Source organism: Pan paniscus, chromosome 12, assembly GCF_029289425.2.
Source record: "Pan paniscus chromosome 12, NHGRI_mPanPan1-v2.0_pri, whole genome shotgun sequence".
NCBI lineage: Eukaryota > Metazoa > Chordata > Mammalia > Primates > Hominidae > Pan > Pan paniscus.
Window position 1 is genome coordinate 99,386,283 of NC_073261.2, and position 53,094 is coordinate 99,439,376.

At 52.6% G+C, this 53,094-nt stretch overlaps 4 protein-coding genes across 15 annotated transcripts in view; 1 reads left to right on the plus strand and 3 right to left on the minus strand.

Annotated features, from left to right (window-relative positions):
• The window catches only part of ABHD1 (abhydrolase domain containing 1), a 7,214-nt gene extending 1,529 nt beyond the window's left edge, over positions 1-5,685 (minus strand). The window contains exons 1-3 of one of the 2 annotated variants that reach the window (XM_003827084.3): positions 5,205-5,685; positions 677-837; positions 151-333 (exon numbers count right to left, since the gene is read on the minus strand). In XM_003827084.3, coding sequence (XP_003827132.3) covers positions 151-333; positions 677-837; positions 5,205-5,318 — 458 coding nt within the window. In that variant the 5' untranslated portion in view covers positions 5,319-5,685. The remainder of the gene's footprint in view (positions 1-150; positions 334-676; positions 838-5,204) is intronic. The other variant, XM_008952451.4, reaches the window with a different exon arrangement.
• A 4,439-nt stretch (positions 5,686-10,124) lies between these two features.
• On the plus strand, positions 10,125-29,541 carry CGREF1 (cell growth regulator with EF-hand domain 1). 6 transcript variants are annotated; one of them, XM_003827081.6, is made up of 6 exons: positions 10,125-10,479; positions 24,880-24,970; positions 26,664-26,729; positions 26,825-26,895; positions 27,032-27,156; positions 27,365-28,679. In XM_003827081.6, exons 2-6 carry the CDS (start codon positions 24,891-24,893, stop codon positions 27,977-27,979), a joined length of 957 nt encoding a protein of 318 aa, XP_003827129.1. In that variant the 5' UTR covers positions 10,125-10,479; positions 24,880-24,890; the 3' UTR covers positions 27,980-28,679. The 6 variants fall into 6 exon arrangements, with proteins under 6 accessions (XP_003827129.1, XP_034808710.1, XP_008950689.1 ...); XM_034952819.3 differs by lacking the exon at positions 27,365-28,679 and adding an exon at positions 29,404-29,541 and having other exon boundaries at positions 10,126-10,408; XM_008952441.4 differs by having other exon boundaries at positions 10,126-10,408.
• KHK (ketohexokinase) lies at positions 29,442-42,523 on the minus strand. 5 transcript variants are annotated; one of them, XM_003827079.5, is made up of 8 exons: positions 41,906-42,522; positions 36,797-36,913; positions 34,635-34,769; positions 32,436-32,508; positions 31,588-31,734; positions 29,961-30,049; positions 29,667-29,824; positions 29,442-29,579 (listed from the first exon to the last, which is right to left on the minus strand). In XM_003827079.5, exons 1-8 carry the CDS (start codon positions 41,995-41,997, stop codon positions 29,494-29,496), a joined length of 897 nt encoding a protein of 298 aa, XP_003827127.1. In that variant the 5' UTR covers positions 41,998-42,522; the 3' UTR covers positions 29,442-29,493. The 5 variants fall into 5 exon arrangements, with proteins under 5 accessions (XP_003827127.1, XP_054964111.1, XP_008950696.1 ...); XM_055108136.2 differs by lacking the exon at positions 34,635-34,769 and having other exon boundaries at positions 41,906-42,521; XM_008952448.4 differs by lacking the exons at positions 29,442-29,579; positions 29,667-29,824; positions 29,961-30,049 and having other exon boundaries at positions 30,319-31,734; positions 41,906-42,523.
• A 330-nt stretch (positions 42,524-42,853) lies between these two features.
• Positions 42,854-50,727, minus strand: EMILIN1 (elastin microfibril interfacer 1). 2 transcript variants are annotated; one of them, XM_003827078.4, is made up of 8 exons: positions 50,029-50,718; positions 48,994-49,113; positions 48,312-48,532; positions 45,259-47,187; positions 44,738-44,854; positions 44,261-44,278; positions 43,972-44,109; positions 42,854-43,579 (listed from the first exon to the last, which is right to left on the minus strand). In XM_003827078.4, exons 1-8 carry the CDS (start codon positions 50,196-50,198, stop codon positions 43,242-43,244), a joined length of 3,051 nt encoding a protein of 1,016 aa, XP_003827126.3. In that variant the 5' UTR covers positions 50,199-50,718; the 3' UTR covers positions 42,854-43,241. The 2 variants fall into 2 exon arrangements, with proteins under 2 accessions (XP_003827126.3, XP_008950688.3); XM_008952440.4 differs by lacking the exon at positions 43,972-44,109 and having other exon boundaries at positions 50,029-50,727.
• Positions 50,728-53,094: the final 2,367 nt, after the last annotated feature.

A 53,094-nucleotide genomic window follows, 5' to 3' on the forward strand; every position in this document is an offset into this window, starting at 1 on the left:
TTCTTAGCCCCTCTCCCCTTTCAGTATTCAGAAAGACCCCTGTCCAAAGACTCCGTGTAGCATTCTTCTTATCTATCAGTGTCCGGATTGACTTCTCCCTAATACACGTTCTCAGATGCCACCCCACTCTGGGGCTGCACCCATCCTTACTGGTAGCCATCCCTCAGAGCTTGGTTAACTAGGTGCAAGACGTATGTCTCCTGGCTACTGCCAGTGATGCCAGGAAGCAGCAGCACAATGGGCTGGGTAGTAGGATCAGGGTCTTGGCTGCTGTCAGGCTGCTTGGCCCAGTCTAGCAGGAGCTGGCCTCCATCTGGTGTTTGGAGGATGTCACTGGTTTTGGAGGAAGAGGCACACAAAGATACTATTAAGAACTTAATGTAATTCAAAAGCTTTGCCCCCTGCCCCACCCACAAACAAGTCTTATCACTTCCCATCAGCATCATCTGAGGGTGTTCTTCATGTAAAACAGTAAGGCTTGACAATGTGTGATGGGGACATAAAAGATGACCTGGTGGCCGTGCAATTATATAGCCCTTCCATATAACATCCATTGTCATTGAACCCTCAACACAGGGATGTAGATGAGGCAGATTACCTACATTTTAAAAGCGGTAGATAGGTTTTTCCCTAGATACCTGGGGTTTCATGTTCACCCTGTTCTGTCCCTTCTTACCTCTGATAAAGGACTAGGGGCTGAGACTGCAGGAGGACTTGGAAGATGCTTTGTAGTCGCCCCTCAAAACACCACAGCGTTGGGTAGAAAGTCTCGGTGGTGATGGAACAGTGTTGCTCCAGGAAGGCCAGAAACTGCGGCCCAGCCACCAGCCGAGGCCTCTGTAATCACACAGCAGTCTGCCCCACTTCCCTGACTTTTGCACCAAGCTAGTGAGGCACCCAACACCAGAGGGTGAGGGGGCCCCCTCTCCAGAGCCCAGCCTGGAGGACCCTGCTTTGTCTGCACGTGAGATACTCAGCACAGCTCAGTTGAATGGCCAAGTCTGATAATACACTCCAGCTAGAGCCCCTAAAAAACCCAGTCCTGGAGTGTCACTGCCCAGAATTGACCCTGAACTGGGAGCTGCTGAGTTGACTGAGTGCTGACTTTCCTGCTCAGCCTATCCATGCCCCAAACCCATTTTGGAGAGAGCAGGTGATGTAAACAGCCACGCTCAGTGGTGTGCGCCTGTGGTCCCAGCCACTTGGGAGGCTGAGGTGGGAGGATCACTTGAGCCCAGGAGTTCAAGGCTGCAGTGAGCTATGATAGCACCACTGTACTCTAGCCTGGGCGACAGTGAGACCCTGTCAATAAATAAGTGCCCAGCTGATCCCCTGCAGAAAAAGTCGGGGTTCTGGGCAGGGGCTGAAGAAATGCAGCACCATTCAATCTTCAGCCTTTACTTTGCAGTTGAAAATGAAGCCGGCCAGGCGCAGTGGCTCATGCCTGTAATCCCAGCACTTTGGGAGGCCGAGGTGGGTGGATCACAAGGTCAAGAGATGGAGACCATCCTGGCCAACATGGTGAAACCCCGATTCTACTAAAAGTACAAAAATTAGCCAGGCATGGTGGTGAGCGCCTGTAGTCTCAGTTACTCGGGAGGCTGAGGCAGGAGAATAACTTGAACCCAGGAGGCAGAGGTTGCAGTGAGCCGAGGTCGTGCTGCTGCACTCCAGCCTGGTGATAGAGCGAGACACCATCTTTTTTTTTTCTTTTTTTTTTTTTTTGAGACAGAGTCTCGCTCTGTTGCCCAGGCTGGAGTGCAGTGGCGCAATCTCGGCTCACTGCAAGCTCCACCTCCCGGGTTCACGCCATTCTCCTGCCTCAGCCTCCCGAGTAGCTGGGACTACAGGCGCCCACCACCACGCCTGGCTAATTTTTTGTACTTTCAGTAGAGACGGGGTTTCACTGTGTTAGCCAGGATGGTCTCAATCTCCTGACCTCATGATCCACCCGCCTCGGCCTCCCAAAGTGCTGGGATTACAGGCGTGAGCCACTGTGCCCAGCAACACCATCTTAAAAAAAAAAAAAAAAAAAGATGAAGCTACACTGTCTTCTTCCTAAGACTGACTCTGGCCACTCTGGCTCCTGATTTTAGCACCACTTCATCTGCATATTCCTGTTCTCTAATGTTCTTGCTCACTGCCAAGGGGTTTTTTTGAGACACAGTTTCACTCTGTTGCCCAGGCTAGAGTGCAGTGGCGTGATCTCGGCTCACTGCAAGATCTCCGCCTCCCGGGTTCACACGATTCTCCTGCCTCAGCCTCCCGAGTAGCTGGGACTACATGTGCCCGCCACCACACCTGGCTAATTTTTTTTTTTTTTTTTGTATTTTTAGTAAAGATGGGGTTTCACCGTGTTAGCCAGGATGGTCTCGATCTCCTGACCTCGTGATCCGCCCGCCTCGGCCTCCCAAAGTGCTGGGATTACAGGTGTAAGCCACTGCGTCTGGCCTAAGGGGCTTCTTTCTACCGGGGACCTTATCTTCTCTTACTTGTGGGGCCCCTGCTGTTAGATTGTGCTCTAAAGGAAGAACAGCCCTAATGTGAATCGATTTTTTTCTTCCTTCATGCCAGCTAGGGGGAAGGTGACAAGGATGAAATAACAGGGACAGATGAGGTCAGTGGGCACTGAGCCCTGACTTTCAGCTTCTCTGCTGTGTTCTGGACAGACATCAAGTGAATGAGAGAGCCTAGCCACGTGGAAGGCATGTGAAGGAGGAGTATGCCATAGGTTCAAGAATAGAAACTGCATATCCGCAGTGGGCCCTAAGGAACATGAGGACCAGATTTCTATCTCCAGTACAGTTCCTATGGTCTACAGGGGCAAATGGTAGAGAGGCCAAGTTGATAGTGCAACTGTTGGGAGATGTGACTTTGGACCCTAGTCCTTAAGCCCTGGAATTATGATAGCTGTCAGTCGTGTGCAGGCACTGGGCTAAGCCCAAACTTATGAGATATTTTATAAGTGAAGAAGTTATGACTGACAGAGATTAAGTGGTTTGTCCAGTTACACAGCAAGCAAGAGGCAAAACAAAATTATTAACTATGACATTACCACCAGTACTTGTAGGTAAGATTTGTTGAGTTCTCATTAAGCTCCAGGCATTCTGCTAAGCACTTCACACAAATTTTGTCTTGTGATTTTCATAACAGTTCCATGAAATAGGTTCTGTGATCCCCCTATGTGAACGGATTTGAATGCTGAATAACTTGTCAAGGGCCAGAAGCTTGCCAGAGCTAGTTAGTGGCAGAGCAGGAGATTCAAACCCAGGTCTGTCTGACTCTAGAGCCTGCGCTGTCTAGTCACTGTCGGGTATTGCCTCCTAATTGCCAAGATTTTGAGTTGCTATCCTTTTTTTTTTTTTTTTTTTTTTGAGACGGAGTTTTGCTCTGACACCCAGGCTGGAGTGCAGTGGTGCCATCTCAGCTCACCGCAACCTCCGCCTCCTGGGTTCAAGCGATTCTCCTGCCTCAGCCTCCTGAGTAGCTGGGATGACAGGCTTGCGTCACCACACCCAACTAATTTTTGTATTTTTAGTAGAGATAGGGGTTTCACCATGTTGGCCAGGCGGGTCTCGAACTCCTGACATCAAGTGATCCGCCCGCCTCAGCCTCCAAAATGCTGGGATTACAGGCATGAGCCACTGTGCTCGGCTGAGTTACTATCAGTTTATTAATTCCTTGGTCAAACGGCCCAGTAGTGTGGAACAAGTCTTATAAATTTGTTCACAGGTTTGATTTATGTGGGTTAATTTGATTTTAACTCAAGAAAATGTTTCTTGACTCCCTCCTGAGAATGAATTAGTATTACAATATGGCACTGGTTGCTATGCTTAAATCAGTATAGATCCATTACAGTGCTGGCCAATCCAAACACCATATCTAGAGGGCCTCCAGAATGGCACTTTTCCTGCATTTTAACCAGTATTCGTTAGCTTATAAAGGGTTTAGTCTATAAAGCAGCAGGGGCCCAGATTTCTGTGCAGCTAGTTGCAAGTAAAGGAAAGTGTTTCCTTAGGGGCAGTTTTGTTCTGAAGTGACCTTCCAAATCTGATGTATAAAGTGAGGCCTACAGAGTATTGTGAGGCTTGGAGTTTTTAACTGTTTTATTAAGGAAGACTTTTTTTTTTTTTTTTTGAGACGGAGTTTCACTCTTGTTGCCCAGGCTGGAGTGCAATGGCACGAGGCTCATTGCAACCTCCGCCTCCCAGGTTCAAGTGATTCTCCTGCCTCGGGCTCCCGAGTAGCTGGGATTATAGGCATGTGCCACCATGCCTGGCTAATTTTTGTATTTTTAGTAGAGACGGGGTTTCTTCATGTTGGTCAGGCTGCTCTCGAACTCCCGATCTCAGGCGATCCTCCCGCCTCTGCCTCCCAAAGTGTTGGGATTACAGGCGTGAGCCACCACACCCGGCCCTAAGGAAGACATTTAGTAAACAATATATGCTAATGTAGAAAGCTCTGAAAATATGGAAAAGTCTAGGTAACACTAAAGTCTCCTATAGACCTTTTTAAAGGACTCGAACCAGTAGGTGTCTTGTTAGACTCAGCTACCTAGAACAGAGTTTAATGAAGATGAAGAGATTTGGCTTTTCCTGGATATGTAAATTATGTATATATCTAAATTTCAGTGAGAAAAATCTCCAAATTCATCAAAATCAACCTCTTCAAACTTTCTCATCACACTGTATGGAGAGCCTGGAACATAAAACGGCTGAATGAGCAAGGACAGTTAGGGTCATCCATCAGTTCTGAGCTAGGCCAGTTCTGACCTCAGCCAGCCCTTAAGGGAAGGGAGGTCCTACTAAGCTATTTGGGGGGTGGGTGGTATTGGGAGTTAGCCGTGACCCACAGACCTCTGGTTCCTTCCTTCAGTGCAGCTGACTCAGCTAAACCACCTAAAAAGGAACGCAAAGTGTGCACATCTCTGATACCTCAGGATGCCTTCCACCCCACCTTTCCCCAAATGCTTGTCCACATTATAGGGAGCAGCACCCTCCGGTACCCAAAAGGCCCAGCTGGCGTGGGGATCACATGGGATGCAGAGGCACTAGGGAGGCAGAGCCGACTCCCCATTCGGTGGTAGCAAATTTCACCTGTGGGGAAGCCCAACCATCCCAGTTCCCACCAAGGACTCAAGCCCGTGTCTGGAAGCTGCCCGCTACACCCAAACCCGCTGGCCAGAGCGGTGGACCCGCACCCACCTGAAGCACACGTGCCCAGTAGTAGCCCAAGTAGAGGGCAACGGCAAGAGCCAAGAGCAGAGAGAAGGTGTCTGCCCAGGTGCCATTCTGGGGGCTCAGGAAGGAGCTCAGCATCTTGTGTTGGGGGCTTCCGACCCTCAGGCTCCTGGCTGGCCCCAGTTGGCCGGCTGTAACTCGCGGTCCCACCCGCCGCCCGCCATAGGCGGCCTGTGCAGGTCCGGTCCCCGCTGCAGGCAGTTTGCGCTGCTGGCCCCGCCCACCGCCGGTGCCCCGGGCTGGGCGGCGAGAGGCGGCGCTAGTTGGTCGCGGGGCTGGGTGGCTGGTCGCCTAGTGCCTCGCGCGGATCTAACCCGAGTGACCTGCGAATGGCCTCCCGCCCTCCCCTGCCTTCTTCCCCTCCGCGGTTCTTGGCTGTGCAGCCCGAGACAAGCGGCCTCCCCCAGCTGCCATCTTGGTGCGGGGCATCTCCAGCTCCCTTAAACTCTTCCCCGGCGACGCCCCGAGTGCAGCAGCCTGGCCAGAGTCCCTTAGGCGCTCGCAGTCAGTCACACACAGGACACAGCTACTGCTGCAGTGACATTCTCCTCTGTCACACACTACAGCCATTCACAGTGACCCTCACCAGTCACTGTCCGACTGTGACACCCCACACTGTCACAAAGCTTTCAGCTGCTCAGTGGTGGCATTGCAACACATGCACCTTCCTGCAGTGTCACTCTGCATTGTCTCATACAGTCCCTGCCACACAGTCCTCGTACAGTAGATAATTTGCTCACCACCCGCCCTGTACCAGGCACTTGATACAGACCCCCCATGTTACTGTCCGTGTCTTCATTGAAATATAGGAGGTCATCTACTAAGAGTAGTGGCTTTCAACCTTGACTGCAGATCGGAATCATCTAGGATTTTTAAAACTACCAGTGCCCAGGCCCTACCCCCGATACAGTTGGTCTGGAGAGGAGCCTAGGTATCAATATACCGTAAAGCTTCTAGGAGGTCCACGAGTCATCAGGGCTTAACATGGTCCACACAAGAGAAGTACCAGCTGCCATGGGAGCACTGCGGAGGTGCCCGGACTTCACGCGAGGGTGTTCTAGCAGAGGGGGCAGCAAAGGCAAAAGCCTGGAGGTGAAGGATGTCTTAAGGGAACAAAGAAAGTTGGTGTGGCTGGAGCATGTGGGTGGTCAAGGACCACATAATTGCTGCAGTTTATCCTAGGGTCAGAGGAAAGCCATCCAAGGGTTTTAAGAAGGGAAGGGTGACATGAGTTATGTTTTAGGAGAATCATTCAGTTGCTTGGAGAATAGATTGGAGGAGGAGGAAAGTAGAAGCAGAGAGGCCACGGGGAGGCTGCTAACAGAACGCCAGGCTCAAAAGATGCCTGGACTGGAGGATACCCAGGAGAGGAGTGAAGATCTTCAAGATCAGTGGCAGAATTGATAGGACCTGGTAGTAGATTGGAGGCAGGGGAAGAAGGAGGAACATGGATGACCTCCAGGTTTCTGACTGCACAGATATAAAGTGTCCATCCCTGGGACAGGGAAACAGAGGAGAGGAAGGTTTGAAGAGGAAGATGATGCATTTAGACACAGACATGTAGAAGTTGGGGTGCTGGTAGGTGTTTTAACTGTGTTTCCTTAGGTTCTGTATTTGTCTATTTGGCATCCATAAATCACAGGGCCAACCTAATGGCCAAGGTTGTTTACATCTCCCCTACAATACAGAGCTCATACTCTGAGCACTTCCTTTCTCTAACTTTCACATTCCAAGCCAGTATCTCCCCTGCCCTAAATCAACCCAGGACCAGGTAACCAGGACCTGTCCCTGTGCCCCAGAGCACTCTGGAATTATTCAAACTAGCCAGTCCCAAACTGCTTCTCCTGCCTTACTGGGAGAAGTAAACCCCAATAAAGGCCTGTACCTTCCCCTCGCTTCTTTCTGCCTCCTGAGTGACACTGGCACCTCCCCCTGTGACCGTGCCTTTTGTTTCTAGGGGAACTGCGAATAACATTAAGCTTTTCTTTCAATAGCAGTGACCTCTTCATGTCCTCACTCAGCCACCTTTATAAATTAAAACTCAGGCACAAATTAGTAGGATATTCAATGCCTGAAGTGGCCTGGGGCTTAGAGATTGGAGGTGGAGAATTGGCAATCATCAGCATTTAGGTGGTGTCTTAGTTGGCAGTTTGCTGTAAGAAAGCACTACAAACTGGGTGTCTTAAACCAGGGGTCCCCAACCCCCTGGGCTGCAAATTGGTACTGGTCCATGACCTGTTAGGAACCAGGTGGCATAGCAGAAGGTGAGCAGGATGAGCAAGCATTACTGCCTGAGATCAGCAGTGGAATTAGATTCTCATAGGAGCGCAAACCCTAGTGTGAACTGCACACAAGAAGGATCTAGGTTGCGTGCTCCTTATTAGAATCTAATGCCTGTTGATCTGAGGTGGAAGTTTCATCCCAAAACCATCCCCCTCACCCCCAACCCTTCTGATCTGTGGAAAGATTGTCTTCTCTGAGGCTGGGCACGGTGGCTCACTCCTGTAACACCCAATGCTTTGAGAGTTCAAGGCAGGCGGATCACCTGAGGTCAGGAGTTCGAGACCAGGCTGGCCAACATGGTGAAACCTCGTCCCTACTAAAAAAATACAAAAAAAAAAAAAAAAAAGATTGTCTTCTCTGAAACTGGTCCCTGGTGCCAAAAAGGTTGGGAACTGTCTTAAACAACAGAGATTTATTGTCTCACACTTCTGGAGACTAGAAGTCAAGATTGAAATATCAGTAGGGTGGGTTCATTCTGGGAACTGTGAGGAATAATCTATTCCATGACTCTCCCCTGGCTTCTGGCATTTTGCTGGAAATCTTTGGCACTCCCTGACTGGTAGAAGCATCACCCTGATCTCTGTCTTCATCTTCACAAACATCTTAGTGAGTTTGTGCTGCTATAACAAAATGCCACAGACTGAGTAATTTACAAACAACAGAAATTTATTCCTCACAGTTCTGGAGACTGGGAAGTCCAAGATCCAGGCACTGGCAGGTTCGGTGTCTGTGAAGGTCCATTCCTCAGAGTTGGTGCGTCTGGGTTTCCTCATGTGATGGAAGGGACAGAAAGGCAAGAGAGCAAGAGGGGTGAACTCTCTCAGAAACCTCTTTCATAAGGTCATTAATCCCTTCATGAGGGGAGAGCCCTCATGGTTTCATCATGTCCCAAAAGGCCCTACTCCTTTTTGGTTTTTTTCAGAGGCAGGATGTCGCTCTGTCACCAAGGTTGGAGTGCAGTGGCAGGATCACAGCTCACTGTAACCTCAAATTCCTGGACTCAAGGGATCTGCCTGCCTCAGCTTCCCAAATAGCTGGGTCTACAGGCGTGCACCACCATGCCTAATTTTTATTTATTTATTTATTGTAGAGACACGGTCTCACTATGTTGCCCAGACTGGTCGAAAACTCCTGGCCTCAAGAGATCCTCACACTTCGGCCTCCCAAAGTGCTGGGATTACAGGTGTGAGCCACTGTGCCCGGCTTCCTCCTCTTAATATCACCACAATGGGGACTAAGTTTCAGCACATGAATTTGGTGGGATATTCAGGCCATAGCAATGTTCTTCCTATGTGTGTGTCTGTGTCCACATTTCCTCTTTTGAGATGAACACCAGTCATATTGATTAGGGGCCCACCCTACTCCAGTATGACCTCATCTTAATGAATTACATCGGCAATGACCCTATTTCCAAATAAGGTCACAGTCTGAGGTATTGGAGGTTAAGACTTCAACATATAACTTTGTGAAGGACACGAGTCAATGCATAACAGTGATGGGAGCTAGGTGAGCAGATGAGCACATGAGCAGATGGAAAGTGAGGAGAGGGCCCTGAGGAACTCTGACGGTGAAGAAAATGGAGACCTTTTTGAAATGACCAGAGGTAGGAGAGGTATTGCCAAAACCAGCAGAATCCGTGATCTAAAAAGGCAGTGACAAGCAGTGTTCATCACTGGGAGGAGGACAGGATGAGAGTGGGCTTGTCGCTGTGATGACAGTGTCGCTGTGATGGAGTGTCACAAACAACTCAGGAAGAGTTCACCCTGACACCCCAATACATATGCCTCTAACACTCTGCACCGCCACACCCCTGGGCAGTCAGTGACACATTGGCCATACCCTGAAGCCCACACTATCATTTATTTTTAATTTATTTATTTATTTATTGAGACGGAGTCTCAGTCTCGCTTTGTCACCCAGGCTGGAGTGCAGTGGCGTGATCTCGGCTCACTGCAAGCTCCACCACCCAGGTTCATGCCATCCTCCTGCCTCAGCCTCCCGAGTAGCTGACACTACAGGCGCCCGTCACCATGCCTGGCTAATGTTTTTGTATTTTCAGTAGAGACGGGGTTTCACTGTGTTAACCAGGATGGTCTCCATCTCCTGACCTCGTGATCCACCCGCCTTGGCCTCCCAAAGTGGTGGGATTACAGGTGTGAGCCACCACGCCCGGCCCCTGAAGCCCACACTATCACACGATGCACAGTCACACAAAATACCCCCTACCGTGTCACAAATTCCTCATACACAGAGCCACACATGCCAGCCACAACCGCACATGCTAACAGTAAGTTAGGTTCCATTTTGTCACATACATCTGGGTCCCTCAGGCAGAGAAAGTGGCAACCAAAGCATGAGCACAGTTAAACATACTTCTGATGCACACTGGCCTCACTGTCTCTTGGTCTCTCTGTACTCACATGTGTGCATACAGGCACACGCACACATCCGCGCACACATGCACGCTCACACACGTGCATCCTTACACATGCTCACACGCACGCTCACAATGTCACACGCATGTGCACACCCGCACAAGCACACGAGCGCACTCACGAGCACACGCGGACTCGCACACGCGCACATGCGCACTCACGCACGCACACACGCGCACACTCACACGGGCGCGCGCAGCCCCTCCGGCCGCGGGCGCAGCGGGGGCGCTGGTGGAGCTGCGAAGGGCCAGGTCCGGCGGGCGGGGCGGCGGCTGGCACTGGCTCCGGACTCTGCCCGTCCAGGGCGGCGGCTCCAGCCGGGAGGGCGACGTGGAGCGGCCACGTGGAGCGGCCCGGGGGAGGCTGGCGGCGGGAGGCGAGGCGCGGGCGGCGCAGCAGCCAGGAGCGCCCACGGAGCTGGACCCCCAGAGCCTCGCGGCGCCGCAGCAGGTGGGTGACACCCCGCCCCGGCCGGCCGGAGACCCGAGCCCATCACCGTCAGCCAGCCAGGGCCGCGCGGGGTAGGTGGCCTCCAGCCTCTGGTCCAGATCCCGAGAGCGCAGTCCCTCTGCATCCCCTGCGGCTCAGACGCGGCGGGAGCAGTGGCCCTTGCCCCTGTGTACCCTGAGGGCAGGTGGAGGAAGGGACTGGAGAGCGAGCCTGAGGCTCCTTGGTGTGAATTTGGGGCTTCGCAGTTCCCCAGGCGCTTCCCCCAGCCCCGCATTCCGTGTTCCAGCAGTCCTGGGGGAGGGGCAGCTGGCGGGAGCTTTCCCCCTCATCCGACGGGGAAGAAATGGAGCGCTGGGGAGGGCCCGAGGCTGTCGTCCGCTTGGAAGTGGCCGAGGGACCAGCTCCCGGGTGTGGGCTCCTCTAGCCCTGTAGCCGCTGTCTCCTTTCTTGGGGGATGGGTGCTGGGAGGCACAAGGGCACCAGAGGGATAAATTAAGAATTAAGGGAGAGGATTCCACTCAAAATTTTAGCTTCCCAACAGTTCGACTCTACAGGAGATGGAACTGCCGGCCTGTGAGGTGCTAGGTTCCTGTCCTGGAATGATTCAAGCAGAGGCCATTTGACAGGGTTGCTGAGGAAGAAATTTTTGCATTGGATGGCAAGTTACCCAGGATAACCCTGCAAGGCCCCTGCCACAGCCCAGAGGCTCTGAAATACCCAAGCAGCACCTGCTTGGTGCCAGGCACCTACCCTAAGTTTTCTCATTGCAGCCTCCCCAAACCTTTAGGAGACAGATACTGTTATCCTCATTTTTAAAATGCAGATCCCGACCAGGAGCAGTGGCTCACGCCTGTAATCCCAGCACTTTGGGAGGCCGAGATGGGCAGAACACGAGGTCAGGAGATCGATACCATCCTGGTTAACACGGTGAAACCCCGTCTCTGCTAAAAATACAAAAAAATTTAGCCAGGCGTGGTAGCAGGCGCCTGTAGTCCCAGCTACTCGGGAGGCTGAGGCAGGAGAATGCAGAATGGCGTGAACCCGGGAGTAGAGCTTGCAGTGAGCCGAGATCGTGCCACTGCACTCCAGCCTGGGCGACAGAGCGAGACTCCGCCTCAAAAAAAAAAAAAAAAAAATTCAGATCCCAGGGCTCAGAGAGGTTAAGACACCTGCCTAGGTCCCACAGTGAGTAGTATCAGAGGCAGGATTTGATCAGAAGTCTAACCTGTAGAGTGTGCTCTCCTCCCATGCACTGGTGCAAAGGCTTGAAGAACACTGGGGCCGGAGGGTCATTGTGAATGTGTGAGTGCACGTGTGTGACATAACTTTATTAAATTACATGGCAACTGTTAACAGTTATGGTGGCTTTCATGTGTTTATTAGGGTAATTATGTTCATGCACATTATAGTTATAGAAAATGGTTAGGGACATTTTTATTGGACAGGCAGTGGTTCAATAGCTATTTTATTTCTCTCACTTACAAAAGCTTTTGTTAATGTTTAGAAATGTCTAAGTGTCAACACATCGCACTAACCTCATTACACATTACATGAGGTGCCTTAGCCTTTCCTTAAACCACTGAGGTGGGTTACTTGCACTAAAATGTCACAGTTGGAAGCATTACTTAGAATATTGGCCAGGTGCAGTGGCTCATGCCTGTAATCCCAGCACTTTGGGATGCCAAGGTGGGTAGATCACTTGAGGTCAGGGGTTCGAGAACAGCCTGTCCAACGTGGTGAAACCCCGTCTCTACTAAAAATACAAAAATTAGCCAGGTGTAGTGGTGCACACCTGTAATCCCAGCTACTTGGGAGGCTGAGGCAGGAGAATCGCTTGAGCCTGGGAAGTGGAGACTATGGTGAGTAGATTTTGCGCCACTGCACTCCAGCCTGGGTGACAGAGCGAGACTCCATTTCAAAAAAAAAAAAGAGAGAGAGAGAGAATAGGCCTGGCCTGGTGGCTCATCCCTGTAATCCCAGCACTTTGGGAGGCCAAGGTGGGTGGATCACCTGAGGTCAGGAGTTCAAGACCAGCCTGGCCAAGATGCCGAAACCCCATCTCTACTAAAAATACAAAATTAGCAGGTCATGGTGGCACATGCCTGTAATCCCAGCTACTTGGGAGGCTGAGGCAGGAGAATTGCTTGAACTCGGGAGGTGGAGGTTGTGGTGAGCTGAGATCGCGCCATTGCACTCCAGCCTGGGCAGCAGAGTGAGACTCCATCTCAAAATAAAAAAATTATACTGAAAGTCCACTTCATTTACTTTTTTTCTCTCTCTCTTTTTTTGAGATAGTCTTGCTCTGTGACCCCAGCTGGAGTGCAATGGCACAATCTTGGCTCATTGCAACCTCTGCCTCCTGGGTTCAAGCAATTCTCGTGTCTCAGCCTCCGAAGTAGCTGGGATTACAGGCACGTGCCACTGTGCCTGGCTAATTTTTGTATTTTTAGTAGAGATGGGGTTTCACCACGTTGGCCAGGCTGGTCTCAAACTCCTGACCTCAGGTGATCCTTCCACCTTGGCCTCCTAAAGTGCTGGGATTACAGGTGTAAGCCACCATGCCCGGCCTTTTTTTTTTTTTTTTTTGATGGCATCTTGCTGTCATCCAGGCTGGAGTGCAGTGGTGTAATTATAGCTCACTGCAGCCTTCAACTCCTGGGCTGAAGTGATCCTCCTGCATCAGCCTCCCAAGTAGCTGGGACCATAGATTTGAGCCACCATGCTGTCTAATTAAAAACAATTTTTGTTTGTTTGTTTTTTTTAGAGATGGGGGGGGGGGTCTCATTTTGCTTCCCAGGCTGGTCTCGAACTCCTGGCTTCAAGCAATCCTTTTGCCTTGGCCTGCGAAGTACTGGGATTACAGGCGTGAGCCATTGTACTCAGCCCAATCACTTGCATTTTTGAGGTGGGCTATAACCGAATGCTAAGGTTGTCAGGAGGGCCCAGGACATTCCAGACTGAGGATGGAACAGGTTGGGCAAAAGCACTGAAAAGTGAAAGTGGAAAGTATTTTAGGAGACTCCAATAACTCCTTTGTTTGAAGCAGTGTGCTATCATAATGCAGCACTGGAAGATGAGTCAACAGTAACTTGATATCTGATTGTAGAAGGCCTTGAATGCCCAGGTGAAGATTCTGGACTGTAATCGAAATAGGGAGCCACTGAAGGTTCTAGAGCAGTGGAATTCTAGCAAAGGAAGATTTATCTGATGTGGGTATGGAGGGTTCTTTAAGTGGAGAAAATACCAGAGACAGGGATAACACTAAAAGGCTTGTATATTAGTTTGTGCCAGAAGTAATTCATTATTCATTTAATGTTCACTGTAACCCTGTGAGGTAAATATTATCTCCAGTATGTGGATAAGGTAACTGAAGTTTAGTGAGAAAAATTAATTTACCCAAGGTCACAGGGACACTCAGTGGTGGAGCTTGGGTTTAAAAGTAGGTCTGGCTGTTTCCAAAGCTCTGTTTTCTGTCCATTAAACATACTGAAGAGTTAAATATATGAGGGGTACATAGGACCAAGAAGAGGAGAGTGATAGTCATTCACGGGGTAGGACTCAGGACCAGGTGCATAATTTGCAGGGCTCGGTGCAAAAATGATTGAGAGTTTCAAGATAGTGACAACAGAGCATTAGCCTAAGCACAGGGCCCCTCTGAGAGCGGGGAACTTGTGACTTCACAGGACGCACACCCATGAAGCCAGCCCTTACATGGTTGGTTTTCCAATTACTATGGCAGTGTAACAAACCACCTCAAAATGTAATGGCTTAAAAGGATAATGGGCCCAGCATGGTAGCTCATGCCTATAATCCCAGCACTTTGGAAAGCCGAGGCAGGAGGATTGCTTGAGCCTGGGTGTTTCCAATCAGCCTGGGCAACATGTGAGACCCTGTCACACACACACACACAAAAAGATAATGTTGATGTTGACTTTGCACATGAGTGCAGGCTGTGGAGACAAGCACATTTCTACTGCATTCAGTGTTGGCTGGGGCAGCTCAGAGGCTGGGGGTTAGAATTATCTGGAGCTTGGCTCTCTCCCCTGTCTGGTTGTTGGGCTGGGAAGATTTGAGCTGGAGGCTTCTCAGGCATCTGTTTCTAGGTGGGTTCTCCACACTCTCTCTTCCGTAGGGTGGTTTCGGGGAGACCGGGCTCCTTCCATGGTGGCTCAAGGTTCCAGAGGTGCACATCTGTGTGTCAAGTGAAGGGGAGAACCAGAACCAGGCATAAGCTAGGTCACTTTTATTACTTGGACTTGGAAGTCATGTAAGCACCATTTCAGCAACTCATTAGAAGCCAGTCACTAAGTCCAGATCATATACAAGGGGAGGCGAGTTAGACTCCAAGTTTTGTGGGAAGGAATGTCAAAGAATGTGTAGACAGGTTTTTAAAGCTACCACAGTGGCCTAATGAGTGAGAGGATGAGTGGATCTGAGGGGTGCTTCCCCTTTATGCCTGAACGGCTCCCCCCAGAGTCATCCTTTGGAGTTCACAGACATCCTCCTTTAAAAGGCATCTGAGGGCCGGGTGTGGTGGCTTACACCTATAATCCCAGCACTTTGGGAGGCTGAGGCAGGCGGATCACGAGGTCAAGAGATCGAGACCATCCTGGCAAACATGGTGAAACCCCGTCTCTACTGAAAATACAAAAATTAGCTGGGTGTGGTGGCATGCACCTGTAGTCCCAGCTACTTGGGAGGCTGAGGCAGGAGAACTGGTTGAACCTGGGAGACGGAGGTTGCAGTGAGCCGAGATCACGCCACTGCACTCCAGCCTGGTGACAGAGTGAGACTCTTTCTCAAAAAAAAAAAAAAAAAAAAAAAAAAAAAGGCACCTGCTAGTGTGTAAGAACACGTGAAGTCTGGATGATGAGTTTTGACAGCTCTGAGGGATTTAAATGACTCCAGTGCCTCCTGTCGGCCTGGGTCCTAGCAGTAAACAGATAGGGTGGAGAAAGCAATTTGAGAGGAGCCAGGTGGGAAGGGGGTGTGTGAAGCCACTGTGGGGCCGTGCAGATGAACTCTTGGCAGGAAAAAGGCCTTATTGTAGATCAGGCACTGCACTTTACACATCTTGTCTCATTAATTAAACCCTCACCACAGCCCTGCCAGAGGTGCTCTTGTCAGCCCTGCATTACAGATGGAGAACCTGAAGCACAGAAAAGCCGCACAGCTAGTGTGCTGCGGAGCCCAGATTTGAACACAGGCAGCCTGAGGTCAGGGCCCATACCCCCCAACTTTGGGCCGTACCACCTATTCCATAGCAATTCTGTGTTTTTCTTGCGTTAACATTTGTATCTTTTCCTACTTACATATTTGCAAGCTTTAGGGGGAAAAAGAAAAAGTAATTCGACCTTAAGAGATCAGCTTAGTGATAAGAGAGTGCCTTACATATGGCAGGTGTTCAATAAATATTAAAGAAATGAATATTTATCCTTATTGTACAAACTTATATCTAACTTGCCTTCCCTACGGATGCTTGCCCTCTGGTCTTTGTCATGTGGCAGCTGTTGGTGCTTTCCATGGTATTCTCTGTGGCACCCAGGCCAGGGAGCCAGAACTTCTGGCATTCTCCTGGCCAACTGGCTCTCTCAGCCATTAGGCACCCCTCCTTCCACCTTAGAGACTGGAACCCTCAGCTGACCTCAGCCCCCTTCTTCAAACCAGCAGCACTCTAGATACAAAGAACTGGGAGAGGCAGCCCTCTCTCTGCCCATTCACCCAGACCCTCCTTCAGCTGCTGCTTCCTGACCTCTCAGGCACCCTGTAGGCAGGGCCTTCTCTCTAACCTTCCTGGAAACAAGGCACTCATCTCTGCAGCTCCTGGACCTCCATTCAGTACCCATAGGTTTCTAGGGAGATTTCTGTCTTCTACTTCCTGCTGAGGCCCAGGTGGTGGAACCCCACCCTGCTGGGGACCCGGGAAGCCTCCACACACTAGCGGCAATTCCTTCAGTTCTCTGTCACTTGTCTCCTCGAACGTAATTTGTGGTATATTTCATGACACAGAAGTTTAAACTTTTGATATACTCAAATCTGCTCATTTTTTCCTTTTAAACTTTCTGAGTTGATTTATTATATTTAATGGTTCTATCGCATAATATGGTTTGTTCAGCCATTGCCTAAATGTTAGACATTCAGGTTGCTTACATTTGTTTGACTAATATTAATAGCACAGCTATACATATCTTTGTAATTTCTTTTCCATTTATATTCTTTTATGTAATCCCCAAGACGATATTGTTGGGTCAGAGTTTTAGGAAATTAATACACATTTCCAGACTGCTCTCTAAAAACATTTCAGGTTTATAGTTCCAGAAGCAGTAAAGGTTAATACTCACTGATTCAGTTTCCTTAGTGATTGTAAGACTATCAAAGCTTATTTCTTTTTGCATCAGTTTTGCTATTAAGTTTTTCTAGGAAATTGGCCATATCCTCTAAGTTTTCAAATCTCTGCTGTTTCTTTAGTTATGTCCCTATTTTCCTTCTTAATATTGTTTGTGCCTTTTCTATTTGTTCTTTTAGTCTTTGGTTTGTTTTTATTTTTTTCTGAAATGGGGTCTCACTCTGTCACCCAGGCTGGAGTACAGCAGCACAATCACAGCTCACTGCAGTCTCAACCTCCTGGGCTCAAGTCATCCTTCACCTCAGCTTCCCAAGTAGCTAGGACTACAGGCGTGCGCCACCACGCCCAGCTAATTTTTTAAAATTAATTTTTTGTAGAGATGGGGGTCTCACTATGTTGCCCAAGCTGGCCTCCAACTTCTGGGCTCAAGCAATCCTTCTGCCTCAGCCTCCCAAAGTGCTGGTGAGAGGTGACAGTGTGTGCCCTCGCTCGTTCTCGGCGCCTCCTCGGCCTTGGCGCCCACTCTGGCCACGCTTGAGGAGCCCTTCAGCCCACCGCTGCACTGTGGGAGCCCCTTTCTGTACTGGCCAAGGCCGGAGCCGGCTCCTTCAGCTTGCAGGGAGGTGTGTAGGGAGAGGCGCGAGCGCGAACCCGGGCTGCGCGCGGCGCTTGCCGGCCAGCGCGAGTTCCGGGTGGGCGTGGGCTCGGGGGCCCAGCACTCCGAGCTGCCGGCCGGCCCCGCCGGCCCCGGGCAGTGAGGGGCTTAGCACCTGGGCCAGCAGCTGCTGTGCTCTACTTCTCGCCGGGCCTCAGCTGCCTCCCCGCGGGGCAGGGCTCGAGACCTGCAGCCCGCCATGCCTGAGCCTCCCCACTGCCGTGGGCTCCTGCACGGCCCGAGCCTCCAACGAGCGCCGCCCCCTGCTCCACGGCGCCCAGTCCCATCGACCACCCAAGGACTGAGGAGTGCGGGCGCAGGGTGCGGGACTGACAGGCAGCTCCACCTGCGGCCCCGGTGCAGGATCCACTGGGTGAAGCCAGCTGAGCTCTTGAGTCTGGTGGGGGCTTGGAGAACCTTTATGTCTAGCTAAGGGATTGTAAATACGCCAGTTGGCACTCTGTATCTAGCTCAAGGTTTGTAAACACACCAATCAGCACCCTGTGTCTAGCTCAGGGTTTGGGAATGCACCAATTGACACTCTGTATCTAGCTAACCTAGTGGGGACGTGGAGAACCTTTGTGTCTAGCTCAGGGATTGTAAACGCACCAATCAGCACCCTGTCAAAACAGACCACTCCGCTCTCTGTAAAATGGACCAATCAGCAGGATGTGGGCGGGGGCCGGATAAGAGAATAAAAGCAGGCTGCCGGAGCCAGTAGTGGCAACCTGTTCAGGTCGTTTTCCACACTGTGGAAGCTTTGTTCTTTCGCTCTTTGCAATAAATCTTGCTGCTGCTCACTCTTTGGGTTCACACTGCCTTTATGAGCTGTAACACTCACCACGAAGGTCTACAGCTTCACTCCTGAAGCCAGCGAGATCACAAACCCACTGGGAGAAACGAACAACTCCAGACGCACTGCCTTAAGAGCTGTAACACTCACTGCGAAGGTCCGCAGCTGCATTCCTGAGCCAGTGAGACCACAAACCCACCAGAAGGAAGAAATTCCGAACACATCCGAACATCAGAAGGAACAAACTCCAGACATGCCGCCTTTAGGAACTGTAACACTCAACCGCGAGGGTCCGCGGCTTCATTCTTGAAGTGAGTGAGACCAAGAACCCACCAATTCCGGACACACTGGGATTACAGGTGTGAACCACAACACCTGGCTCTCTTTGTTCCTAATTGAAATTGCCAAAGGTTTGTCTGTTTTACTAGGCTTTTAATTTGTTTCTTTGTATATATATATTTTTTACTTTACTAGTCTTTTTAAAGAAACCACCCTTGTTTGGCTCTGTTGCTTCTCTTTATTGTGTTTTTAATTTCTGCTATTATTTCATTTATTTTAATTTCTTTAAGTGTAGTCTCTTTTATTAGTGCTGTTTTTGTTATTTTTGGGTTTGTGTGTGTGTGTGTGTATTTTTTTGGAGATAGTCTGACTGTCACCGAGGCTGGAGTGTAGTGGTATAATTGCAGCTTACTACTGCCTCAATGTCCCACGTTCAAATGTTCTTCCCACCTCAGCCTCCCTAGTAGCTGGATCTACAGATGTATGTCACCACACCCAGCTAATTTTTTTTTAAAATTATTTTCTGTAGAGACAGGGTGTTGCCCAGGCTGGTCTCAAACTCCTGGGCTCAAACAGAGACTATGTTGCCCAGGCTGGTCTCAAACTCCTGGGCTCAAGTGATCCTCCCACCTCGGCCTCCCAAAGTGCTGGAATTACAGGCATTAGCCACACACCCAGCCTTTACTTTTTATTTCTTCTTTTTCGTCTTTTCCTGCCTTTATTTCTTCTTTTTCTGCCTTTCTTTTAGTTCAGTTTTTAAAATTCAATTAATTTTTTTCTACTGGTTTGAGGCTATACATTCCAGTTCTAATTTTTTCATGTTTATCCTTAAAATTTTAACATGCTTTTTTTTTTTTTTTTTTGAGACGGAGTCTTCCTCTTGTTGCCCAGGCTGGAGTGCAATGGTGTGATCTCGGCTCACCACAACCTCCGCCTCCCAGGTTCAAGCAATTATCCTGCCTCAGCCACCCAAGTAGCTGGGATTACAGGCATGCACCACCTTGCCCAGCTAATTTTGTATTTTTAGTAGAGACAGGGTTTCTCCATGTTGGTCAGGCAGGTCTTGAACTCCCAACCTCAGGTGATCCGCCCACCTCGGCCTCCCAGAGTGCTGGGATTATAGGCGTGAGCCACCGCGCCCAGCCTTAACATGCATATTTAACAAAGTTCATCAATATGTCTACTCTCTTCCCAAACAGCCATCTTTGCTTTACATGTCATTGTCCAATATTGTAGTTCAGACCAGCTTTTTTGCCTCATATATTAACATAATTATCATTGTTTAACAGTCTATGTCTGTTTAGATTTATCCACATACTTTGTGATTTCTTTGCTCCACATGTTTTCTTGCATTTCAAACCCTTTTTTTTTTTTTTAAGACAGGGTCTTGCTCTGTTGCCCAGGCTAGATTACAGTGGTGTGATCAGAGCTCACTGCCTCCTTCACCTCCTGGGCTCAAGCGATCCTACCACCTCAGCTTCCTGAGTAGCTGGGACTACAGGCACACCCCACCATCCCCAGCTAATTTTTTCCTATTTTTTGTAGAAATGGAGTCTCACTATATTGCCCAGGCTGGTCTTGAACTCCTGGGCTCAGGAGATCCTTCCACCTCAGCCTCCCAAATTGCTGGGATTACAGGCACGAACTCATATCCAGCTGAATTTCCTTTAATGAAGGAATGTTAGTGGCAAATTCTCTAAGTTATTTGCCTAAAATTGTTTTTACAAGGTAGGAGGATTGCTTGCACCCAAGACCAGCCTGGGCAACAAAGTTGAGACCCTGTCTCTACCAAAAAAAAAAGCTGGGCATGGTGGCACATTCATGTCGTCCCAGCTACTTGTGAGGCAGGAGTGGGAGAATTGCTATGATCATGCCAGGAGTTCCAGCCTGGGCAACAGAGTGAGACCCTGTCTCTAAATAAATAAATAAATAAATTTGCTTCACCTCATTCTGCAAGATAATTTTGCTGAGAATAGAATTCTAGAATATCAATTTTCTCCCCTCTCTGAACACATTAAAATACTATATTACTGTATTTGGGCATCATTGTTGATGTCAAGAAATCAGCTATCAGTCTAATTACTTTTCCTATGAGATGATTTGTCTTTTCTTTCTGACTGCTTTTACAATTTTTTTTTCTTGAGTGTTCTATTTTAGAAAAATAGGTCTAGGTGAGAATTTCTGTTTATTTAATCTGCATTGAATTGTTGGGCTTCCTGGATTGGCATATTCCAGTGTTTTGCAACCTACTGGAAAAATGTCAGCTATTATTTCTTCAAATACTGCTTTTTTCCAGTTGTATCTCTTATCTTCTCCATCCACCTTGCCACTTAACCTCTGTTTTATATTTTCTATGTCTTTGACTCAATGAACTGCACTCTGGATAATTTATTCAGATCTATTTTCCAGTTCATTAACTCTCATATCAGTTGTGTCTAATCAATTTAACTCACCCGTTGCATTTTTATTTTTATTTTTTATTTATTTTTTTAAGACAGTCTCACTCTGTCGCTCAGGCTGGAGCGCAGTGGGGTGATCTTGGCTCACTGCAATCTCCGCCTCCTGGGTTCAAGCGATTCTCCTGCCTCAGCCTCCCGAGTAGCTGGGATTACAGGCGTGTGCCACCAAGCCCAGCTAACTTGTGTATTTTTAGTAGAGACAGGGTTTCACCATGTTGGCCAGGCTGGTCACCCATTGCATTTTTAAAATCAATCTTTTATTTCTAAAAGTTATGTTTGTTTCCTCTTCAAATCTACTTGGTCATTTTTATGCTCTTATTTCTTTCTTTCTCTCTTTTTTTTTTTTTTTTTTTTTTGGAGACAGAGTCTCGCTCTGTGGCCCAGGCTGGAGTGCAGTGGCATGATCTCAGCTCACTGCAACCTCTGCCTCCCAGGTTCAAGTGATTCTTCTGCCTCAGCCTCCCGAGTAGCTGGGATTACAGGTGCCCACCACCACGCCTGGCTAATTTTTTGTATTTTTAGTAGAGACGGGGTTTCACCATGTTGGCCAGGATGGTCTCAATCACCTGACCTCGTGATCCACCAGCCTCAGCCTCCTAAAGTGCGGGGACTACAGGCATGAGCCACCACACCCGGCCTCTTTTTTTTTTTTTTTTTTTTTTTAAACATACTGTTGCTGGCCGGAAAACTCTTATTTCTTCCTCATAGTTTCAAGCTTCCCTTTAATTTCTTAAAACATGTGAACTGGCCAGGTGCGGTGACTCATGCCTGTAATCCCAGCACTTTGGGAGGCCAAGGTGGGCAGATCATGAGGTCAGGAGTTTGAGACCAGCCTGATCAACATGGTGAAACCCCATCTCTACTAAAAATACAAAAATTAACAGGGCGTGGTGGCACACGCCTGTAATCCCAGCTACTTAGGAGGGTGAGGCAGGGGAATTGCTTGAACTCGGGAGGCAGAGATTGCAGTGAGCTGAGATTGCACCACGGCACTCCAGCCTGGGCAACAGAGCGAGACCCTCTCTCAAACAAAACAAAACAAAACAAAAAAAAACATGTGAACTGTATCTGCTGTATATTCTGTGTGTAACAATTCCAACACAGCTTTTCCAAGTCTACTTTTCCCTGCTATTGTTTTGCTGGCCCTTACTCAGTGTCTTATTTCTTTGTATGTTTATAACGTTTTGGCTATGAGTTCATATTCCTGGAAACTTTACCTATGGAAATTCTTTGAGGCCTGGATTAGAGTTGCTCTAGAGATGTATGTTTTCCTCTGCCAGTCATCTGGGGGTGCCATCAACCAGGTTGCACTTCAAAATACATTACCTACTTTAGATGTTCTGACCATACGGGTAGCATTAATAATTCAGGCTTCAAACCCACATTAGAGGGCAGGCGCAGTGGTTCATGCCTGTAATCCCAGCAGTTTGGGAGGCTGAGGCGGGAGGATCACCTGAGATCAGGAGTTCGAGACCAGCTTGGCCAACACAGCAAAACCATGTCTCTAGTAAAAATACAAAAAATTAGCTGGGCATGGTGGCACATGCCTGTAGTCCCAGATACTCAGGAGGCTGAGGCAGGAGAATCGCTTGAGCCCGGGAGGTGGAGGTTGCAGTGAGCTGATATCATGCCACAGCAACTCCAGCCTGGGCGACAGAGTGACAGAGACTCCATCCCAAAAAAAACAAAAACAAAAAACCCACATTAGATCAGGCTTGTTATAGAGTCTCAGGGAGAGTTTTTTTTTTTTTTTCTCCCTTCTACACAGCACCAAAATCAAGAAAGGCAAAATTCTTTGCTGCCCTTCTTCATGACAAATTTACTTTTTGTTCATGTTCAGAGTGTAGCTGTTTGGAATCCCAGCTTTACGTGGGGAATCTCCTGTTAGTCTCTTCATATCAGGTGGGCCCAGGTATCATCTCTGGTCTCCTTTACAGCACAAGCACACTGACAGGCAGCTCAAGTTCACCTGGGTTTGGTTTGGCAGATACTCCTAAGGCAAAAGCTGATGTCAAGCTCACTTTCCCCCAGATTACTGTTTTCACTGCACATTTGTACTGTTGAGGATTTCTTGCCAACCCAGTGCTTTTGAAAAGATACTTTCTATTTTTATCCAGCTTTGTGGTTACTTTCATTGGGACATTTACTATTACACTCCCAGAAGTGGAAGTCTGAATGTTTTTCTAGTCCATCCTTTTTCTGGGCTGTGACCCTTATGAGGGTTTCATGTTGATACAGAGATCTCAGTTCCAATGGCCTACCTTGAACGGGCCCAGGACCTTGTCTTCTCTTCCAGGTGCAACGACTAAAACCCTAGGATTTATGTTGCCAGTTGATGTTGGTGAATACCTTTAGGGCAGCTGTGGCTTCGGCATCTTTTTTTTGGCTACTGGGGCTTATAGACACCAACAAATTATGTATACTCAATTTATCTGTTGGGCCAGTTGTATGCATAGAAAAATGAAGACAGGCCAAGTGCGGTGCCTCACGCCTGTAATCCCAGCACTTTGGGAGGCCCAGACGGGCAGATCACCTGAGGTCAGGTGTTCAAGACCAGCCTGACCAACATGGTGAAACCCCGTCTCTACTAAAAATACAAAAATTAGCCAGGTGTGGCGGCAGTTGCCTGTAATCCCAGCTACTCGGGAGGCTGAGGCAGGAGAATCACTTGAACCAGGGAGGCGGAGGTTGCAGTGAGCTGAGATCATGCCACTGCACTCCAGCTTGGGTGACAGAGCAGGACTCCTTCTCAAAAAAAAAAGAAAAGAAAAAAAAATGACAGGTTCTGTGACTCTAAGTAGCTTCATCTTCTTGTGGACTTCCATGTTTAGCTGGTTTTCCCTTAAGGTAGCTTTAAAAGGCAGAATTTTGTTTATCTTCCCATTAGCCAGGTGCTTACCTGCTCTACCCCTCATCTCTTAGGAAATGGAAGTCCACCCTGGCAGTGGTTCTGAACCTTATTAGGGTCATGGGTTGCTTGGAGGATCTGCTGAAAGCTATGAACCTTCCTCTAGGAAAACCCAGTGCCAGCCAGATGGGGATGTTCCTGATCTCTGCTAGACCATCAAGCATCTGACGATTTTTCTTTCTAGAGATGGGCTTGGGGTCTCATGCCTTGGCTTTGGTGGGCTTCTGCTTCCTCAGGAACTCAAACTACCTGTACATACCCTGGGACTCACCAGAAAGCTTTAGGCTCTGTTTGATTGGTCCATTCTATCCTTGACTGTTTTCATATACTCAAGTGGTTGATTTTGCCAATGGGCCTAAGCCATGTCAGTCTTAGGGGAAGTTTTTGTTTTTTCCTTTATAGTGGGTCTAATTTTCCTAACTGCATTTAGCAAATAGCAATTCCTGGGGCCACTGTTGGTCTGACCCTGATTTATTGTGTTTGCAGTTTGTACTTGAGTTTAGACCTATTTCAAGAAGTCTGCGCCTCTTTTGATTTGTTCTTCAGTGGGTTTTTAATAAACACAAACAGTCCATTTCTCTTTTTGCCTGTGTTTAAGTCTTGGTCTTTTTGTGACTCCCTGCGTTTCTTACCTGGCCTTTTTCTTAAACTTTCTGCGCTCCTTTCCATCTGTAAGATGAATGGGCTGAAGGAGGTCAGACATGCTTGCGCTGTACTTTTCTGGGCACCTTGGCACCTAGTGGGGAGCAAGGGAGTGGGGCGTGGGGTGGGGATGCGCCCCCAGCTCTGCTTCCGCCACAGCAGGCCTGCCTTTATGTGCTTTATATACAAGAGCTGGAGTGACATTTATTTTGAGCATAGTTCCATGGGATCCCTGCTGTCTGTCTGTGAGTTCTCCCTGAGCAGGAGTCCTGTATTTGGGGCTGCAGGTAGAAACAGGCAGAAAATGCACTTGTGTCTAACCCAGCCCATCTGTGACACGGTGGCAGACGCCTCTTTCCCCCGACCCCTGATTCTCTTCCTTGTTCCAGTTCCAGGAAGGATGTTACCTTTGATGATGACAGTGTTAATCCTGCTGCTGCTCCCCACGGGTCAGGCTGCCCCAAAGGATGGAGTCACAAGGTAACAGGGTTATGAGGGCAGGGCCAAGGGCTGGGAGGAGGGAAAGTCTCTAGAGAATCCAAGGGTGTGGTGGGCCCTCTGGGAGGCAGGAGACTGGAGTGTAGGTTCCCCGATCTCTGTATCTCCCTGCCATCAGCCTCCCATCTTGTGCCTGTCAGAGTGCCACAAAGTGGGCATTCAGTACATGCTTGCTGGACCCATTTGGAATCAGGGAACTCAGCTCCAGTGCATCATGAAGAACAGGGAAGAAGCTGTGGCGCCAGAGAAGTGGGGGCTGCAATTGTTTGTTTGTTTGTTCTTGAGACAGTCTTACTCTGTCGCCCAGGCTGGAGTACAGTGGCATGATCTCAGCTCACTGCGAGCTCCGCCTCCCGGGTTCAAGCAATTCTTCTGCCTCAGCCTCCCGAGTAGCTGGGACTACAGGCGCCCGCCACCATGCTGGGCTAATTTTTGTATTTTTAGTAGAGGTGGGGTTTCACCATGTTGGCCAGGCTGGTCTCGAACTCTTGACCTTGTGATCCGCCCACATCGGCCTCTCAAAGTGCTGGGATTACAGGCATGACCCACCGTGCCTGGCCTGCAGTTTTGTTATCAAGACCTTGAGGTGGGCCGGGTGTGGTGGCTCACACCTGTAATCCCAGCACTTTGGGAGGCCGAGGTGGACAGATCACCTGAGGTCAGGAGTTCGAGACCAGCCTGGCCAACATGGTGAAACCCCATCTCTACAGAAATAAAAAACAATTAGCCGGGCATAGTGGTGCATGCCTGTAATCCCAGCTACTCAGGAGGCTGAGGCAAGAGAATCGCTTGAACCCTGGAGGTGGAAGTTGCAGTGAGCCGAGATCAAGCCACTGCACTCAGCCTGGGTGACAGAGCGAGACTCCATCTCAGAAAAAAAAAAAAAGACCTTATGGTGGGAACACCAAAGAAGTAGAGATCATTAGCATGTCATTTCTATGTTATCTGAATGCCTTTCTGAAGGTTTTATTTATAAATACTGTGCAATGGGTATGCTGGGTAGAAGGGGAAACAGCCACAGGAACAGCCACAGGGGCTGGTAGCTGTGACAAAAGTCGCTGCAACTCCTGCCAGCTCTCTGGCATCACAGGTCTGGATTGACTTGGGCAAACAGTTAACCCAGTCCAGAAGTGGGAGCACATTTGGAGCTTGAAAGACTGACAACGAGATCCTGAGCAGCTTGAAACCCCAGAACCAACAGATACACCCTGTCCTGGAAAAAGTATAGGTCAATTTTATGTCATGGAGCAAACTGGGTCTATATAAAACTGGGCAGTGCCACTGGGCTCAGCCAGAGACCTGTCCCTTGGCTCCCAGCATGGAAGGAGAGGGGTCTGTGACCCATGTTGTCCTGCCACTCACTGGGCTGTTTTCTTGGATCTCTAACTTGTGTCTACTAGGTGTGGCCTCATCTGGCCTCTACCTAACCAGTTGTTTTATTTGGGTTTTCATTTAAAGTCTAAGGTAGCCAGCTGCAAAAACAGAGTCTGAGGGAGTTAAGGATTTGGTTCCAAGGAGACCAGAAGAGCCTCTTCCCTACAAGGTTTTTGGAATTTTGGGGGCAACTCCCTTTGGGTCTGGGGAGAAAACTGCCAGGAGATTGGAGGCAGAAGGTTGGCAGGCTGGGCCCTGAGGGAGGCTCTCTGCAAGGCTGGTCCTCCCCTTCCTCCTCCAGGCCAGACTCTGAAGTGCAGCATCAGCTCCTGCCCAACCCCTTCCAGCCAGGCCAGGAGCAGCTCGGGTGAGTAGGGTGGGCCGGGGGTGCTTTCAGGGAGAAGACCAGGCCCAGGGCTGCAGACTCACCTCTCCCGGGCTGATTCTCCACTTTTCTGACAGACTTCTGCAGAGCTACCTAAAGGGACTAGGAAGGACAGAAGTGCAGCTGGAGCATCTGAGCCGGGAGCAGGGTGAGGGGCTGGGCTGATGGGGCCAGGGACGGGAGGCTCTGGGCAGCCAGATCTGGGACTGACCTCGGCTGCCCCATTGACTCCTGCCTTCTCCACCTCCCCCGGCACCTCTTCTAATCCAGTTTCTCTTCTCTAGTTCTCCTCTACCTCTTTGCCCTCCATGACTATGACCAGAGTGGACAGCTGGATGGCCTGGAGCTGCTGTCCATGTTGACAGCTGCTCTGGCCCCTGGAGTTGCCAACTCTCCTACCACCAACCCGGTAAGCTCTGCTGGATGGAGATCCCCGCATAAAGGAGACCCAGCACTTTGGGGCTTTGGTCTTTCTCATCATAACTCTTTTGGTGAGTCCTCTGTAAAAGGAGGGCTCAGAGCTTGCACGGCAGGGATGCAAGGGTGTGTTAGGGAGGGTCAGAACTCCTGGGAACATCTCTGTCCCTGGAGACCCCACAGTGACTCTGCTTCCACAGGTGATCTTGATAGTGGACAAAGTGCTCGAGACCCAGGACCTGAATGGGGATGGGCTCATGACCCCTGCTGAGCTCATCAACTTCCCGGGAGTAGCCCCCAGGCACTTGGAGCCCGGAGAGCCCCTTGCTCCATCTCCTCAGGAGCCACAAGCTGTTGGAAGGCAGTCCCTATTAGCTAAAAGCCCATTAAGACAAGAAACACAGGAAGCCCCGGGTCCCAGAGAAGAAGCAAAGGGCCAGGTAGAGGCCAGAAGGGAGTCTTTGGATCCTGTCCAGGAGCCTGGGGGCCAGGCAGAGGCTGATGGAGATGTTCCAGGGCCCAGAGGGGAAGCTGAGGGCCAGGCAGAGGCTAAAGGAGATGCCCCTGGGCCCAGAGGGGAAGCTGGGGTCCAGGCAGAGGCTGAAGGAGATGCCCCCGGGCCCAGAGGGGAAGCTGGGGGCCAGGCAGAGGCTGAAGGAGATGCCCCCGGGCCCAGAGGGGAAGCTGGGGGCCAGGCAGAGGCCAGGGAGAATGGAGAGGAGGCCAAGGAACTTCCAGGGGAAACACTGGAGTCTAAGAACACCCAAAATGAGTTTGAGGTGCACATGGTTCAAGTGGAGAATGATGAGATCTAGATCTTGAAGATACAGGTACCCCACGAAGTCTCAGTGCCAGAACATAAGCCCTGAAGTGGGCAGGGGCAATGTACGCTGGGACAAGGACCACCTCTGTGCCCCCTGTCTGGTCCCAGTAGGTATCAGGTCTTTCTGTGCAGCTCAGGGAGACCCTAAGTTAAGGGGCAGATTACCAATAAAGAACTGAATGAATTCATCCCCCCGGGCCACCTCTCTACCCGTCCAGCCTGCCCAGACCCTCTCAGAGGAACGGGGTTGGGGACCAAAAGGACAGGGATGCTGCCTTCCCAGTGTTTCTGGGCCTCACGGTGCTCCGGCAGCAGAGCGCATGGTGCTAGCCATGGCCAGCTGCAGAGGACCCAGTGAGGAAAGCTCAGTCTATCCCTGGGCCCCAAACCCTCACCGGTTCCCCCTCACCTGGTGTTCAGACACCCCATGCTCTCCTGCAGCTCAGGGCAGGTGACCCCCATCCCCAGTAATATTAATCATCACTAGAACTTTTTGAGAGCCTTGTACACATCAGGCATCATGCTGGGCATTTTATATATGATTTTATCCTCACAATAATTCTGTAGCCAAGCAGAACTGGTTCCATTTGACAGATGAAGAAATTGAGGCAGATTGCGTTAAGTGCTGTACCCTAAGGTGATATGCAGCTAATTAAATGGCAGATTTGAATCCAGGTCTGTCTGACTCTAAAGCCCTTTACATTATATGTTCTTTACATTATAAGGCCTTACCCACCCTATATTGGAGTTGGCCCCAATTCCAATATGTGTTCCAGATCAGACCTCCCTGAGGACAGCAACACTCTGTATCCTGGGTCACATTTGTGGCTGAGGCACGCCCTTAATTCCAAGGTGGGCTCCAAGGGTGAGACTTTCAGGCTCTGGGGCAGTCAGCGGGAGGAGGTATTTCTGGACAACGAAGACCCCATCAAATCACAGGCTGGTGGGCAGGGCAGAGGAGGCGCACCCCTGCCCCCCACTCGCCTGTCAGTTCAGCTCAGCGGTGTGGACTCCCAGCTTCTGAGCTGTGGGAATAGAGTCTGCACAACGCAGGGCCCCGCAGAGCTCTCACGGCTTCTTTGGCAGGTTCACTGGGTGTGGGGCACTGAGTGTCCTCCCCGGCCAGGGCAGAGCTGGTGGCAAGCCCAGGGCACTTCTCGCTGCTCTAGCCCAGGCAGCCCCTCCTCTGGGCCTGGGCGGAGAGGTTAATTTGGGGAATGGCCACAGGGAGGATCAAAGAGTCAGAGCCTCAGGAATGCCCAGCCAGAGCAGTTCAGACATTGAGGACAGAAGCTGCCAGGAGAAGCTGGCTCTGAGGAAGATTTATTTGCTCTGAGGCTCTGCAGGGAGAGGCGTGTGGGGAACACAGGACACAGGCAGAGTCCTCCCCACAGCTTGCATCTGTCCCCTGAACAGGGCAACCTGGACGCCAGGCTGGATGGAGGGGAGAAGGCGATGCAGCCGCAATGGTAGTCTCCATGGTGTGTGGGGAGCCGGCACCTGCTCTCACACGATGCCATCAAAGCCCTGCAGGCCACACTTCTTGCCGGCCACCTGGCACCCGAATCTCAGTGCTTCCTGCATGCTCCTCCCTGGAGGAGGGGCAAGTAGCTAGGTCAGCCAGGTGTTTGGGGCAGGGACAGGTCCCAGTCCTTTTCCCCTCCTGCTGCCATACTCACCCTGGGAGAGGCTGAAGATGACAGAGGCATTGAAGGTGTCTCCAGCTCCCAGTGTATCCACCACGCGGGGTGGCGGGAAAGCATCCGAGTGGAGCAATTTGCCATCAGGGCCCAGGGCGTCGGCACCCTCCTCAGCCCAGGCACAGACAAGCACAGCCCTGCAAGACGGCTCCATTCAGCTGGGTGTTAGCCCACCCCGTCCCCCCCAGCCATCCCCCCAGCCCCAGGGCGGACTCCTGGAGTCCAGGCTCATCCTGTACCTTCTAGAGCCCCTTCCTGGCTTCCCCGGCTCACCCTTTCCTCACACGACCATACAAGCCCCTCAAGGCTTCCTCTGCTGACTGGAACCCCAAGTGCTTGGCCACATCTTTGCTGACAAACACCTGTGGGCAGTGGAAGAGAAGCTGGTGGTTACTTCTAACTCGTCATTCACCAACAGCAGCCTAGCGTTGCCCCCATTACAACACGACTCCCCCAACATGTCCACATAGATCCCCAACGTAGCATCTCACTGTCCCACGGGAACGTGGTTTTCTTTTTTATTTTTTGTAAAGACGGTCTCCCTGAGGCTGGTCTTGAACTCCTGGCCCCATATGATCTTCCTGCCTCAGCCTCCCAAATTTCTGGGATTACAGGTGTGAGTCACTGCACCTGGCCAGAAGCATATTTTTATTGATGCTTATATATAATAGAATACAGCCTTGTAAATTGTAAAACAAAAGGCCTGGTCCGTTTGTTCTCTGATCAATGGATTGAAAACCCACAGAAAGCCTTGAGCGCCACCTTGGGGTGGAATCTACCACCGCCATGCTGGCTCCCTGGAGCAGTTTTGCTGGTTTTGCCCACAACTATGTCCTCTAGGTATGGTTTCTTCATCTGGAAAACAAAGAGGCTCCCTCAACACTACCTACACTTTAGAATCTCCAGAGAAAGTTTTGGTAAAAACAAAAAAAACACCGAAGCCTTGGCTCTACCCCTGCCAATCAAAAACAAGATGGTGGGGCTCAGGCACTGCAATCCTCCTGCCTCAGCCTCCTGAGTAGCTGGGACTATGGGTGCACACCACCATGCCAGGAATTTTTTTTTTTTTTTTTTGTATAGAGACAGGGTCTTGCAATCTTGAATGACTGGCTGAAGTGATCCTCCTGCATTGGCCTCCCAAGGTGCTGGGATTACAGGTATGAGTCACTGCTCTTGGCCTAATTTATTTTCATAGAGACAGGGGTCTTGCTATGTTGTCCAGGCTGGTCTTGGACTCCTGGCATCAAGCAATCCTCCTACCTCAGCTTCCCAAAGCTCTGGGATTACAAGTGTGAGCCACTACACTTGGCCTGCATTCATCTTTTTAAATATGCAGCCAAGGTTGAGGACAAGTCACAAGGTTGAGGACCTTGGCTGGATGGTCTCCAACCAACTTCTGCTATGATGCTGGGATTACTTCCCAAATTCCATTTACATCCAGCCTTTTCAAAAAGAGACTCATGCAAGTCTCCTTCCCACCCTTCCCTCACCCCAGCAGCCCCCACAACCTGCCAGACACCCCTGAGTTGGAAGAAACCTCAGAGAACAGTTGTGTGCCCTCATTCTGCAGAGGAAAAGACTGGGGAGCCCCAGAGAGGAGATGCTTCCACACAGGCTTGCCCTGTGGCTGTTTAAGCCCTACCCAAGCCCTCTGGGCATTCTTACACCTATGCATCCACCTGGGGTGGAGACATTCTACTCCTTGCTCACTGCTGAGGCCTGCACTGGAGCCCAAGGCTAGGGGTCTACTTCTTTGCTTTAACCCCCATCCCCCATCTTCAAACACCACCAAACCAGGAACCACTATTCCAATTGTGGTAGGCAGGATAAAAGGATTCTGGCTCCCTTTAAGAACCAAATTAGCTGGAAGTGGCAAAGAGAGGCTGAATGGGGCACCCACCACGTCTCCGTAGCCAAACAGCTGGAAGAGCTCCTCTCGTGGCTTCTCCACCTCCACGGACACCCGGATCTTCTGCTCTGGAGGCTGCCTGGTGTTGTGTGCGTCTATCCGCTGCAGCATCTTCACCTGCTCCGATGCGTTCCGGCCCTGGTACAGGACAGGGCAGCTCAGGACCGCTGGGCACTGCCTGGCCAACCTGCCTCATTCTTCCTGCCCCGCTGAAACTCTGGGTGAGGAGGGAGAGGGCCTCGGGGAGGCTGGGCTAGAACCCCATCCTAAATTACAAAATTCAGAGCTGTCGTGGACTTTGAAGACCTTATCAACCAGCTACTCCATTCCACAGATGAGAAGACTAAAGAATAAAAGATACTGTGAAAGACCTACCATAGGTTAAATGATGGAGCTAGAACTCAGGACTTCTCAGGATTTCCTTCCACCCAGACTCCAAAACCTCTCTTGGAGTAAAGGCTCTAGTTCCCTTTATTTGGGAGCTGAGTCAGGCCCTGTCCTTCCTGCTTCCCCAGGGGTAATGGGTCAGGCCCTAAGCAGTCAGACATCCGCCAGAGGCAGAGTTGGAGGCAATGGGGCAGCCCGTAGCACAGAAAGCACAGGACTTTGCCTGGAGCCAGCTGTGCTTACGTTCTGCTGTGTGACCTTGAGTAAGTCATCTAATCTTTCTGGGCCTTAGTTTCCTCACCTGAAGACATAAGGAAGGATGGAGAGAGAATGAGGGGGTTGGGTTCATTTATCTCTAAGGTACTTCATGATTCAAAGAAACCAAGGAGGCAGAACATGTGGAGGAGGCTGGCAGGTTGAGCCCCTCGAAACACAGGTAAGGCAGGGCTTACCTCAATGTGGATCCACTTGAACTGGGTCAGATCAACCTTCTCAAAGTCCGTAGCAGACACATCTGGCAGGCTCCTAGGTCACAGGATGGAAAAGACAGAGAAGAAGGAGCATGATGGGGTCAGGTAGAGCCAGGATCTCTAACTGGCAGCTGTGGACCCTGTGCCTGCACTGCTGGCAGCATGATAGGAAGCTGGATCCACAGCACAGGATTCTCAGGCTCAGCTCCAGGGTTGTCCCTGTTACAGTCTGCTGGGGTGCCCTTTCCTGAGTTAGAGGTTGTGATTAAATTATCTCGGTAAACTGAACAGCAACACATGTCAACTGGCAAGGTCTGTGCGCCTTGGAGACTGCATCTCCCAGAATGCACTGAGAGCGCCAAGCCTACACTTCCCAGAATCCCTTGCAGCAGCACGCGGCTCCCACAGGCAGAGCCCTGGGAAAGTATAAAGCCCGCGACCCCCTGCCTGGGCTGTCTGGTCCCCCTCACTTCTGGCGCCCCAGCATTGGGGTTTACCTATGGCACCCCTGTCCTGCGTTTAATAGCTCCCCGTTGCAACCCTGAGGTCAAGGTAGCACTTGAGGAAGAGTTTGTGTTTGGCTGGTTTAGGAAAGGGGACTCCCGATAGAGGTCTGCCTTGACCCTCCTGAGCCAGAGACCTCAACTCAGCCAACGTCCCCGCTCCACGTTCTGTAGCCGAGTCCTTCCACTTAACTATAGCTGTGTGATCTGCCCGGGCCTTTGGGAGGCAACTTCCACATTGATAAATGGGGCTGAAACCCCCAGCCCCCTTGCAGCCTGCTGCAGTTGCAGGTAATGTGTGTGAATGTGCCTGGACTGAGGCCAGTGGGCAAGAAACATTTCTCCTCAGAGCTCCTCTCCTGTAAATAGCTATGTTGTGTCCTTGATCAGGGTTACTACGGATTGTTGCTTAACAAGCATTTGACTAGGATTGCCCAATGCGAAGGTCACCTGTAGCACATATGCCTGCCTACTCACACTCACTGCACATATGAAGCCCAGGGATGGCTGCCCCTCCTCCAGGTCTGGCAGTCAGGCTGGGCCGTAGGAACAGCCTGAACCTGAGGGCTGCTGGGCTTGGGCCCTCTCAGCCATAACAGTACCTGGCACGTACTAGGTTCTTAGTACACTAAACCTCTAAAATCCTGCAGGAGGGAGTCTGCAAGGGATAAGAAGTGTCTAGGCCCATGGGGCCTCTCTTGAGTGGCCTGGGACCCTGAAGGGAGGGATAGCCCCTTCCCCCAGGTCAGCACCATGTTAGATGACCCTGATCTGCTGACCCCGTGTTTCCTTTCCCCTCCTTCAGCAATGGCTGTGAATGGTGTGTGGCATGTGTGGCCTGGCTTCATCATGCTAGAAACTTTGGGGGGCTGATCTCTTTTACACACCCAAACCCCAGCTCCTTGGTGCCATGCTGCAGGCTGGCAACTCTGGGGCTGACTTTGGAAATCCCAGTGGGCACCCCCCCACAGCCCTTCTTAAGAAGGGTTGAATCCCATCTCCCACCCTTCTGTCCTGAGAACAGTTTCCCCGCACCCACAGCCAAGCTGCTGATTAACGATTTAATAATTATGGAGGAATCACTTAATAAATTACAGTTTATGTAGGCCTGCCTGCCCTTCTTTGGTGTTGACCAAGGCCAAGTCACCAGGCACAGCAAAGCCCATCCCTTCCCACCTCACTTTTCCCCTAATTGAAAGCAATTAGGAAATCACTGGACATTTTGGCAGGGGAGCAACTTCTGGTACACAGAAGCCACAGAGGGGGGCAGTTGGGATGCCCATGGTGGCGAGTGAGGGAACTGATTGAGCCAACTGATTGGTGGGTTGTAGCAGGGCGAGGCCCGGGGGCCTTACGTGTCATGGAGCACAATGGTACGGTTGCCATTGGAGTCGTTGATGATGCAGCAGGAGCTGGGGGTGTCCCCCTTGCTCTGCCAGGCCACCTGAGACACGTCCACGCCCCGCCGCCTGAAGTCGGCCACCAGGAAGCTTAGGGTGGAGGCCGGGCCAGGAAAAGGGCAAGGAGACACAGATTAGAGCCTGGAAGTGGTCTGGACCTCCAAAAGGAGTGGGGAGAGGGTGCTGGAGCACACGAGCCTCTAAGAGAAGAAGAGTCCTGTTCTGGGAGTTTTGGTGGCGGCGGCAGCAGCTGGCAAGGCACAGACAGTTGTACAAACCTGTCATAGTATAGGATGGTGCGGCTACCACTGGCCTCGTTGATGATGACCGTGGCGATGGGGACGGAGCCTGTGGTCTGAAAGACTGTGTAGCGTAGGTCCACAGAATAGCGGCGGAGGTCATCCAGGACAAAACTGCCAGGGCGGAGTAACCCGAAGGGGGTGCAGTTCGACAAGGGTTTTGGGGACTGGAGGGTAGCTGGCAGGGCCACTAGGGACCCGAAAGGCAGGGGTGCAAGCAAAGGGGGCTGGGAGAGAACTGGGAATCACAGTCTTGCCACAGGCAGTGCAACAGGGCAGGAGATGCAGGAGTGCAGAGCCTGGAGCTCAGAGAGAGAAACACTAAGGGCCATCCTTTTAGGTCTTGGCTGAAGCATGCTCCGATCCTGACTCTGTTTTTCAGTCCAACTCATGCTGGAAAGGATTTGCTCCTGTTCATAAAGCTAGACAGGACCCTAGAACCTGTACACTGTTTGAACCAAGCATGTGGGGGCACCGTGGCTTGTTTCCTGCAATGCCCAAACAGGATTAATAATTAATCTCCAAGGTAATACTTTGCCCCCAGCTGTCCTCCACAAGCTCATCCATGGTGCTGTCCTCTCTCAGTCCCTCCCAGTCCTAATGCTGTGATTCCTCTCACTCTCTGCCTGCCTCCAGGAGGCCCAGCCTGGAAGTGGTGCTGCCTTGGTGAGCCAGCTCACTGCTTTGTCCTCCTGCAGCCAGGTGAACCCTCCTGGGCAATCAGCTGGCTCCCCGTGCCTGATGCCACTCAGTATGGGCCTGGTCCAGAACCCTCTCCTGGAATGCCCTCCATGCAGAGTGAGCCCAGGGGCAAGGACAAGGAGGTCAGCCCCAGCCCTTCCCACCCTCTATGGACATGCATTGTTCTGTGCTCAAGAACTGGCAATTATGCCCAGCAGTCCAGCCACCATCCTGGCTTTTCTCACCTGGCCAGAGCCCGCTTTCAGCAACACCAAAGCTGGATAATACAGATTTGCATAAAGATACCAAGTCAGGGCATCATCCCTTGACTTACAACTCCTTTAAATAGTAGCTTTCCCAAAGCATTGGAAATATGGTTTGGTTTGCCAAATAACTTTTGCACCCCAGTGCCTGGGACATGGTAGGTGCTCTCTAAATGTTTGTCGAGCACATGGGGAGAATTCTGAATAAACCACCCATTGGCCTGATTGCTATGTAAAGGAGAGTCGACCATCCTAAGCCAGAGCCACAGTCCTGCCTCTAGCTCAGAGGAAAGGAGCTATTAAAGAGGTTTAATGAGTCACCAGCCCTTGGCTCTGAGCCGTCCTGTCCCATCTCACAGGGCAGATTCTCTCCCTCTATTCTCTTCCTGCCAGTTCATCAAGGCAGGGAGTTTGGCTGTAGCTCAGGTGGTTGAACTCTGCCAGCAGCCCCCTTCAAACCAGGGTTCAAAGGGCTGCCCTTCACAGGCCAGCAACCTGGCAGCCTGCCCCGGTGCCCACAGTGTGCAAAGTGTGGGCCTCACCTCCCGATAAGTGCTTGCTGAGTCGGCAGCGCCAGGGGTCAAAGGGCTCTGAGGTCCCTGCAGCAGCCAACATGGAGGGCGTGCATGAGCCATTTAGGGCTATAGCCCTGACAGCCGGGGAACTGGGAGGTGTGGGTTCTGAGCCCAGCTTTAGCATGTGGCTTCAGGGTGTCCTTGAACAGGGTACTCTCACTGCTTCAGTGAACAACAGGGACATGAGCACCAGCCCTGCCTCTCAACTGGGACAGAAACTGTGGGCCTGGACCTGGGGGAGGAGGGGTACCACGTGTCCCTAGCTGCCTTCTGCCTCAAGCATGGCCAGGATAAGGGACTTAAGATAAGGCAAAGGCAAATCCACCGCAGAGTCTGCAGGAAGCAAGGAAGGAGAAAGGAAGAGGCTGAAGCAGGCTCCAGGAGTGTCCAGGAAACAAGCTGTGGCAAGGAAAGCTTCACAGGGGCAGCATCAGCCCCCGAACCGCAGAGAGGCCACGCCAAGGCAGGGCCGGGCGTCTGGTGCTCCGCCATGCCCCCTCCCTGCGTTTCTGCTGGACACAACCCATTTCTAATCCCCCATCCACCCAGGGTGTATACATCCTTCTTCTCCCCCAACGATGCAGGCAGGCCTTCCCCAGTGGGCTCTCCCTCCTGGACTTACTCAGCAACATGGCCAGGAGCCATTGAGCCCATGAAGGCACAGGGGGCTCCGAGCAGGGAGAGAACGGTGCAGGAGTTGGACGCGTTGCCTCCGCGCTGCCATCTCTGGGACAAACACCTGCAAAGCACAGGGAGGGTCCCTGCAGCCCCAGCAGGCTGATCCCAAGCACAGTCTCCTGTATAGGGGCCTACAGAATGTAACAGCTGGGGACTCCTCTCAGAAAGCATCTAGGCCGACGTCTCACTTTGTACCCGGGGCAGCCGAGGCCGGCCAAGGGAAGGAGCTTGGCTGAGAGCGGTGTCTACCTCCCCAGCCCAGGCTAAATTCAAGCTGACAGCAGTTCCTTTCAATATTTCCATCTGTTCCTAGGGCAACAGGAAACCACTCACTTGGGTCCATCACTATTCGAGAGACCCGCTAACTCCAGGTCATCTCCTCCTCACCTTTCACCTCAGTCAGAGCTGCTCCAGAGGCTGCACCTTTGGCCTCCTCCTTGAGAGCTGGAGCAACTCCAAGGACCTCGGGGACTGAGTGCCTCTTCCCAAAGGTATCACATTTACACCTACCCCTGTGTTAGGAGTGTCTACTTCAATAGAAACTGCAGAGCTATAAAACCAAACGAGTAAGACAGGACAGCAAACCTGGACATTGGTCGTTTAAGAAGTGGCAGCAGGGAGCACTTCTCCATCTTTACTAAAAACCAATCAAAAGGAAACTAACAAGACACACCTGAAGGGCTTCATTGTCATCAGCAGCAAAAATGATAACTTCCACATAGAGGGTCAACGCACTGATCCCCTCACAGTGTTACCGGAGCCCAAATGAGAAATCATTAATGAATGTTATTACCTTTGAGGTAAGAATGGTGGTGTTATTTCTACTGTGCCAGTTCCAATAATAATAATAATTGTGGCAGTTTACAATAAAAGGAACAGTACCAAAGAACCACCAATTAAGAGAAAAAACTGAACCAGAATTTTTAGGCCAAAGCATATTTGTACGCGAAACTTCAGTTTTGAGAAAAGGGGAGCATGATGTCATTAGAAAAAAAATGATAGTAGGACAGGCACAGTGGCTCATGCCTATAATCCCAGCACTTTGGGAGGCCAAAGCAGGAGGATCACTTGAGCCCAGAAGTTCGAGACCAGCCTGGGCAACCAAAGGGAGCTCTTGTCTCTAAAAAAAAAAAAAAAAAATTAAAAATTAGCTAGGTATGGTGGTGCATACCCATGGTCCCAGCTACTCAGGAGGCTGAAGTTGGGGGAGCGTATGAGCCCGGGAGGTTTAGGCTGGGGTGAGCCATGATACTGCACTCCAGCCTGGGTGGCAGAGTGAGATCCTGTCTCAAAAACAACAATAACAACAATGACAAAGGATAGTAATTTTTTTGTTTTTTTGAGACAGAGTCACTCTGTCACCCAGGCTGGAGTGCAATGGCATGATCACGGTTCACTGCAGCCTCAACTTCCCCAGCTCAACTGATCCCCCCACCTTAGTCTCCCAAGTAGCTGGGATTATAGGTGTGCATCACCATGCCCCGCTAATTTAAAAAATTTTTCCATAGAGATGGCATCTTCTTATGTTGCCCAGGCTGGTCCCGAACTCCTCGGCTCAAGTGATCCTCCTGCCTTGGCCTCCCAAAGTGCTGGGATTATAGGTATGAGCCACTGCACCCAGCTGGTCAAAGATTTTCAAGCTGGCCAGGTGCAGTGGCTCACGCCCATAATCTCAGCACTTTGGGAGGCCGAGGCGGGTGGATCACGAGGTCAGGAGTTCAAGACCAGCCTGGCCAAGATGTTGAAACCCTGTCTCTACTAAAAATACAAAAATGAGCCGGGTGTGGTGGCAGGTGCCTGTAATCCCTGCTACTCGGGAGGCTGAGGCAGGAGAATCTTTTGAACCCAGAGGGTGGAGGTTGCAGTGAGCCGAGATCATGCCACTGCACTCCAGCCTGGGTGACAGAGTAAGACTTTGTCTCCAAAAAAAAAAAAAAAAAGAAAGAAAAAAGAAAAAAAAGATTTTCAAGCTGAGCTTTACAGCTTTACAGAAATTTTTACGAAAAGATATGAAAAAAAAGGAGGAATCTCGAGGGATCTGACTTGATCAATAGTTAAGGACAAAGCTGATGTGGGAACCCAATTTCCTGACCCCAAAGCCATTGCTATTTACTCCGTATTTTAAAACTAAAAGTTGTTAGGCCCAAGCATTGAGGTTTCTAAGAAAGGATATAGAATTTTACTCCGGGGAAACCCTTCAAAGTCACACTGATATTTCCTGTGCAGAAATGCTCAGCTAAAGGCCGGGCGCGGTGGCTCACGCCTGTAATCCCAGCACTTTGGGAGGCTGAGGCAGGCGGATCGCCTGACGTCAGGAGTTCGAGACCATCCTGACCAACATGGAGAAACCCCATCTCTACTGAAAGTACAAAATTAGTCGGGTGTGGTGGCACATGCCTGTAATCCCAGCTACTCGGGATGCTGAGGCAGGAGAATTGCTTGAACTCTGGAGGCGGAGGTTGCAGTGAGCCAAGATCGCACCATTGCACTCCAGCCTGGGCAACAAGAGGAAAACTCCAACTCAAAAAATAAAAAAAAGGACACGTCCCAGGGGTCTGGCTGAGCTCCAGGTGGCGGCTCCCGAGAGTCCCCAACTGCCTGTCAAGCACAGAGACCCTAGGACAGGTGGGGCTGAGACACCCAGGAAGGACTGGGTCCCCACTCGGATGTGCTCCTCTGGGAGGCACAACAGTTCAGGAGCCAGGCTGCAGGGAACCAGGGCCATGGGGCTGCGGGGGAGGCATGGCCTGGAGTGCAGGAAGCATGATGGACATGGGAAGGGGCCCTTTAGAGAAGTGCCTCGCTCAGTGCCCACCTTCAGAACCTGCCCCATCAGTGTGGGTGCTAGCAGGACCTCCTTCTCCTACCTTCCCGACAGAATTAAGCTGAGAGGAAATGGGACTTCAGCTCTGACAGAAAGAAGCACTGAGTCTTTTCCCAGGCGCTCCACGGTCCTTGGAGAACCTGTGGCCCTGGAATTTGCACTGTTCCCCTGAGATGAACCCAACTCCTCACTGAGTGCCATGTCCTGTGGCTGCCTCGACCTTGCACAGTGGGTTAGGTCTACACAGTGGCATGCCCGTGCCCCTTCCCCACTGTCCCTGCACCCCTGGCAAGGGGCCCTAACCTCTGGCAAACCAAAGCAAAGGGTCAACTCCAAGAGATGGTCAGCAGCAAAGGGACAGGGTATACAGGAGATGACAGAGGGCAGGGACCCTGGACTCCACACTAGGAGATTCGAGCTGCAGCTGCCGCTGTGCCACCATTTAACTCCGTGGCCTTAAAAAACATCTCCAAATCTTCAGCTTCCTTATCTATATAAAGGATTTCACTGATCTTTACACAGTTCCCATGGGCTGCTGGGAGGAGAGTATAAAATAATATATGTGATAGTGCTTTGTGGCCCCAAAGCCTGAGGAGTGTCGGGGTCTCTCACCTCAGTTAGCCTGGCAGCCATCAGTACTGTCGTGTCTTTGTAGAGTTCAGTCTTGAACTGCCTCTTATCCAGTTCTTAGCTGGGACAACTGATATAGCCCAGGAGCAATTCTCAGTGTTCTAAGCACTCACTGACTGCACCAAGAGAAAGCTAGTGTCCCGCCCCACAGAAATGCCTTCACAGCATTACAGTGTAATGGTGGAGCCCTTATCAAGAGGAAATACAAGAACCAATAAGCCGGGTGTGGTGGCTCATGCCTGTAATCCCAGCACTTTGGGGGACTGAGATGGGCAGATCACTTGAGATTAGAAGTTTGAGACCAGCATGGCCAACATGTCTTTACAAAGAAAAGCCCTGTCTCTACAAAAGAAAAAAAAAATTAGTGGGGCATGGTGGCGTACGCCTGTAATCCCAGCTACCCAGGAGGTTGAGGCAGGAGAATCGCTTGAATCCAGGAGGCGGAGGTTGCAGTGAGCCAAGATCATGCCACTGCATTCCAGCCTGGGCAACAGAGTGAGACTCTGTCTCAAAAAGAAAAAGAACCAACAAATCGGCTGGGTGCGGTGGCTCACGCCTGTAATCCCAGCACTTTGAGAGGCCAAAGCAGGAGGACTGCTTGAGCCCAGGAGCTCAAGACCACTCTGATCAGTATAGTGAGAACCCATCCCTATACAAAATTTAAAATACAGCTGGGATGGTGGCGTGCATGTGTGGTCCCAGCTACTCAGGAGGCTGAGGTGGGAGGATCACTTGAGTCTGGAGGTCAAGGCTGCAGTGAGCATGGTTGCACCACTGCACTCCAGCCTGGACGACAGAATGAGACCCTGTCTCAAAAAAAAAAAAAAAAAAAAAAAAAAAAAAAAAAAGAACCAACAACTGACTCTTCAGTTTCTAGCAGACAACTGAGAAAGATGTTTCCCATTACTAAACGGTGTTCATTGACCTCTGTGAAAAGGACTTCTGGTAAACTTCTCTTGGAATTTAGCAACAGGAAAAAGCTTGCCAGGGCTCATGAACAGCTCTATCCATACATAACCCATGGCATCTCATGTTTGCCTCCAGTGCCAGCAAGCCCTGAGCTATAGTTGAAGCTCAAATACCATGGTCTTAAATGTTCTCCAACAGTTTAACTGTACATACTTTTTACTGTAAGCTATCTCAAATCTTTCTCAGAAATAGGTGCGAGATATGTGGATAAATAAGTTAGAAGTAAATGTTGATGAGAGGCAAGTGCATAGGCTTGGGGTTTAAAAAGAAACAGCAGAAGCAGGTAGCTGTGTGCCCCTGGATAAGCTCCTTGGTCTCTGAATCTATACTTGCTTATCAGTAAAATGGGGATCCTGATGCCTGACACCTGACACCTGATGCCTGAGTTGAAATGGAAATTGGCTAACACGATGCTATTAAATCCTGGGTCTTCTTATTAAAGGCCTCAATTCCTTCCTCTCTTCTGTCATGCTGGGAGCCCCCCCAGGATTCCCGGGTAGAGGGCGCGGGTCCGGCCTTGAAGCCGGGTTCTCAGGGCCTCACTGCGGGGTCTCTGCAGCCTCGGTCGCTGGCACAAATGCTGGACTGCAGCAGCCCCTGGGGTCCCCTAGGGGACCTGGGCGCCCCTACCTTATCTCCGAGTCCTCCTTAGGGTACTTGTCCACCAGGCTGATGACGTCCAGCACCACTAGCCCCACGCACAGGATCTGCTTCTCTTCCATGAGGCTGCTCCCAGAGCTTCCTGCCCGCCCGGCTGACGGGGTTCCTCCCGGCCTCTGCCTCTTATCCAGGAGGATGGTGTCCCCGCTCCCAGCTGCCCTGGCTCCTCCTCCGCGTGGGAGCTCCTCCTCCAGGGAGCCACCTGCAGCGGCCAGGGGTGCAGGGAACGAAAGGAGCAGGGCCCTTCCTCGCGACACCCGAAGACCCGAGCTGGTCTAGGAAAGCCAACCCAGAGGTCTTGGTCCCCGGTCTTTCCGTAGCAGGTTGCCTGGGCCTGCAGATGGCAACGCCTCCCACTTCTCAGCCTTAGTTTCCTCGCTTGTCAGATGGACTCACAGCTGATGCAAACCTTTTTAAAGCGCGGCTAAGCGATCTCGAGAATGCAAAGAGAAAATGCGCTACTTGCCCCGCCCTCTCCTGCACCTGCGTCTCCGACTCCCGACCCTGGACCCGCGAGGTACAGCTGGGCCTCGCATCTGCAGCCCTGCCTGAAGCCCGCGGTCGAGGCGGCCCCGCCCCGCCCCGCCCCGCCCCGCCCCGGTTAGTCCCAGCCGAGGCCACGCCTCCGCCGCGGAGCAGCGGTACCCGCCGGGTGGGCCGCAGCCTCACGTGGCGGGAACGCAGAGCGCCCCCTGGCGGACGCCGGCGAAACGGGCGTGACACAGGGGAGACGTCGCAGGAGCCGGGCGGGCGCCGCTTGCTGCCTGAGCCAACCCCGAGCCGCCCCGAGCTGGGCGGAGGCGGCGAGCGCAGTGCGGAACCCGGGGTCCTCTCCGGAGGCCGTCGTCTCTCCCGCCCCGTGCCCTGTGCACGCCCGGCAGCCCCCGACCCCGTACCGTAGCAGAACGGTTCGTTTAGTTTTTTTTAGAAAAACCAAGTGTCTTTATTCCTCGATCGTTTAGTACGGCGGTGGGCGGCGCCCGCGCGGGGGAGCCTGGAGCACAGGGAATCGACCTGGAGGGCCAGTGGAGGGAGCGGAGGGTGCGAGGATCGGCTCCTCCGCAGGCCGGCCCTGGAGGGGTTCTTGGGGGATCGCGCCAGGCCAAAAGTCTGCATGGGCGGCCCCGAGCCTCCCTGAGCCGGCGCGCCCCGGGCATGGGGAGAGGCCGCTCTGGGCGCGGTGCCGCTGCGGGCCCGGGTGCGGCGCTCGCCCAGGGCTGGGTGCCCCGTCTCAGGCGAGACCCCAGGAGCCCGCCGCCCCCGCTGTCTCTTCAGCCGACATAGACACGTCGGGCGGGACCCCAGTCTACGCGTGTTCAAGCTCTGGGTCCCCATAGAGCAGGGCCCCGCTGAAGATGGTGAGCGGCTCCTCCGAGTGCGCCAGCTGCCCCATGACCAGGTCGACGCAGACCGTGTCCCCGGCCTGCAGCGGCAGGATGAGGCTGAAGACGCCCAGGGTGCCCGGGCTGGGCTGGCTCTCGGCCACCGGCTTATTCTCCAGGCCCTCAGGCTCGTAGCCACCGGAGTCTACGCGGGCCACGCCCTGGTTGGAGCGGGACAGCACGGCCTCCACTTTCTCGTGCCGGTGCCCAGTCAGCACCGCGCTCAGCAAGTAACGTCCAGCCAGTGGCGCTGTGAACACGCCTGGGGACAAGGATAGCAGTCAGGGGGACCAGGGAAGCTCCGGGGAGCGCACCAGAACTCCTGGACTGAGGAGGGACCCGCTGGGTCTTTTCACCTCACTGGAATGTGAGCGGCAGGGAACTGGGGGCTTTGTTCACTATGTTCACTATCCCAGCACTTAAAACAGTGCCTGGGCAGGAGCAGGCCCCAGTAAAGATCTGCTGAATGAATGAATAAATTAATGACTACTTCTTCTCCCCACTGCCTGAGAATGAATAAATGAAGAAAGAGCCGGGGTCTCCCCAAATCAGACAATGAAGATTCACACTGTCGGAAAAGGCAAGAATGGGAAGATATCACTGCACACCTCACCCATTTCTCCAACCGTTCAACCCAGCCCCTCCCAGGACTACCTGTCTCTGGATCATAATAGCCTCCATCATTGAGCAGGACTCTGTCGAAGGGGACCGTGCCTGGTTCAGACCGGGGCAAACTCAGAGCAGCTGAAAATGCCACTCGGGGCACAGGGGCTGCTGGTGCCCCCTCCACTCCTGAGTGGGAAGGGTGGATGTTAAAGGGGATGCTCAGGGCAGAGTGCCAGCCCCCTTCCCCTGCTGGATCCCCAGCCCAGGGCTGCCCAAGGACCTCTATCCTCCAACCCCTAGTCACTTCTCCCTCCAGAATCAAATGAAAGGCACTCACCCTGTTCACCTTGAGGACCTGTGAGAAGAGGAAAGGGAGCAGTGAGAAATAAAGCAGCTCTCACTAAGTCACTCAGCAAACATCTGCTGAGGCTCTCCTGTTGTGCTGGGTGCTACATGGACTTCAAAGCAGGAATTGGGGTATCAAGAAAAACAGGAATAGGTAGGGTCCATTCTGTTCAACTGCTGGGCCATCCCAGCCTTTCACACCCCAGACAGCTATAATAGACTCAGCTTTAGTCTCCAGTACTGCAGTGGGGCCAACATTATCCATTAGCCTCCTAATACCCATTAACCAAACACAGTGACTATCACAGTTCCTCCTCACTTTCCTCTGATTTTCCCTTATCAGTCAGGTAGTACCCAATTCCCCTTGTCAAGTTCAGAGTGGAATGTCAAGCCTGGGGCTGCCAGCGGGGGTCAGGGTTGGAGGGGGCAGTGGCAACCCTGACTGCAGCAAGGGTCTCAGTGCACATACCTGGTGGCCCGATGGGGCCCTCTTGCCCGTCCTTGCCTGGTGATCCTGGAGATCCAGCAGGGCCTGGGGGTCCCTGCAGCCCAGGAGGCCCTGGGGGCCCAGCCTCTCCTGCAGGCCCTACAGTGACAAAATTGAGTTGAAGGAGGGCCATAAAAGGAGTTTCCAATGGGTAAGGAAGGTGGGTGGTGGCTTCATGAACAGGGAGAAGATGGATGGAACAGGTGGAGCTTTGCAGGCTGAGGGGGCGATGGGGTCCCTTGCTGCATATGCTGGATCCCTGGCTGGCAGAGCAACATCCTCTCTCCACCCACAGGCCTAGTGAGCAGCCAGAGGGAGGGCGGGGAGCTAGGACCTTGCATCATCTCTTGCAGGCAAACTATAACACCTGGAATACTGGCTGGGGCTGCAATTCATGCTGGGAAAAGCAAGGAGAAAGCAGATGAGTTGGAAGCTGGGCTGGGGGAGGGGGAAGAAAAATAAGGGGCTTGAAAGGGGTCCCCTCATGCCTTTTGTCCCCTCACCAGTGAGGTCCTTCAGGCTGAGCTGGTGCAGACGGTCCTCCAGGAGCTGCAGGGAGCTGTTAAGGGCACCCAGCCGCCTGCCCAGGCCCGCCTGTCCCCCGACCAGCTTCTCCAGCAGGGCTGCCTGCGTCTGGCTGGTGGTGTTGGTTTCCCGGAACCCAGCCCAGAGCCCAGCCACGTGTCTGGAAAGGCCCTCGCGCAGGCCCTGCAGTCCCCCAGCCACAGTGTCCAACCGTTCACAGACACCCTCAAGACGGCCCAATCGCCCCTCTAAGCTGGGGCACTGGCCGGCCTGTGCTTGTCCCTCCTCTAGGCCTCGGAAGCGCTCTTCACTCTCTGTAGCATGCTCTGTGGCCTCCTGCTGCAGCCTGTTAATCTCAGAAATGATACGGTCCTTGGTTGCCCCCAGGTCAGCCAGATCAGCGCCCTGGCCCTCCACAGTGGTCTGGAGCTCATTCAGTGAGTCATTGAGGGAGCTGAAGGTGAGAATAACCTCAGAGAGCTCTCCTTGCAGGGCCTGCAGGGCTGAGCCTGAGCTGCCCCCAAACACGCTGAAGCCGTCCAGGGGCCCACGGCTTGGGCCCCCAACACCTGGACCAGCCCCAGGACCCCGAGGAGGCAACAGGGGGCAGGAGCAGCGCTCCACACCATCCCGAAGGCGGCCTAGTTCCTCTTGGACTCCGCCACAGGCCCCACAGCCCTCATCCCCATGGGCCTGCAGCAGCCCCTCCAGTTGGCCTAGCCGGGCCGCAGTGAGATTCAGCCGTAGTGTGAACTCTGCAGCTGTCTCATCCTGGGCATCCACACGATCCTGGAGCCGGCTCACAACCTCTTGTAATCCCTCCAGCGTGGCCTGCCGGGCCTCCCCCGCTGCTTCCACCGTGTGCAGGCCGGAGCCCACCAGCCGCAGCTTCCCCTCACTGTCCAGCACCCTGCGTTCCAAGGCACTGAGGATCTCACTGACTTGAGAGTCCTGCTCCCCAGGGGCCCCAGAGCAGAGCTGCCCGCATGCCTGCATGGCCCCTGCCACCTGCTCCTCCAACAGATCCAACCGCCCCCCCAGCTCCCCGCTCACATTGGCCAGCAGCCCCCCCAACTGCTCTAGTCGGCCCCGGGCAGCAGGCAGCCAGTGGCTCAGCCCCCCAGGAGCCCCAGGCCAGCTCTCCTCCTGCTCCTCCGAGGGGCCCAGGGTGGAGTTGAAGCGGTCCTCCAGGCGAGACAGGCGGGAGGCCAAGCTGGTGTAGCCTGGGGGGTGGCCTCCCTGCCCCGCGGCTCCTCCCAGCTCTGTGCCTCGCCGCCCACTCAGCACTGTCACTGAGCCGGCCACGACATCCAGCCTGCGCTCCAGCTCTGCCAGTCGCCGGCCCAGCTCTGGAGAGCAGCATTCCTGAGGGGGCCTGCGGCCCACCGCCAGCCCTGCGAGGTGCCGTTGCCGCTCCTCCACCGAGGCCAGCAGCTTCTCCATCGCTCGCAGCCGCTCCCTGTCCTCCTGCTGCTGCCGGCGGAAGCCATCTAGCCCGGCCAGGCACACGGAGCAGGACTCCTGCAACCGCTGCTCCAGCTGCCGCAGCAGCTCCTCACTGGGGCCCGGAGGGGCTGAGGCTGGGGCTGGGGCCCTGCTGCCCCCACTGCTGCTGCCGCCGCCATGATGGTTGTTGAGGTGACCCAGCTCCTGGTCGTGGGTGGAGACGCGGGTGTCCAGGAGCTGCAGCTGGTGCTGGATCTCATTGAGGGTTTCATGCACCCCAGGGCGGGCAGCCGCGTCAGCTGGCTGCTGCCTCCCGTTGAAGGCCGTCTCCACAGCCCTCTGCACATCCTCTGCCAGGCGCCCGCTCAGTCCTTGCAGGACGCCCCGCAGGCCTTGCAGCTCCTTGGTCAGGCTCTGCACCTGTTCCTCCAGCTGCTGCACCTTCTCTGACTCCCCAGGACCTGAGGAGAGGGGAAGGCAGAAGGCAGAGGGGCTGGACCCCAGAGCTCAAGGCCCCTGCTCACCCCAGCTCCAGCAAGGGTCAGATGCCCAGGCTGGTTCTGCCTCTCCTTTGGGTGATTTTGGCAAGAGAAAAAAGAAGAAACTCCATTCACTGAATGCCTCTAGGCCAAATATGAACCATGGCTCTGTTCTTCAATAACTCCCCTGGGGAGATACCATGAACTCTTCCCATCATATGGTCTGGGAAACTCGACCAGAGACATTAGGTGCCTGGCCATGGATCACAGGTTTAATAAATGACAGTGCTAAGTTTCAAACCCAGACCATCTATCCAGCCCCCAGGTCCATGTCCTTTCCACCTGCCCAGAGTGCCTCTTAACTTCTTGGAAACTCTTTCCTCTTCTGTGAAAGGATAATGACACTCTTCTGTCATGGGGCCATCAAGAGGGGCGAAATGGGAGTGTAGGGAGGCACTCTGGATGCCACAACAGTAGCTACCACTGGGTGACACTTCCCTGCAACACCACGGAGACAAAGAAGAGGCTCTGTGGATGGTGAGAGTTGGCCAGGAGTTCCTGTTTGCATAATTATAGTACGGCTATCTCGGGGCAGGGAAACAGCACATCCGGTGTGCAGCACGCAGGAGAGAAGGCAAGCCACGGGAACTGCTGCATGCTGGGACCTGCGGTCTCCAGAGGCCACGGAGGGGTCTGGGATCTGTAGTCAGGTGCAATGCATGCTAGGATTTGTAGTCTCAACTGTCTGTCCCCACGGACCAAGCTTCTCAAAGGAATGCCCCTTTCTCCTGCAGCTGTTTGAAGGATCTTGGCCACATGTGGGCATGTGCAAGCACCTTCTCTTTTTTGGCCTTCTTTTTCTCAGTCTCTCCATCTTTTGCGTGCTCTCTCCCTCTCTCTCACACAGACACACAAATACACACACACACACACACACACACACACACACGGGCAGGGAATCTCTGCGATCTCACTAACGCTTCTGCCCCTCTCTTCTCTCTGGCATAGAGCCAGAGAAGACTCCCCCAGCAGCCTGGCCCCACATTTCCCATTGCATTGGATCACCATTTGGAACTTGCCACCCTCGCAGCAGCTCCCACACTCACCTTCTCCCCCTAGTCCACTGAGGGGGCTGCCTGCACTGGAGCCAGAGAGGTTGGGGCGGGCAGGCCGGGGCAGGGGCCGTGGTGTGGAAGACGCAGGCCCCAGCGCTGGAGCAGGACTCTCAGCACAGTCATCGCCCCCATAACCCTGACAGCACCTCCACTCCATGTCGGTCACTGTCTTGTAGGCCACACGGTAGCGAGGGCGGAGGAAGCGGCGGTACCTGGCAGAGGCAGAAGGAGGCCTCTTTATTCCTCCCTGTACTGTCAGTGACCCTGGTCCCTGTCCTCGGGGGTGGGCAGCTGCTGGTGGGCATGGCCTGTCCCTCAGGCTGGGTCCCTCTTACTGTCCAACATGTGGCCTTGCTTAGCTGACAGCTGTCAGCTTTTTGGCCAAGGGTTAAATCCCTGCTCTTCCTTCCCTTGCCCTGTGCTGGAACCTTGAACTCCTCTGCTTGAGCCTGAGCCATCCCAGAGAAGGCATCTGGGGCTGGCACGTGAGGCAGGTTTGCCCTCAGTCTCCCACCAGCCAAACTGTGGTCTCAGTATCTCCTCAAAATGGCTGTGACCCTAGCCCCTGTCCTGCCCTCGCTCCCTGCTTCATACAGACTCCCTGAGTCAGCCACCCACCATCTGCCCTCACCCAGTTCCCACCAAGGGCCCGTTCCCCAGCCCTGGGACTCACATGATGCTTTGGGGACACTGGGGCTGGCCCCAGGCACAAGGCTGGTACTTGACATATGTCTCCACTCCATCCTCAAGGACACAGCTCACTGTCCGGGTCACCACATAGGCACACCAGTTCCTGTAGGTACAACCCCCTCTGGGTCCAAGGACCAAAGATCCACGCCCTGGAGGAGGGCCCAGGGGCTACCAGAGGGGCTGAAGAAGGCTCCAAAGATGCAGAGCCCTTGGGGATCAGTGAGAGCAAGGGCTTTGGCATGGCCACCCTCCCTATCCCCCACGCTTTCCTGGGTAGCAGAAGCAGATAAAGACTTTTCAAGATGGGGAGAGGCGCAGAATGGAAAACCACAGAGCAGTCAATCCTCATGGCGGTGGGGTCCCGGGGAGCCTCTGAATGTACACAATCATGTGTGTCCCTTTCTGGGCCTGTCTCAGTCCCCAGTTTGGCATGCTGTGTGTGCATAGCCAGCCCGGGCCCTGTGGGTGAGCTGAACACTGGCTTCCACCCCACCCCTCCAGGAGAAGACGGGCAGGCCAGCTTGGGGTTAAGTAGAGAATAAGCCATTGATGAGCCTGCCCCTCTTGGGGATTGCAGTTCTATACTCCTGGCCCCATTCACGCCGGCCTCTGATCTGTGTCTGGCTGGAGGGCTGGAGGGAACAGAGCTGGAGTGGTGTCAGAATTATGGATTACTGGATGGGGCCAAGGGAGCCCTAGAAGGGGACAAAAGTTCTCCCTGAGGCTCTGGGGCTAGGATACAGAGGGCAGCTGGGAGGAAGGCCTGGCCCGGTCCCCTCAGGGTAGCTTCCCTGGGGCATGTGGGAGCGGACCCCCTAGGTGACCCAGGGAACATATGTGTTCAGGGGGTCCTGGAAAAGGCCCCGTGGGAAGGTGGGCATGTGAGGAGCCACCTGATGGATGGGCTTCTCACTCCCCCTCTGCCCTGCATTAGCGGACACAGCAGAGAGCCAGGCGGAGGTGGCATTCTGACCCCTTCCTCACCACCCAAGCCTCGGGCTGGGATCCAGACTCTTACCTGTGGCGGCTGGCTGGCCGGGGGGCAACCTGGGCCTGGGGGCCCCCGGGGCTGAGGGCCCCACTGGACCCTGTGTAGAGGCTGAAACCTCGAGGAGGGTAGCTGGCGGCCCCTGCAGCTGCCGTCAGCAGGCAGCAGAGGTAGCAGCTCCAGAGGGTGCGGGGGGCCATGGCGGGGCGCTCCACAGTGGCCCTCAGAGACTCATCCCGCCCAGCCACTGGCGCCTCTGCCGGCCCCGGGGATGCTGCTGCTCCACAGGACAGCCCGAGCCTGGCCCGTCCGTCCCAGTTTCCTGCTGATAGCCCCCGGCCACACGTCTTCTCCTTGGCTGCCTGGCCTGACCCCTCTCCCCTCCTCTTTCCTCCTCAGCTCCTGTCCGTCCCCTCTCGGTTCCTTCCGCTCTCCTCTTCACTTCTGAGGGGGTTTGTTCTCTGTGCCCCCTCTGGCCTCCCGCGCCTGGTCCCTGCCCCTCTCAGGAGCTGCGTCTCAGAAGTTGCCTCCTGGGCGTCTGCCCCCTCGTCCCAGCTGGCCCTCTTCTGGTCTCCCTGTCCTCTTTCCCTGATGACCGGATCCTGGGGGTGACAGGGCTTTGCCCCTGTGGCTGTTCGGAGGCGCGAGAGTGGCTGTGGGGCGGGCCCTGGCCTCCTCCTCCCTGCTGGCTCCCCTCCCTTCCCCCCTGTCTGGCTGGCGGTCCGGCCTCCCCCTTCCTCCCCCCACCTCTCCAACCATCGTGCGCCACATCTGCTTCTTGTTAACTCCGGGAAAGAGGGAAAAAAAAGGAAAAACAGAAATGTGGAGTTGCCGCCGGGCTTGAGGCCAGCCTCTCAGATGGGCCACATGGAGCCAGGGCCGAAGCTGGGAAGGAGGCCCAGGGCTGGTCACTCCGACTGGAAACAGGAGCCAGAGCCGCAGCTCCCCTGGGGCTGGAGCAGACCTCCCCTGGGGGAGAGGGCCCCAGAGAGGGAGCCCAGAGGGGAGGGTGGGAGGCAAGGACTGACTGGACAAGGGAGAATGAACTTGGAGGGCTCAGCAGGACTTCACTCACCATCTAGTCTAGCAGTCTCCTTTTAGAGATGTGAAAATTGAGGTCAGAGTGGGAGAGTGACTTGTCCAAGGTAACACAGCAAGTCAATGGTGAGACTGAGAACACACACTAAATACCAGGTCAGTGACTTGGGAGAAAGGAGGAGAGGAGAATGTGCTGCTGGGCCAGGGAGGAAAAGGTCAAGGACTCCACTGAGGCAGATGGGAAATCCACAGATGACAGAAGAGGAAGAAAGGGCCAGGTGTGGTGGCTCACGCCTGTAATCCCAGCTCTTTGGGAGGCTGAGGTGGGCAGATCACAAGGTCAGGAGTTCGAGACCAGCCTGACCAACATGGTGAAACCCCATCTCTACTAAAAATACAAAAATTAGGCATGTTGGCACACGCCTGTAATCCCAGCTACTCAGGAGGCTGAGGCAGGATAATCGCTTGAACCCGGGAGGAGGAGGTTGCAGTGAGCCAAGATCACACCACCGCACTCCAGCCTGGGCGGCAGAGCGAGACTCTGTCTCAAAAAAAAAAAAAAAAAAAAAAAAAAGAACAAGAGGAGGAAGAAAAGCACCTGGCAATGGGGAGCAGGCTTCTGTCAAGCGGTAGAGGGCACGTGGGCAGGAAGAGAAAGAACCTTTCTTAAAGGGATAAATGAAAATGGGTCCTGGGCTTGTTTTGGTGATGGTCAGGCCATAACTGGATGAGGGTGGCGGTGAGGTAAATTGGGACCTATCTTTAGAGCACCAAAGGAAGTCAGTCCCTGGCCTGGAGGCAAGTCTGATAGCTCTCAGTGACAGGCAAAGAGCCGTCAGCCTGACCTGAAAGTTCCACCTGTGCCATCTTGATCTAAAAGCTTGGTCCCCGTCACCATCTGACCCGCAGCTCTTGACCGGGGTCTCCAGGTGGTGGGATGCTTGGGAGAAAGAAACAGAAGCACTAGACAGAAAGGAGACAGGAGAATGCTGTGTGCCAGGCACTGCGGAGGTGCCCAGGTAGCAAAGGCATAGGTAAGACCCAGACGCTGTCCACTAAGGAGCAACTGAGGTTGTTGGAGAATGGGACACAAGCCCCCAAACAGAGAACCATCACAAGCCAGGACAGAAAAAGTGCCAAGGGGCAGGACAGAGGGATGATGTGTGTTCCAGCTAGGAGGAGGGAAAAGACACCTGGCTGCTGGAGACAGTCAGAGGAGAGGCTGGAAAAGACAAAAGCTGAACAGCATTGGGGTGGGGGTGGGGGTAGGGGGCAGGAGTCAAGAACAGAGACAAGGCAAGGAGAGAGATTTCAGGCTCAGGAAGAGCGGTCTGCCTCAGTCTCCTCAGCTGTAACACAGGAATAGCAGGACTCTCCATCCCACTTTGTGAGGATTAAGTAAGTCAATGCATGTAAAGCATTCTAGAACAGTGTCTGGCAAATGGTAAATGCTCAATCAATGTTAGCTCTTTTTTGTGTGTCAGGAAAAAATGGGACCGAAATTCAGAGAGGTAGATTGTGGACAAATTAGGGAGAGGCTCAAATGACTGGTTATGAGGTTGTATTGCAAGTTTTTGAGTAGAAGCATATACACATACACGAAAGAAGGTATTGTGGGTGAGAGCGCTGAATACGGTGTCAGAACACAGGCAATGTAGCCCCAGCTCCTCCTATCACTATGACCCAGCAAATCCCATGACACCACTGGGAGTCTATGTGTCATCTAAAGTCCCTTCCAAATTCTACATTGCAAAGTGATGCAGACGTGGGCTCTGGTGGTGACAGTGACCATGGATAGGCAGGGAACTTTGTGACTGCCTGAGTAATGAGGCTTGGTGACTGCCTGAGTAATGAGGGACCAGATGAAAGGAGACACGAGGGAAGATTCCAGCATTTGAGCCAGGATGGGGAAGTCGGGAAGAGAGCAGGTTTGGAGGAAAGAAAAGTGATCGTAGTTTGAAGATACTGAATTTAAGATGAGAGTAACACATCCTAGTGGAAACCAGTGTCCAGGATGGTTAGCAATGGTGGGCCACTGATTCTTCCAACATGTGCAGG

Bases quoted from the DNA above. Each gene is read 5' to 3' on its own strand.
- CGREF1 (XM_003827081.6), top strand. From the start codon at position 24,891: ATGTTACCTTTGATGATGACAGTGTTAATCCTGCTGCTGCTCCCCACG. The intron at 24,971-26,663 runs GTAACAGGGTTA...TTCCTCCTCCAG, and splicing joins CCAAAGGATGGAGTCACAAG to GCCAGACTCTGAAGTGCAGC. The intron at 27,157-27,364 runs GTAAGCTCTGCT...CTGCTTCCACAG, and splicing joins ACTCTCCTACCACCAACCCG to GTGATCTTGATAGTGGACAA.
- KHK (XM_008952448.4), bottom strand. From the start codon at position 41,997: ATGGAAGAGAAGCAGATCCTGTGCGTGGGGCTAGTGGTGCTGGACGTC. The intron at 36,914-41,905 runs GTAGGGGCGCCC...TGTGCTTTGCAG, and splicing joins AAGGAGGACTCGGAGATAAG to GTGTTTGTCCCAGAGATGGC. The intron at 31,735-32,435 runs GTAAGCCCTGCC...GTCCTGTACCAG, and splicing joins TCAAGTGGATCCACATTGAG to GGCCGGAACGCATCGGAGCA.
- EMILIN1 (XM_003827078.4), bottom strand. From the start codon at position 50,198: ATGGCCCCCCGCACCCTCTGGAGCTGCTACCTCTGCTGCCTGCTGACG. The intron at 47,188-48,311 runs GTGAGTGTGGGA...CCCTCTCCTCAG, and splicing joins CAGTGGACTAGGGGGAGAAG to GTCCTGGGGAGTCAGAGAAG. The intron at 44,855-45,258 runs GTGAGGGGACAA...TTGTCACTGTAG, and splicing joins CAGCCTGAAGGACCTCACTG to GGCCTGCAGGAGAGGCTGGG.